Source organism: Monodelphis domestica, chromosome 4 (assembly GCF_027887165.1).
Source record: "Monodelphis domestica isolate mMonDom1 chromosome 4, mMonDom1.pri, whole genome shotgun sequence".
Lineage (NCBI taxonomy): Eukaryota > Metazoa > Chordata > Mammalia > Didelphimorphia > Didelphidae > Monodelphis > Monodelphis domestica.
Window position 1 is genome coordinate 14,127,425 of NC_077230.1, and position 63,809 is coordinate 14,191,233.

Consider the following 63,809-nt stretch of genomic DNA (forward strand, 5'->3'; position numbering starts at 1 on the left):
CCTAGAACTCAGAGATGCCTCCATCGTAGCCCTATACAAGAACAAAGGCTCACGAGCAGCCTGTGACAACTACAGAGGCATCTCACTACTCTCCACTGCTGGAAAGATCCTGGCCCGTGTTATACTCAACAGACTCCTGTCATCTGTTTCAGAGCAGAACCTGCCTGAATCACAATGTGGCTTCTGACCAGATCACAGCACCATCGACATGGTCTTCATGGTGAGGCAAATGCAGGAAAAATGCCTTGAGCAGAACCTAAGTCTCTACATTGTCTTCATAGACCTGACAAAGGCGTTCGACACAGTGGACAGGGACACATTGTGGATGATACTCAGCAAGCTCGGTTGCCCAGCAAAATTCGTCAAACTGATCCAGCTCTTTCATGTCGCCATGACACGGGAAGTCCTATCTGGTGGAGAGACTTATGATTGCTTCAACATTTCCAATGGCATGAAAAAAGTCTGTGTCCTCGCTCCGGTACTATTCAACCTATTTTTCACCCAAGTATTACAACATGCTGTGATGGATCTAGACCTGGGTGTCTACATCAAATACCAACTGGATGGCTCACTATTTGACCTTCGCCACCTGACTACAAAAACAAAGACAACAGAGAGACTCATCCTGGAAGCTCTCTTTGCAGATGACTGTGCTCTCATGGCCCACAAAGAAAATCATCTTCAAACCATTGTGGACAGGTTCTCCACCGCAACAAAACTGTTTGGCCTGACAAAACAGAGGTGCTGTTCCAACCTGCACCAGGGAGGCCAACTAACCAGCCATGCATTACAATCGACAGCACACAGCTTTCTAACGTCAACACTTTCAAGTACCTGGGCAGCACCATCACCAACGACGGGTCCCTAGACCACGAGATTAATGCCAGGATCCAAAAGGCCAGCCAGGCACTTGGGCGGCTGCGCTGCAAAGTCCTCCAACACAGAGGCGTAAGCACTGCGACAAAGCTCAAAGTGTACAACGCAGTGGTCCTCAGCTCACTCCTGTACGGTTGTGAGACATGGACACTGTACCAGAAGCACATGAAACAGCTGGAGCAATTCCACCAACGCTCCCTCTGGTCAATCATGAGGATCCGATGGCAGGACCGAATCACCAACCAGGAAGTCTTCGACAGAGCCAACTCCACCAGCATCGAAGTCATGGTCCTTAAAACCCAGCTACGATGGTCTGGACACGTCATCCGCATGGACCCATAGTGAATACCAAGACAGGTATTCTATGGTGAACTGTCAGCTGGACTCAGGAAACAAGGCCGACCAAAGAAAAGATTCAAGGATCAGCTAAAGTCCAAATTGAAGTGGCTGGCATGACACCAAAGCAACTAGAACTTGCTGCTTCTGACAGAAGCAGCTGGCGAACCCACATTAACCATGCCACCACCACCTTTGAAGATAAACAACATCGACATCTTGCCGCTGCGTGTGAATGTCGACACCAGGCCACAACCGCACCTCCCATAACAACTGGAGTCCCATGCCCCATGTGCCACAAAATTTGCTCCTCAGCCTTTGGACTCCAAAGCCACATGAGGGTACACCGTAGATGAAACTGCACAAAGACAATAGTCATTCTCGATCACCAACTCCAACTAATATATATATATATATATATATATATATATATATATATATATATATATATATATATATAGTGAGAGTTACATTTGGGACATCGTTTAAGTTCTTGTTCTTAGCTGCTTTGTTTTAGCTTAAAATCTAAGTTTAAGGTGAATATTAGCATGATGTTTAGAATTGGCTCTCATTTAGGTATCAGAATAACTGTTGGACATTGTGATTTGTTCCTATTTAGTTTTCTCCATATATCTATTAACTCTAATTTTTCTATTATTTCATTCACCTCTTTTACCTCTTTCTTATTTTTTTATTTGATTTATCTAAATTTGATAGTGGTAGGTTCAGGTCTCCTACTAGTATAGTTTTACTATTTCCTCCTTCAATTCTCCTAGTTTATCCATTAGGAATTTGGGTGCTATACCATTTGGTGCATATATGTTGATTAGTGATATTTCCTCATTATCTATACTCCCTTTTATCAGGATATATTTACCTTCCTTATTCCTTTTAACCAGGTCTATTTTTACTTTGGCTTTGTCAGATATCATGATTGCAACTCCTGCCTTCTTTCTGTCAATTGAGGCCCAATAGGTCTTACTCCAACCTTTAATTCTGACCTTGTGAGTATCTATCAACCTGTTGTGTGTTTCTTGTAGACAGCATATGGTAGGATTCTGGATTCTAATCCACTCTCCTATTCATCTACATTTTATGAGTGAGTTCATCCCATTCATGTTCAAAGTTTTAATTGTCACTTTTGAATTCCCTAGCATTTTGATATCCTCTACTAGTTCTGTCCTATCTTCTTTTGCTATATCCTTTTATACCAGTGGTTTGCTTTTAGTAAATATCCCTATTACCCTCCCTTAATATGTTTCCCTTTCTGGACCCTCCCTTTTAGTTCCCTTCTTGGTTTTTTACAGTCTGTTATGTTCCTTCCCCCCCTCTCCTCCCCTCCCTTTTTTGTACTCCCTCCTCCCACCCCCCCCCTTAGTTTTCCCTTCTTCCTTACCCTTGTTAGATTTAAAATGGTTGAATGCCTTAAACTGTAACAGTTAAAAGAGTGATGTTGTAAACTGTAGTGAGTTAAAATGGTGGAAGATACAAATTATGCTAGATATAAGAGAGGGTGAATAAATTTGACCGCAGAAAATATGTTTCACTACAGTGTCTTGGTTTTTAAATCAAATATAAGGTGGTCGCCAGGGAAATATTCCCAATTATTCAAATACCCAGTCAACTGGGTTTTATAGAGATTTTAATTAATACAAATGTGGAATTAAAGAAAAGAGAGAAAGAGAGAAAAAGGAAATAAGTATGAAGGGCCTTAAACCAACATGGCCTAGACCTGAGTCTTAAGAGAGAGAGATCAGTCAGTCAGTCTTTTAACACTCACCACAAGGTCTGTCTAAGCAAGGATTCTAGTGACACCAGGTCAGCTCCATCTCAGCTGACTTCACCAGAGAGAGTTCCAGCCAGAGTCCTCCTTAAAGAGCCTTTCAGCCAGAGACTGTTCCAAAGGGCCTCTCTCAAGAGATTCTTCCCAAGCAATCCTCATCAGAGATCCTCCAAAAGGATCTTTATCAAGAGATTCTGCTTTTTCTTATATAGGGGTTTTTCTCCTATGTCACCTCCCCTAAGTCCTTACATCTACCACTCACTGTAGACATTTTCCAAAGGACTGCCCATCTGAATTCCTGCTAAGTCAACTAATCTCCTCAGTAAGTCTGAACCAGTGAAAACACAGCTGAGTCAACTAATATCATTAAGAGAAAACTTGCCCGACCCTTTTAGGTACCTAGCATCTCATTGTATCAATTCTAAAAAACAGGCATGGCTCAAAGAACTCCTTGCCTTATAATAAGCATGGGTCCAAGTACTTTCATTGTTTAGCAAGGAGTTTTCTCCCCTAAAGCAGTCTTAAGTATGGGTGGAGTAGAGGTCCTCCCATTTCTGATCCTGGCGAGTTCTCACATCAAAATGGGGAATATTTCCCAGTAGGGAATTTGTTCCAATGGAGGATTCCTCAATGTGGAAATTTTTAACATTCACAAGTCTGAGAAATTTCAAGATTTATACCCTGTAGGATAAGATAGACTTCACGATCCTAATGGATCTAGATGTTCTTCCCTCTCAGAATTTATTTCACTGAGAGTAATGTTCGAGTATTACCTATTAGCATTCTCTTCCTCTCTCTCTCTTATAAGAGTATTCTTCCCCTCCCTTTTCCATGTGTATTTTTGTGTGACAAAGATTATTCTATTTATTTTATTTCTTCAGGTATCTCTTGGTACCATCATTGATTCCCCCCCCCCCTTTTTCTTTTTTTTGCATATCATTTTATAGTCCTTAATGTCCCAATCTTTTCCTATGAATGATTCTTCTAATTACTATAATAATGAAAACAAATTTTGAGAGTTACAAATGACAATTTCCCCATATATTGATATATATATAATTTGATCCAATTTTAGCCCTTAAAGAAGAGATTTTGCATTTAAAAAAAACAAACATTTTTCTCCTTTTCCCTCTCTTTCATATTTACCTTTTCATGTTTCTCTTTGATATTTGTGTTTGGATATCAAACTTTCCACTTAGTTCTGGTCTTTTCTTTACAAATACTTGGAAATCTTCTATTTTGTTGAATGCCCATACTTTCCCCTGGAAGTATATAGTCAGTTTTGATGGATAGGTGATTCTTGGTTGACGACCCAGTTCTCTTGCCTTTCTGAATATCATGTTCCAGGCCTTGCAGTCCTTTAGTGTAGAAGCTGCCAGGTCTTGTGTGATCCTGATTGGTGCTCCTTGGTATCTGAATTTCCTCTTTTTGGCTTCTTGTAGAATTTTCTCCTTAGCTTGAAAGCTCTGAAATTTGGCAATTACATTCCTGGGAGTTGTCTTTTGGGGATTTATTGTAGAGGGTGTTCTACGGACTCTTTCAATTGCTATTTTTCCCCCTTGTTCTAGAACCTCAGGGCAGTTTTCTTGGATGATATCTTGTATTATGATATCAAGATCTCTGTTTATTTCTGGCTTTTCAGGTAGACCAATAATTCTCAGATTGTCTCTCCTTCCTCTGTTTTCCTGATCTGTCACCTTGTCAGTGAGATATTTTATGCTTTCTTCTATTTTGTCAGTCTTTTGACTTTGCTTTATTAATTCTTGCTGTTTTGCAAGATCATTGGTTTCCAGTTGCTCAATTCTGGTCCTTAAGGCCTGGTTTTTTGCTTTAACCTTTTGGTTTTCAGCTCTTATTTTTTGGTTTTGTGCTATAATTTTTTTTATTTTCTTTTTGAACCATTTCCCACTTATCTTGCCAGAAGGCTTCCATCTTTTTGTAAGCTCCAATTGAAATTCTTCCAGGGCTTGTGGAAAATTTCATCTTTTTTAGAAGTTTTTGCCTTTGTTTGATTTTTGTCCTGTATTTCCTCTGTAGCCTGGGTTTTTCCTCCGAAAATTCTCAAGGGTCACAGCCTTCTTTTTAGGTTTTTTTGGAAGGATTTTGAGGCTCCTGTGCACAATTAGCCATCTCCATAGATGTTTTTCCTTCCCTTTTTAGTCTTTAAAAGTCTTCCCTTTAGTCTTCCCTTTTTAGAAATATGAGTGAGCTGGGCAAGTTCTCTGTGTGTGGAGTTAAGGAGCAAGGATTTTGCCTGAGGCAAGCTCTCGAATCTCTGCAGTCTTTTGCGGCTCTTCTCTGTGCTACCTTCCCAGGGGCAGCAAAGGTCTGCACTCCCCTCCCCACCTGGATTTCCAGTCTAGATGCTTTCAGGGGTAGGTCCCCAGCGGACCTAGTCAGCTCCCAAGGCCCTGAAAGGGCCCTTGCTTGCTCTAGAGGTGCTCCTTGCTCACTCACTGGTTTTGATGCACTTACTGGCTCTGAGCACCTAAGGTCTGCGCTCCCTCATGTGCCAGTGTTTCCTGCCAAGCTGCTTTCAGGGCTAGGTCCCTGGCAGTCCTAGTCAGCTCCCAAGGACTTAGAGCTGCCCCTTGTTCACTCTAGAGCTGCCCCTCACTCACTTGCTGGTGAACTGGCTCTGCTTCTGGCTCTTTAGGTGGGGTGGTGGAGGATGGATGAGCTCGTGCCCGGGTGGAAGATTTTTTTTACCCTCCTATTGTGTGGAAATGCCCAAATCCCACATAACTTCAATGCTGCACCCTACTGTACAGTTACTCTATTCTTCTGAAAATGGTTTTTAAGATCTTTTGAGGTAGTCTTTGTTGGTATGTTCTGGGAAGAGGAAGTGTCCCACGTCTAGAAAGCCATCATGCCTACCAGGAAGTCTCTGTATGGTATGTTCTTGTAGTGTTAGGGTTAGGATTCAGCATGAATTGTACCTGTTAGTGAAGAGTAATCATGCTTGTTCTTATTTGTGTTTGTTTCATTGCGAGAGTTATATTTGGGACAGAATTTGTGTTCTTGTTTGTATTTGCTTTGTTTTAGCTTAAAACCTAAGGTTAAGGTTAACATGATGTTTAGAATTGGCTCTCATTTAACTATTCAACAAGTAATTTGCTTCATCAAAGAAACTGAGTTTCTATGAGTTTCCTCATAGACAATTATCTTCCTAAAATAACATTAATTTTTAATATTAACATTTTCCTATCATTATTCTTTTCCTAAAGACATTCAGTGTTTCCTTGACTGCTTCCTTCTATAGGTCTGCTTTCTAACTGACCAAAGATAATCTCAGAAAGAAAAGATTTTTTTTTAGTCTGATCATTTTCCTAATTCTTTCAAGGCCTGGGGAAATAGGTTAACACTCTTAGATGGACCACCGATGGACCTTTTGCCTTTTTCAAGTTATTCTCTTTCAGGATGCAGTTCTTCTGGGGGAAGAGAACCAGGATATCATTTAGGAATTGATAATTGAAGAAAGATTGATACAAGTTTTCTTTTCTGTAAAAAAATGTTTTAGATTAGGGTAATTTTTAAAAATCTTTCTTAATATTTCTAAAAAGGGAGTTGGAAGGGGTTTACATCCACAATATGAGCAATTTCAGTTGCAAATAAAAACTCTAACTACATGTCAAAATCACAACCAATTGGACAGCCAAACCCTATGAAATAGACACATAAACCATGTGGTAGAATATGACATCAAATACTATATAATATGTAATAGACATATGAATCATGTGAAATAATCATTAGAAAAGATGCTCAAATTTCCCTTTCATCAGAGAAATTTAGAAAAAGAAACCATTTTCCCATTTCAGTCCATCCCCTAATACTCCAGCGTTACACATAATACCACCAAGTGTTACTGTTTGTGTTATCCTAAATCCTCTTCCCAGATCAGATTGGAGGAAAGATTCTCACAGATTACCAATATCATTTCCAAATAGGGCCAGCTTGGTATTAGACTTTTTCCCTTATTCCTGACCTATTCTCCTCCCCTGTGTCTCTTTCTCCAGAGACTGTGGAGAGGACCAATGCTTCTCAGCCTCAAGTGTCTAAACCAAACCAGTGATTATACACAGGATCTATCTAAAGGGAAAAGAAAAATCCTGCACTCCATTTTAAAGGTTAAAGACATATCAAGTTGTTAGCAAAAGTAAAATTTAATCAAAATTAAATTCAACTGCTAAATAGCTGCCCATCAACGCTGTGAGACAGAACCCCCTTAGGGTCACATAGTCACTTTAACAAGCAGGAACACCCACAGAAAGTACAACTGGAATTGACCTCATATTTTATTTAGAGAACACAAGTTGAATAATACTATTGTAACTATAGAAAGTCACTTAAAAATCAAATGTTGGGCATTAACAAAGGTTCAAGATAGTCAAAAGAAATCTAGTTCCTTTCTTAGATTCTTAGAGAGAGATAGCTACATTTGAGAAGAACAAGATTGATTCTATATCGTTTATTTATTGATCTTATTTACAAGTCATTGATTTTGCCCTATAATTGCTTTTGTCATATAACTGCTTAAATTATGGTTCTTTGTCTCTGAACTTAGTTCAGAATTCAGCTGATCTGTAATAGGTAAGTTTTGAAATCCAGTTCTCCTGATAATCACTGATCTATTCTTGCCGCAAGGAATTTTTACTGGCATTTGAATAATACATGTGAACATCCTACTATCTTTCCATACCAAAGTATCCTTCAAAGATGTTGGAGGGGGAAAAAAAGATGTTTGGGTTCTTGTCCAAAAATCTAACCTGCTATTTAGCACCTGCACTTAAACAATGAGCACTTCTAAGTCTCATGAAAGGAGAAAGGAGACCCTTGATGGACCTCATTACCAAACTTCCCATCAATCATGTTACCTTCAATCTCATGATGTCACCTACCCTATTCTGTTCTTTGTTCTGTACTCCCTAAAACTCTTTAAAAGAGAAACTGTCTTTTTGCTCAGCGTCTTTAGCATAAATGGAGGCAAGTCACTGACCCCTTTATTAACAAGTAGTATGCCCCTACTAATAAAATGTCATCTTGCTCAGAAATATGCCCCAGTTTTCAATTGAAACACACTTGTTCCTAGAGATATTTTCATCATCATGAGCTCTAACCTAGGGCAATTGAGCTGCTTTGGCCAGGAACTATCTATCCCCTTTGAAAGGAAGGATAAATGGGTCCAAAATCCCCTTAGTCTTGCATCAGGGCACCCTGGTTTCTCAAGGCTTCTCTGGCAGCAACATTTGATCAGGAATTCGGCCTCTAAGGTCTTCATAATTCTAGCTTCTGGGTCCAAGAGTTCTGCCTATGCTTCTAGAACTAAGAAAGATAAATAAAATAGACCAAAAGCTCAATCCAATCCCTCAGTGCCATAAGGCCTAAAATGAGGAGTAAGATGAATTGTCCTTCCGAATGTTCATGGCCTTTACCCCCTTAGATGCTGCAGAAAAAACAAAGATATTGTTATAGTCTGGGAGCTTTAAAGATACAAACTGTTCTGGCAATACAGTCAAAAGAAAAGGGAGCTCTCATGAAGTAGCTAGATGGATCACTGGATAGAGGGTCAGGCCTAGAGATGGGAGGTCCTAAGTTCAAATTTGACCTCAGATACTTTCTGGCTGTATGATCCTGGGTAAGTCACTTAGCCTCAATTGTCCAGCCCTTTTACTGCTCTTCTGCTTTGGAAATAATTCTTAGTATCCATTCTAAAGCAAAAGATAAGGGTTTAAAATTTTTTTAATAAAAAAAAGAAGAAAAGAGTGCTTTCACCCACACACATGGTGGAGGAACACAGAATATATTCTTTCAGAAGCAGAAGACTTTTCTGTGCTTGCTTTCATTTTCGGTAATCTGGGCATGCACAGTAAAGCCCTGTAACACAAGTAATGACATTCTTATAGAAACAATGGGAACAAATTCATTTATAAAAAGAGAATTAGGTTCACAAATGAATATCAACAATATAGGGGATAAGAAAATAGGATGAGAGTGCCCAACTCCCAGCAAACTGTGTCTAAACATATAGAGTGAGAAGAAAAAGGAGAAAAAAGACTTCCCTCAACTACTCAGGTTCACAGTCTCTTCCCATCTCCACCCAGCTCTTCAGCCACATCTCTTGCTTCTTTCTAAACTGGTCCAATCACTAAACTCTCACTTCTCTCTCTGCCAAGCAGCATTCCTAACCTGACTCCCCTTTCACTAAAGCTGCACTCACTGCTGAATCTCAACCCAAATATCATCCAGTATTTCCTCCATCTTTTTCCTGGACTAAGGAATTCTTTTTTTTTTATTTTAATAAATTTTCACATAAGTTTTCCAAAGTCATATAATTTATTTCCCCTCCTTTCTTCCCTCCCCACTCCTGGAGCTGACAAGCAATTCAATTTGGGTTATACATGTTTTATTATGCCAAACATATTTCCAAATTGTGCATTTTTGTAAGTGAGTAATCTTATAAAACCAAAAACCCAAATCATATGCCCAAATAAATGAGTGATAAATTATATGTTTTCATCTGCATTCTTATTCCAACAGTTCTTTCTCTGGGGGTGGATATCATTCTTTTTCATAAGTCCCTCAGAATTGTTCTGGATCATTATATGGCTATTAGTAGCAAAGTCTATCACATTTTCGGTTCCACGATATTTCAGTTATTGTGTATCATGTTCTCCTGGGAACCACAATTTCTAAGATGCTCAGATGCCATCCCAAACATTTGCTTCCGTGAGTTTCCCAGCCTTGGCCAGGCCTATAAGACTTTATATTTAGTATCAAGTCGCTTATTCAAGAGCTCTAATTTTATGTATTCAAGACTGCCCCTGGAATCTGTAGCCTCCAGCAAATACAATCCTTACACTTATGACAAACTATTGTTTTCCTTCTGTCCTGGCCTTTTAGGATATGGTAAGGACAGAAATATTATGACTGCCACAATTTATTCCCCAATGTCTGTTTGGGGAATCTAATGTAAATAAAAATGTGTTTGGTATTTAGGAACTTTATAACTGCAAGTGTCTTTTATGAATGCAAATTAAGTAACAGTACTTACTAAGAATGTGTATATTCTAGAACCCACTCGAGTTTAATCTGCATTATTAACATTTTCTCCATTCCTTTTCTAAGCCCAGACAATCCACCAAAAATAAATTAAGCTCTGATTTGTAACAAGTCTATCATTCTTAGTTATTATGAATAGTTATGGAGGGTCTTATCTGTTATCAAAAGAAAGTTTCAGATATACTGACCCAATAACTTTCAGGAACTGGAGACACCTCTCATTTGCAAGGACTTCCAGGAAAGCATTGGGGCATTTTTTGAAGCTGGTACAAGTGAGAAGAGTGATGCTGATGGAGGTAAAGACCAAGAAGCCTCAGACAGGAACTCACAGGTTGTGCGTAGGAAATATGGTTAGTTGTTCAAGAGCCAGAGGCTTTGTTAGAAGATTGTGACTTCTTTCTTAGATCAGAACTATAAAACACAAGATAAGTATGGAAATGAAGACGAGACTTCTGAAAGTGTGGGAATAAACAAAATAAATCAAAACACACACTAGCCCTCCACATTCAGAGGGAAAGGGAAAGTTGGCAGACTTTCCCCACCAAGGATCCAGCAAGACTGCAAGAGAGGTTTCAATAGCAACATCATGAGTCACGGACTGGAATAGTGGTTACTAAGGATATGGTCCAATGGAGTCCAAGGAAAAGATGAGCACAGTTCATAGGCTTGGGCAGTACACACACACACACACACACACACACACACACACACACACACCCCATACTTATGAAGAGTCATTTAGTCTCCAAATGGAGATTTGTCCTTTGAATCTTTGGGGATGCCTAAGAAGGAGAACTATGCATACTTGGTTCCCCAAAAATGGAATCTTATTCAACTAATTCCCCATTGGGGATTTATAGGGGAGGTAATGAAGTTCCTAGGGGAAGCAGATGTAATAGTTTGGATAGGGTAAGCTCCATGGCCTGCCTGGGGAAGTCCCCCTTGGAGGGGTCCCAGCTGAATGGAATCAGGCTTCACTTATAGGTCACACACTCAGAAATGACTCAAGCACAGGAGAACAATTGAAGACAATTTGAGAAGATTAGGACCAGGGAAATACTGATGTTGGTTTAAATAGGCATTCTGGCCATGGTACTCCAAAGGCAGCTGGTGGCACAGTGGATAAAGAAGTGGTGTCAGGAAGAGCAAAGTTTAAATGTCTTACACACTAGCTGTGTCCCTGGGCAAATCACTTATTCTCTGTTTGCCTCAGTTTCCTTAACTATAAAATGGGGATAATAACAGGATTGTTGTGAGGATCAAATGATATAATATATGTAGTGTTTAGCACAGTACCTAACATAGGGTGGGAACTATAAAAATGCTTATTCCTTTTCCCCTAAAAAGCACTGCACACAGCATCACCTAGCTGCCTCACAACAGATGTATGGTTAGCCCTCCCTTGAATACTGAGACCATTATTAGCAGGCATGAATTCATAATGTTAGAGAAGAATGTTTTTACTAAAAGGAGGGAAATAAAATGGAAATTTTTGAATAAGTAACCATTTGTCCCAAAGGCACCTGGGAGAATTAACCTTTTAGATCTCAAGACAAGTTTTCTAGTAAACATATATTCAATATATTCTATGTTGAAAAAACCATAAACCGAAAACCATAGTTCGCTAGCTCCATCAATGCATTCATCTTTAATAGGGAACACAATAATTATAAAGCAAGGGCATTTAATAAAATAGTATATTAAGTCGGCACAGATATCCCATATAAACCTGGGGTACACTTCCAAATGCAAATAAATACAGCACAAGTGGGAAGAGTGAAAAACAGATGGAAGGAACGCATATACAAGGACACAGATACCAATACATAGATAATATATGTGACAAGGTACGTGCATGGAGGGGTGAATTATGCCTCAAATACTTAAGAGACACTGATGACTTCTAGTGATATCACTGTAAATTTGCATTCTTTTTTCTTTTTAACTTCTGCTGCATGCTGTTCAGTTGCATAGACTCTTCTCTCTATGCCTATCATCTGCTAGATTCTTCTCTATTATTACTTTATGGTCACTGTTTAAATGACCACCTGGGTCTTCTGGGCCCTGATTTGTTCCCTCTAGATTTTCATTTTGCTGAAGGAAAGAACAGATACATCCAAACTCTGTTAGCTTAAAGTGAGACTTCCAGTCAAGATGGCGGCTTAGAGAGAGCTAAAGTTCAGATCTCCGGAAACCCTTCCTAACCAATCTCAAACTGTATGCTCCTAGGACACCAAAATTCAAAACAAACAACAGGATAGATCCCGGGAACCCTCCTCCTGGACCTGGATAAAAAGATATGGCCCCCCAAAAGCCAGAACCCGAGATCACTCGGATCTAAGGGGTAGGCAGAAGGAAGGTCACAGGACCCATCCCCCCCAACCCAGAGCGCTGAGTCTGAGGCAGCAGCAGGAACCTAAGAGCCAGCAAAAGGACCTCAGGGCCAGCTATTCTGAAGGCCACATCCTGAAAACAACCTGAGCCAGTCGTGGGGGCACCCAGACAGCAGGGAAATAGAGAGAGACAGAGGGGAGCCTGTAACCCCCTGGCTGGATCCTTCCATCTGAGTCTCAGGGAAGGTTCCTACTTTAAGACATACTCAGTCCAACCCAGCTGAAGTTAACCCTATCAGGAGCCCTCGGAGCTCCGGGAAGCCACAGCCCCTCCCCTCTCAGACTGCAGGGTCTTCTAAAACAACAGTAACCCTCAGGGCCGGCTATTCAGAAGGCCACATCCTGAAAACAACCTGAGCCAGTCGCGGGGGCACCCAGACAGCAGGGAAACAGAAAGAGACAGAGGGGAGCCTGTAGCCCCCTGGCTGGATCCTTCCATCTGAGTCTCAGGGAAGTCTTAAGACACACTCAGTCCAACCCAGCTGAAGTTAACCCTATCAGGAGCCCTCGGAGCTCCGGGAAGCCTCGGCCCCTCCCCCCTCAGAGTGCAGGCCTTTCTGGCCCACAAAGGCTCTGAGATACCTCGTGGACAGTGCCAAGCCAGGCTCAGAGCTTGGAAGTAAGGCAACGAAGAAGCATCGGGAGGGAACTGAGAGCAGTAACACCCACAAACAGACAATTCGCCTAGGGCTAAAGCCTCTGAACACCAGACAGAGATAAGAAAAGCTAGACCTCCCCACTCAGATAGAGATGGCAAACAGCACAGAAAAGCCCCAAAACTCCAAGAAAAACAAGAAGATGGAGGCGACTTTGGACACATTTTATGGAGCAAAAATACAAAATACAGAGGAGATAGAAGAGAAAACACAAGCAAATGCTCTGAAAACTTCCAAAGGAAACAGAAACTCTCCACAAACCCATGAAGAATTTGAATCAGAAATGATCAAAAAGATGGAAGCCTTCTGGGAGGAAAAGTGGGAAATAATGCAAAAGAAATTCACGCATCTACAAAATCATTTTGACCAAACTGAAAAGGAAAACCAGGCTTTAAAGGTCAGAATCAGCCAACTGGAAGACAACGAACATGTAAAAGAGCAAGAATTAATAAAGCAAAGCCAAAATACCAAGAAATTAGAAGAGAACATAAAATATCTCACTGACAAGGTCATAGACTTGGAAAATAGAGGGAGAAGAGACAATTTAAGAATAATTGGACTACCAGAAAAGCCAGAAATAAACACCAAACTCGACATTGTAATACAAGATATAATCAAAGAAAATTGCCCAGTGATTCTAGAACAAGGGGGCAATACAGCCACTGAAAGAGTTCACAGAATACCCTCTACACTAAACCCCTAAAAGACAACTCCCAGGAATGTAATTGCCAAATTCCAGAGCTTTCAAGCAAAAGAAAAAATCTTACAAGAAGCCAGAAAAGGACAATTTAGATATAAAGGAATACCAATCAGGGTCACACAAGACCTTGCAAGTTCCACTCTGAATGACCGTAAGGCATGGAACATGATTTTCAGAAAGGCAAGAGAGCTGGGTCTACAACCAAGAATCAGCTATCCAGCAAAACTGACTATATAATTCCAAGGGAAAGTATGAGCATTCAACAAAATAGAAGATTTCTAAGTTTTTGCAAAGAAAAGACCAGACCTCTGTGGAAAGTTCAATATCAAAAAACAAAGAGAATGAAATACCTGAAAAGGTAAATATTAAGGAAAGGGAAAAGGAGAAAAATGTTATCTTTTTCTTTTATTCAAACTCTCTTCTATAAGGACTATATTTATATCAATCTATGTATATTAATATGTGGGGAAAATGTAATGTGTAAATAGGGGGAAAAGAAAGACCAAATAGAATAATCTTTCTCACACAAAGATTCACATGGGAAGGGGAGGGGAAGAAAACTCCTATAAGAAGAAGAGGAAGAGAGTTTTTACTTAAACCTTACTCTCAGGGAAATCAACTCTGAGAGGGAAGAACATCCAGATCCATTGGGATCTTGAATTCTATCTTACCCAACAAGGGTAGGGAGAAGGGAAAACCAAGGGGGTAGGGGGGAGGGAACATAAAAAATGGAGGAAAGAATAGGGGCGTGGGGGAGGGAACAAAAAGGGAGGGGCTAGAAAGGGAAATATATCAAGGGAGGGGACAAGGGGGACTGATTTAAAATAAATCACTGGATTAAAAAGTTAGAGCTGAAGAAGAAAGGTTAGAATTAGGGAAGGATATCAAAATGCTAGGGAGTCCACAAGTGACAATCATAACTTTGAACGTGAATGGGATGAACTCACTCATAAAACATAGACGAATAGCAGAATGGATTAGAATCCAAAACCCTACCATATGTTGTCTTCAAGAAACACACATGAGGCAGGTAGACACCCAAAAGGTCAGAATTAAAGGACGGAGTAAGACCTTCTGGGCCTCAACTGACAGAAAGAAGGCAGGAGTTGCAATCATGATATCTGACAAAGCCAAAGCAAAAATAGACCTGATTAAAAGGGATAGGAAAGTTAATTATATTCTGTTAAAAGGGACTTTAGATAATGTGGAAATATCACTAATCAACATATATGGACCAAATAATATAGCACCCAAATTTCTAATGGAGAAACTAGGAGAATTGAAGGAAGAAATAGACAGTAAAACCATATTAGTGGGAGACAAACCAACCATTATCAAATTTAGATAAATCAAACCAAAAAATGAATAAGAAAAAGGTAAAAGAAGTGAATGAAATCTTAGAAAAATTAGAATTAATAGACATATGGAGAAAAATAAATAGGGACAAAAAGGAATACACCTTCTTCTAAGTACCACATGGCACATTCACAAAGATTGACCATACACTAGGTCATAGAAACATGGCATACAAATGCAGAAAAGCAGAAATAATAAATGCAGCCTTTTCAGATCACAAGGCAATAAAAATAACGATCAGTAATGGTACGTGGAAAGCCAAATCAAAAACTAATTGGAAATTAAACAATATGATACTCCAAAATCATTTAGTTAGAGAACAAATCATAGAAACAATTAATAATTTCACCAAGGAAAATGACAATGGTGAGACATCCTTTCAAACCTTTTGGGATGTAGCCAAAGCAGTAATCAGAGGTAAATTCGTATCCCTGAGTCCATATATTAACAAACTAGGGAGAGCAGAGATCAATCAATTGGAAATGCAAATGAAAAAACTCAAAAGCGATCAAATTAAAAAACCCCAGCAGAAAACCAAACTAGAAATCCTAAAAATTAAGGGAGAAATTAATAAAATCGAAAGTGATAGAACTATTGATTTAATAAATAAGACAAGAAGCTGGTACTTTGAAAAAACTATAAAATTGACAAAGTACTGGTCAATCTAATTTAAAAAAGGAAAGAAGAAAAGCAAATTAACAGCATCAAAGATGAAAAGGGGGACATCATCTCCGGTGAAGAGGAAATTAAGACAATCATTAAAAATTACTTTGCCCAATTATATGGCAATAAATACAACAATTTAGGTGATATGGATGAATATATATAAAAATACAAACTGCCTAGACTAACAGAAGAAGAAATAGAATTCTTAAATAATCCCATATCAGAAAATGAAATCCAACAGGCCATCAAAGAACTCCCTAAGAAAAAATCCCCAGGGCCTGACGGATTCACCTGTGAATTCTATCAAACATTCAGAGAACAGTTAATCCCAATACTATACAAACTATTTGACATAATAAGCAAAGAGGGAGTTCTACCAAACTCCTTTTATGACACAAACATGGTACTGATTCCAAAACCAGGCAGGTCAAAAACAGAGAAAGAAAATTAGAGACCAATCTCCCTAATGAATATAGATGCAAAAATCTTAAGTAGGATACTAGCAAAAAGACTCCAGCAAGTGATCAGAAGGGTCATCCACCATGATCAAGTAGGATTCATACCAGGGATGCAGGGCTGGTTCAACATTAGGAAAACTATTCACATAATTGACCACATCAACAAGCAAACCAACAAGAACCACATGATTATCTCAATAGATGCAGAAAAAGCCTTTGATAAAATACAACATCCATTCATATTAAAAACACTAGAAAGCATAGGAATAGAAGGGTTGTTCCTAAAAATAATAAACAGTATATATCTAAAACCATCAGCTAATATCATCTGCAATGGGGATAAACTAGATGCATTCCTAATAAGATCAGGAGTGAAACAAGGATGCCCATTATCACCTCTACTATTTGACATTGTACTAGAAACACTAGCAGTAGCAATTAGAGAAGAAAAAAAATTGAAAGTACTAAAATAGGCAAGGAGGAGACCAAGTTATCGCTCTTTGCAGATAACATGATGGTCTACTTAAAGAATCCTAGAGATTCAACCAAAAAGCTAATTGAAATAATCAACAACTTTAGCAAAGTTGCAGGATACAAAATAAACCCACATAAGTCATCAGCATTTCTATATATCTCCAACACAGCTCAGCAGCAAAAACTAGAAAGAGAAATCCCATTCAAAATCACCTTAGACAAAATAAAATACCTAGGAATCTATCTCCCGAGACAAACACAGGAACTATATGAACACAACTACAAAACACTTTCCACACAACTAAAACTAGACTTGAGCAAATGGAAAAACATTAACTGCTCATGCATAGGTTGAGCCAATATAATAAAAATGAACATCCTACTCAAACTTATCTATCTATTTAGTGCCATACCCATTGAACTCCCAAAAAATTTCTTTATTGATTTAGAAAAAACCATAACAAATTCATTTGGAATAACAAAGGATCAAGGATATCCAGAGAAATAATAAAAAAAAACACAAATGATGGGGGCCTTGTAGTCCCAGACCTCAAACTATATTACAAAGCAGCAGTCATCAAAACAATCGGGTATTGGCTAAGAGACAGAAAGGAGGATCAGTGGAACAGACTGGGGGCAAGTGACCTCAGGAAGACAGTATACGATAAACCCAAAGATCCCAGCTTTTGGGACAAAAATCCACTATTCGATAAAAACTTCTGGGAAAATTGGAAGACAGTGTGGGAGAGATTGGGAATTGATCAACACTTCACACCCTACACCAAGATAAATTCAAAATGGGTGAATGACTTAAACATAAAGAAGGAAACCATAAGTAAATTGGGTAAACACAGAATAGTATACATGTCAGACCTTTGGGAGGGGAAAGACTTTAAAACCAAGCAAGACAGAAAGAATCACAAAATGTAAAATAAATAATTTCAACTACATCAAATTAAAAAGCTTTTGTACAAACAAAGCCAATATAACTAAAATCAGAAGGAATACAACAAATTGGGAAAAAATCTTCATAGAAACCTCTGACAAAGGTTTAATTACTCAAATTTATAAAGAGCTAAATCAATTGCACAAAAAATCAAGCCATTCTCCAATTGATAAATGGGCAAAGGACATGGATAGGCAGTTTTCAGATAAAGAAATCAAAACTATTAATAAGCACACGAAGAAGTGTTCTAAATCTCTTATAATCAGAAAGATGCAAATCAAAACAACTCTGAGGTATCACCTCACACCTAGCAGATTGGCTAACATAACAGCAAAGGAAAGTAATGGATGCTGGAGGGGATGTGGCAAAGTTGGGACATTAATTCATTGCTGGTGGAGTTGTGACATGATCCAACCATTCTGGAGGGCAATTTGGAACTATGCCCAAAGGGTGCTAAAAGACTGTCTGCCCTTTGATCCAGCCATAGCACTGCTGGGTCTGTACCCCAAAGAGATAATGGACAAAAAGACTTATACAAGAATATTCATAGTTGCGCTCTTTGTGGTGGCCAAAAATTGGAAAATGAGGGGCTGCCCTTCAATTGGAGAATGGCTGAACAAACTGTGGTATATGTTGGTGATGGAATACTATTGTGCTAAAAGGAATAATAAAGTGGAGAAGTTCCATGGAGACTGGAACAACCTCCAGGAAGTGATGCAGAGTGAGAGGAGCAGAACCAGGAGAACATTGTACACAGAGACTAATACACTGTGGTATAATCGAACGTAATGGACTTCTCCATTAGTGGCGGTGTAATGTCCCTGAACAATCTGCAGGGATCTAGGAGAAAAAAACACTATTCATAAGCAGAGGACAAACTATGGGAGTAGAAACACCGAGGAAAAGCAACTGCCTGACTACAGTGGTTGAGGGGACAGGTCAGAGGAGAGACTCTGAATGAACACTCTAATGCAAATACTAACAACATGGCAATGGGTTCGAATCAAGAACACATGTGATACCCAGTGGAATCACGCGTCAGCTATGGCGGGGGGGGGGGGGAAGGAAAAGAAAATGATCTTTGTCTCTAATGAATAATGCTTGGAAATGATCAAATAAAATATTATTTAAAGGAAAAAAACAAACTATAGGTTTTTCTAGCTCTTTTAGAAATGTTAGAAACCTTTGGCCTTGTAACCAACGCTCCTCCTCTTCTATCCCCCCAAAATGTCTCTCCACTTAGGTTCTCCTGCCTTATTCCCTCAGGTTATTGGTGACTGAGGCCTCTTACCTCCCTAGCAATAGATCTTCTACTTCAGCTGCCCAAGACTTTAAAGCAAAGAGCAGAGACCTTCCAGCAAGCTAATTCCCTCAAGTTTCATTTTTTTTCTTTATTTTTTTAATATTCATTTCTATTTATTTTAATCTTTTCTTTAGATTACCCTTCTTGATCAAAGTTCTTGAGTCACTCTGTCAAAAAGGTCACCTACTATGAGTATTGCATAAACTTCCAAATTTTACTCTCCAAAGACTAAATTAAATAAACCAGATAATGGTTGTTGGCTGAATGCCAAACAGCTATGGATTTCAGGGTACCTTAGTTCTTGAAGCCCAAGTCCAGTCCTATTGCTGGTAAATGTTTAACAAGAGGATGGGGGGTGGGGGTGGAATGTGCATACAACACACTTTTAAGTGTAATTTGTGATATGAACATGTTCTTCTTATTTTCTTAATACTAGGCAATCAAGAAAACAATACATTGAGCCTGATTTGTAGCTTTTGCTCATTTGAAGGGTGAATGTTATACCCAAAATTTAACATGTTTTGAGCAGATTCAAGCTGTCTGTAGCACACAACGTCCAAAGTTCCTTCTATTCTTCCATGTAGATGACTTGCCTACTACCTTTAGAGCATTTATGACCTTTTGATGTTCATAAACAGTGAGGGAGTATAAAGCCTTAGAGAGGCTTTCCAGCCTGCTATTATATATACATATATATATATATATATATATACACATATATAATAAACCTCATAAGCACTGTCTCAAGTATAAGGGTTCCTCTGACAGAAGTTTCCCCCCCACTGGTCCTGTTATTCCCTGGATTTTTTTCCTTGTGGAAATGAAAGGAAAGTCTCTGTCTCTCTCTCTCTCTCTCTCTCTCTCTCTCTCTCTCCACTTCTTCCCTACTGTTCTTAGCCACATCTTATAATTCCCTAGTACAGTTTCCTCCATAGCCTCCATTGTACCACCTTCCAAGGCCCAAAATTCTATATAGTCTGCTCAAAGGATTATAAAACTGTGCAAATCCCTTGATCTAGCAATACCATTACTAGTCCTATATCCAAAAGATAATTTTTTTAAAAGGGAAAGGGTCTATTTTTAAGAAGAGTTTTCCATGTTTACATGATTTATGTTTTCTACCTCCCCTCATTCCTCTCCTCACCCAAAGTTGACAAGCAATTCCACTGGGATATAGATATAGATAGATAGATAGATAGATAGATAGATAGATAGATAGATAGATAGATAGATAGATAGATAGATAGATAGATAGATACAAAAATATATATGTATATATGTACATATACATATATATGTTTGTATGTATATTAATATGGGAATAGGTTCAAGTGATCTTAATCACTTGAACCTATTCCCATATTAATCATTTCTGTAAAAAAGCAATCCTTCAAAACCAAAGCCCCAAATCACATTACCATATAAACAAGATAAATGTGATTTATCACATTTTCTTCTGGATTTCTACTCCTACAGTTCTTTCTTTAGATGTGGATAGTGTTCTTTCTCATAAGTCTCACAGAATTGTCCTGGATCACTGTATTGTTGTTACTAGCAAAGTCTATTACATTTGATCATCCCATGTGAATTTTAAAACTACTCCACCCTATTCAGACCATTCTTAGAAGATCAGATTTAGCTATTTCCTGATCAATAACAATAGAGCTACTTGGAATAACAGAATCAGGTCTTGGAAACTACAATCTCCACCCTACTCAGTGTAACAAGATTAGGAAGGGCTGCAGCAAACTCAAGATTTAGTTATTTGAGAATATGGCCTTCAACAGACATGTGCAAAAAAAGGACAGACCTCTGGGTGGTCCTAGGTCAAGCTAGAGCCACCATTGGCACTTGTGAGATGCAGGAAGTGAGGTAGAGAACAGCCTCTGGAGTTCTTGGGACTTCCTGTGAGGAGGGCTACAGTGAATGGGAGGCTGGTGCTTGGAGTTGGAGCAGCCCCGCAGACTGCTTTCCTTCAGATTGTTCACGTGAGTGATAAGGACTGAACCCTTTCCCTGCCTTGGCTATCCAAGGTCTTAAAGCCCGCTTTGGCTAAGCCTGAGCCAGAGTGGGTCTGAGTTAAACTTCTTTCCTTCTCTCCCTTTTCCTTCTCTCTCTCTCTCTCTTTCATACTTTCTTCCTCCTGTTGTAATTAAAACACCATAAAAATTTGGCAGCTGACTTGAGTGTTTCATTTAGGAATTACATAAGTGAATTCCTTGGTGATCTTAAATGAATATATATAAGTCTTTTAAAGTGATTTCAATATCACACCCAGTATGTTACAGTTTCTGTGTATAATGTTCTCCTTGTTCTACTTATTTCACTCCACATTAGTTTATGTAGGTTTTTCCAATTTTTATAGAAATCCATTAATTCATCATTCCTTATAGCACAATAGTATTCCATGACGAATATATACCATAGTTTGTTCAGCTATCCCCCAACTGAAGGGCATCCCCTCCTTTTCCAATTTTTTTCCACCACAAAGAGCGCAGCTATAAATATTTTTGTACAAACAGGTCCTTGCCCAGTATTTTTTAAATCTCTTTGTGATATAAACTCACATAGTGGTATGGCTGGATCAAAGAGCAGACAGTCTTTTATCGCCCTTTGGGCATAAGTTCCAAATTGCCCTCCAGAATGATGGGATCAATTCACAACTCCACCAGCAATGCATTAATGTCCCGACTTTGCCACATCCCCTCCAGCATTGAAAGGGCCTATTTTTACAAAAATATTTATAGCAGCTCTTTCTATGGTGGCAAAGAATTGGAAATTGAGATGATGCCTATCAATTGAGGAATGGAATACTATTGTATTATAAGAAATGATGAGCAGGAATATTTCAAAAGAACCTGGAAAGACTTAAGTGAGTGAAGTCAAAAGAACTACAAGAACACTGTACCTAGTTAACAGCGATATTGTATAATGAACAACTGTGAATGACAGCCATTCTCAGCAATACAAAATCCAAGTTAATTCTGAAGGACTTATTATGAAAAATGCTATCCATCTCCAGAGAAGAAACTAAATGCAGACCTAAGCATACAGTGTTTCACTTTCTTCGTTTGGGGGGGAGTTTTTTTTTTAATTTGCATTTTCTTCAACAAAATGACTAATATGGTAAATTTTTTTTTAAAATATATTTTATTTGATCATTTCCAAGCATTATTCGTTAAAGACATAGATCATTTTCTTTTCCTCCCCCCCACCCCCCATAGCCGACGCGAAAGTCCACTGGGCATTAGATGTTTTCTTGATTTGAACCCATTGCTTTGTTGATAGTATTTGCATTAGAGTGTTCATTTAGAGTCTATCCTCTGTCATGTCCCCTCAACCTCTGTATTCAGGCAGTTGCTTTTTCTCGGTGTTTCCACTCCCATAGTTTATCCTTTGCTTATGAATGGTGTTTTTTTCTCCTGGATCCCTGCAAGTTGTTCAGGGACATTACACCGCCACTAATGGAGAAGTCCATTACGTTCGATTATACCACAGTGTGTTAGTCTCTGTGTACAATGTTCTCCTGGTTCTGCTCCTCTCACTCTGCATCACTTCCTGGAGGTTGTTCCAGTCTCCATGGAACTCCTCCACTTTATTGCTCCTTTGAGCACAAGAGTATTCCATCACCAACAGATGCCACGATTTGTTCAGCCATTCCCCAATTGATGGGCATCCCCTCGTTTTCCAGTTTTGGGCCACCACAAAGAGCGCAGCTATGAATATTTTTGTACAAGTCTTTGTGTAACAAAATGACTAATATGGTAAATTTTTATATGATTGCACATGTAAAATCTATATCAGATTGTTTACTGTCTCGGGGAATGGGAAGGGGAGGAAGGAAGGGAAAAAATTTGGAACTCAAATTTAAAAAATATTTAAAATTGCTTTATGTGTAATTGTGAGAAAATAGAATTAAAAAATAAACCTATAGTCTTCCAAGCTTGCCATGCCAAGTCTCTAACAGAAGAAATGGGTTAAAACCCTCCTATCTTCTCTTCTCCTAGTTGCCACTCCTTCCTTCCGTCAAACCATGTTCCCCAGTGTCTTCCTTAATCTTTCCCACTTATCAACAACACCTATCAGCATGTATAGCCTTTAGGGTGATAGCAATTTATTTCCTCCAGTTAGAAGTGCATCAGGAAGAACCAAATAGAACAGAACTTGTTACATATACATTTATATAGTTATAACCTCCAGGTGTCACTATAGCACCCTGGTCTGCATCTCCAATTCCCACTTCTCCCAACCAGAAGCCAGCCTCCACAGCCTCAGGGGCCCACCAAGCTCTCTCCCAGGGATCCACCTTTGGTTATTACAGCCAATAAAAGTGAAAGATCAGCTCATGTAGTCTGTAGACTTAAGACTTTATTTCATTTCTGCTCTTTGGATTTTATAACAGTGAAGAACAAAGAATAAATGGCTTGAAAATATGCTTCAGGTGGTCCCCTCAATGACAAAGTCAGGATATGGGGTCCTATACTGTTTATTTTAGGAGGTATTTTTAAGACATCTGAGAGCTGCTCCCCTCTTTAATTTTTTTTCCAACTCTTACTTTGTTGATTCCCAGATGATTAGTGAAGGCTCACACAACTAGGAAGTGTCTGGGGCCAAATTTGGACCTAGGACCTCCCATCTCTAGCCACCCAGCTGCCCTGCTCTCCTCCTTTAGCATCCTTAGTCTACATTTATAGCCGTGTTGAACAGTCACTTCTTTGTAGGCCAGATTTTTATAGCAACAAAAGGCAATGAAAAGGAACAGCTTATACCCAGAGTACAAATTGCAAACAATCAAACTGGGGGAGGAGGCAGTTCTGGATAGCAGCAGTTCAGTTCCTCTCCACTGCCTGCTAGTCAGGGCTCTGTTTAAATGTCTGTCTCTAAGCCCTTCCTATGGCCATCGCTGTGTCTCCTCATCTGCTTTCTGGGGGCTTTAGACTGAGGGCTTCTACTGCTTCTGCCACTGAAGTCTTTAGCAACCGTCTTATTTCAGCTCATGGCACTCTGCCTCTCCCTCTTCCCCTGCTTTTATCCTTCCAGATTCCACTGGCCTCTTTCCAGCCTCTGTATCTAGTTCACATTGAGGTCATTCTGTCCGAGTCTCAACCTATATTTCCCATAATCATCATGGGAAAGCAGAATCTGTCCTGCCCCAGAGCAGCTTTATCAACTTTAATAAAGCACTTTCTTCAAAACGACCCTGTCAGGAAGGGAGTAAGAATATTATTTCCCTCATTTTATAGAGAAAGAAACAGAGTGTAAAGAAAAGAAATGACTTGCTCACAGCGATATAGCAAGTAAGTGGCTTTACAACTCTAACACTTACTAAACCATCTTTTAAGAGCCATGTTAGCTAATACAGAAAACAAATAGAGGAGCCTCAAATACTTTAAAACAAGAGGAAATAGAAATCCTATTGTAAATGTTTAACTTTCTACACTTTCAAATAATGCAGTATTTTATCTCTGTTTGGCTATCCCTTCATCATAATAGGATCATGCCAGTTATTTTATTTAAAACAAAAAACTGGAAAAATCAAGGCAAAATTAACTGTAACAGTCAATATTTCAAAATCAAAATAAAGCTCAATAAAAGCATGGAGGGTGGGTTTTCCTATTGCTACACTACTAACCTACATCATTTGAGAAGCTCTGTGGAAGGAACCTAAAAGTCTAAAAACTGAGTCCTCATCCCATTAAAAATTTTTGATTTTGTGATTTTCCTCTGGTCGCCCTTTCCCTCATTTTAAGGTGCCTGGATCAGGGTAAATGCCTTTTAAAAGTCTTTTCTAGCTCTAACTTTTTAGGAGAGATATAAGATGAGGAAAAAACCGAGAAAAGACTGGGAGAGAAAGAAACAGAATGTGCACATAAATTGTCGTCATAACAGAAAAAAAGAAGAGAGGTGGCAGATGCTTAGAATTGATATTAGGCACCGTCTACACAGCATTACACTTTTCCCCTGTTGAAGGGACAATTAGTGCTTCCGAGCAGACATTTACTGTGTATAAAAACTCAGAAAGCAAATAGTCAGAGAGTAAAATAGCCATATGAGGAAAACATGTCAGGAGCTTCAGTGTTCCAAAATTAATCATGCAATTTCCTGTTAAGTAAGCTTTCTTGTACTAAAGTGAGTTTGTTCAGGGCTGTCCTATCGCAACAACCTCCCCCTGTTGCCTAGTAAGCTTTCAAGTTGAACACACCCAAGCTCAAAATAAAACAGGTACTGAGTCCTCCAGGAAAGCAGGAGCCTGAAGGCTTCCTTCTGCGTTGTCATGGCAACGACAAGATTTGCTGGCCCCCTGTTAGCATAAACCAACAGCAAGTGCAACACATTCCACACAGCCTTAAAGATTTACCAAGCTCTAGGGCCGGAATGGAGCCTCAGTGGGCAGACGGAACTTCCAAGAGAAGAAGGGGAATTCCATGGTTTTAACTCCTAAATGTAAGTAATTTTTTCCTTCTTATTTTCAGAAAGGCATGGCTAATTTTGACGAGGACCATTTTCTAGGATCTGACATACAGAGTATGAAAGTTTTCTCCTAGATCTTAAACTCACTCCTGGCTTCTCTATTTGCACAGGACAGTTCATGCTACTTGAGTGTGGATTTTATAAGCCATTACATCATTTTCACCCTGAAATGCTTAAGTAGCTCACATTTATGATAATTACTGACATAAATTATTTTCTCTAAAGATTCTGCCTTTAAAAAGGAAACCCAGAAGGAGGAAACAAAAAAAAGAAAAGAAAACAAAAGAAAACAAAAGTTGTCCTTTAATCTTAAACTTCATACCTTCAACCAAAAATGAGATGGACTCCATATCATTTAGTCTCCAAGTAGGGAAACTGATCAATGCGCCCCCAAATTGATAGTCAATTAATAAATCAACAATTTAGTGAAGCATTTACTATGTGCCAGGCATGGAATCTATGATATTCACCTTTCTTTCTCCAGAATGGTGTCTAACAAATAATAGATGCTTATATAGAATTTGTTGAATTGAAACAAATTAATTTATGGTTTACATTTTAAAACGTCTTTCCTTGGTAAGAAGGTATCAGAGCTTTTAAAATAGCTTTCACTAGCTGATCATTTTCTTATGTGAGATTGTGAAACAAAAACAAACTTCCATGCCATCCTTCTGGCTTATAAATTCTTAGGTCTACTTCCATCTTGAACAAAAGCTCATGCCTGCTGTTTGCATCAAAACACTTTGGAGGGAAATTTGGCTGTAGTAGTTCAAATGTTTTGAACTTAATAAAAATTTATGTGGCTGAGAAAAGAAGGTCTCAAGACTTTTTTTTTTCCAGTCAGTAAAAATCAACCCCCTTATCCAACAGATATATTTGAAAATTTAGTTAATTGGGCTTTCATCATTATTTCAGTAATGCATGTGTTGTTTATCAAAAGAAAGGAACTACTTCAACAACATAAAAACTAGGTATAATAGCTATTTTTAAAATCCTTTATTAACCACCAGAAACAACATCAGATAATGTGTTTTAACTAATTGAAGGATAAGGATCATGCTTATTACTATTATCTCTGAAAAGAAGTCTTTGCTTAAGACAAAACAATGCAACTGGTTTGGAAAAAGAGAGATGTTTTCATTCTCTCAGAATCTGGCATACTACTGAGGCTAACAGCTTCAACAAACTTTAAGGAAATGAGTCATATTCAACAGCTAACTTGGATTTCCAGATGTCCTTTCTGATAAATGATGATTTCTTCTTAATTATCTAAAGGTGACATACAACTTTACCATTAATAATGACTATATAGGCTCCCTTTTGTCAGTGCATATGTCTGGTTCACAGTTGGTACTTAAATTGATCGGCTGACATATTATTGACTGGATGAATACATATGACATAGTCAATCCCTGCAGATCCCAAAGGAGAATAAATGAAGCCATATTATTGTATATGTAGTACCCCCTCTGGATTATTTACAACTCTTAACTTGAAGGTTGTATTTCCAGAGGAGAGATGCCACTCCCAGTTACTAGGGCATCTCATCAGTTGGACCTCTCCAAACTCTTAACTCATGAGGTCCATAAATATATCCACTGTCCAGGAAAAGAGTAAGCACAAATTTAAAGTACAATTTTGGTGATGCACACATTTAGGGAACAACTGTCACCAAGGGTCTCAGGGCTTCAGGTCTTCAAAGACTTGGTATCCTTTTCTCCTTCTTGAGTTCTCAGACATCTCTCATCCCCTATTACAGGCATACATTTCTACTATACTGGTCAATGCTGGGGTTCCTGGGACCTACCCTGTCCTTGGCTTTGGGGGTCCTTGACTAGGTGTGGCAGCGAAGGCGGATAATGATGAATGGGACACAGGTTTCATATTCAACCCACAGCACAGATTTCATAGAAAAAATTGCTCTGCCTTGGCTGAGGGCTTGGCTTTATTTTATACCCTTATGGTCACCTATATACTTGGCACATGGTTTCATTTTCAACATACATGTTTCCATAAATCCTAACAACAGACATGAAGCCTAAGGAAATAGTCAATAAAACTCTGTTGCTAAGTGTGGGGTCAGAGGGTAGAATCAACATGGCCCAGTTTTAGGTTGGGTAATTCTGAGCACAGATTTGCCAAAAGTTTTATGCCTAGAAAAGAGGATCCTATCTAAGGGGGTACATAAGAATCCTTAGTTTTAATTTTGTGAGTAAAATCTCTTGGTAATATTCTGGGGGTATAGAGTGGGACATCTGTATTAACCCTGCAAGCATGATGCTCTCATCTATTTTTCCTGGGGTTAAGTAAGAATAATAATCATCACAATTCCAATAAAAAGGGGATGTTAATAAGGAAAAGTCACACAGGGGGTTCTGAGTGGGTGTTTGCAACCTTCCTTGGGGATGCTTTGCAACCCCTGGTTTCCACCTGTGACCATGTCAGACAGCATGGTCATTGATAGCTCCTGGAAACTCAATTAGGTTCTCATGGTCCTTTCGTCTCCATAGCTCAACTCTCAGTTTCTAGGGCTAGTTCTCTCTTCTGTCCATAATTGGCTCTCTTTGCTGCCGAAGGACCTTGGTCCTTGAAACTACTTCCTGCCTCAAGTGGTTTGACTCAATGTCCTCTCTGTTTCTGTGCCTATACCTGTATGGAGAATGAAAGTTTCTACTCCCCTCTCAATGCTGTGTCCCTACAGAATAACACCACTGCTTATCCAATGAAGGGAAGAAATCCTCTCCCACTTCTTCCTGCCTTATGGTATAGGGACAGAGGTCACTCAAAAAGTTGCATATGGCCTTATCTTGACTGCTGAATTTAGCAAACTCGCTGTTTAATGGCTAGAATGATCAGGCAAAATAAAGTATAAGTCCTTCTTTATACTTTGTTTAAGACTTTAACACCTAGGCTCTGTTACCTGCCTGTTATTTTCTATGATTACATTAACATTTTCCATTCACTTCTCTTTTCTTCTTTTCCTCTTCTATATTGTCAGTATTGTCCAGTAGTTAATTAAAAGACATACCTCACTTGACTATTATCTAGGTATATATTCTTATATAAATTATGGCATTATTGTTTTCATGGTGTCATGGTGTCCTAAAGACAATTAGTCATCATCTGTATAGCCGCAGTTTACTGGGAGCTTTACAATAGGAGCTATTACAGTCTAGTTTCTATCTCAAAAACAACCTATGTCTACTTTTTACTTTTTATTTCTCCTTGTTTTTAAAGGATATTGCCTTTATTTGACAACTATTTTCTAGCCAATATGGTAGCTTAAAGAAGGAAAGTCTTAAGGATCAATCAAGTTTTAAGTTATTATCTTAGGTGTTCTCTGCCTTTAAGAAATTTTTAGTGCATTTGAGAATTTGACCTTTCCATTGTTCTGTTCTCCTCATGTGTAAAAATAGCAATTAAAGTACCTACTATTCCTCATTTAAAAGATGCAAAATTACCATAAGTACTGTTTAATGTTTATTGAGCCATTCTATGTCTAGAGTTTAGAATTCTTTCCTAGCTTAAATCCTTCCCATGGAAAGCCTGCATTCAGAAGTAGCAAGAATCAATGACACATGTAAAACCCAGTGGAATTGCACATCAGCCACAGGAGGGGATGGAGGGAGGGGAGGGAAAGAAAATGAATCTTGTAACCATGGAAAAAATATTCTAATTAAATTAAATTAAAATAATTTTTAAAAAATTAAATAAAAATGTCCAAATTAAAAAAAAAGTAGCAAGAGATACAGGCTAAAGTGGCAAAAACCCAGTAAGATTTTTGTTGTTCAGTCATTTCAGTCATGGCCAACCTCTCATGGTGCCATTTGGGGTTTTCTTTGGCAAAGATATTAGAATAGTTTGCCATTTCCTTCTCTTGTCATTTTATAGAGGAGGAAACTGAGGCAAACTTCACTAAAGTGAAGTGACCTATACAGTATCACACAGCTAGTGTTTGAGACCAGATTTGAACTTCTACTTTTCCCTTAGATGTTTCTGATTTTCTAGTCTTGATTAGCAACCAGAAAGAAGATAAATGGTTAAGTACATTAGTTTCCAAGAGGAAAAGCATATCAACCAATTAGTCTAGGAAGACTTCCTGAAAGAGATGAGATTGGAGGAAGCTTTAAATGAGGGAAAAGAAGTAGTTTAGCAGATGTGAAATACACTATTTCCCCAATTTGACCAGGTAATATGAAGTTGACAAGTAACTTGGAGTAGAACATTAGAAGAGAAACGTTCATTAAAGATAATCTTACTTTTGTGTATTTTACCTTCCCCTCTCTCCATCAAAAAGCAGGGGGAGAGTGTGGGCAGTAATTCAAGAGTTCATTCTCAAACTTCACAAGAAAACAATAATTTTTATTATATAGTGGGTACTTAAGAAATAGATAAGTTTGATCAGTATCTCATAAAAGGAGTACTTGGATCAGTATCTACTTTGCATTTGGAAAAGCCTTGTCTCAAAGGTCTTTAAGGAGGCCCCATAACTACCAGAATCCCTTTCTCAGTTGCCAGGAATCCAGAAGAGCTCTCTTGGATTCCTGCCTGGATATCATTTCACAAGTTCACAGTTCCAAACAAAAATGCCCAGAGTTTATTAAGTTCATTGTATTAAAACAAAAATAGCCTTTATGAAATAATCAATGAGAAGAGACAGCAGTTTAACTTGGTCAAAGATACTAGGACTTCTGGGTAAATATGGTGGCAGTCTAGGTGCAGGACTCTTCCTCTCCTCAACATCTACTGATATAGACTACCTCAAAAGGCCAAAAAAAAAACCCATATTCATATGAACAAAGGGACTCTACAGTAGGGTGCAGCATTGAAGGTATGTGGTATTTGGGCATTTCCATACCATAAGGGGGTGAAAAAGCTTCCACCAAAACTCTAGCTGATCCACACTCCCCCACCCCATCTACAGAGCCCAAATCAGAGCCAGCGTGCTCTAGAATCAGTGAGTGAGTGAGGGGCGCCTCTAGAGAGAGTGAGGGACACCTCTAGGTCCTTGGCAGCTGACTAAGACCACCAATGATATACCCCTGAGAGCAGCTAAACCTGAAACCCCAGCAGACTGAAGATCGCAGACTGTGGGTGCCCACGGGGAGATAGCACAGAGAAGGGCAGCAAACAGCAGAAGCTACAGAGATACCAGAGCTGGCCTCAGGCAAAATCCTTGCTACATTAGCTCCATACACAAAGAGCCTCCCTTCCTCACTCAGATTTCTGACTGGAAAGGGAAGGAAAAACCACCGTAGTGATGGCAAACAGTGCCCAGAAACGACTTCTCAACACTAAGAACAACAAGAAGAAGGGGTTGACCCTAAATAATTTTTACAGAGAAAAAATCCAGACTACAGAGGAAATAGCAGCAGAGAAAATACAAATAAATGCACCAAAACCTTCAAAAAATGGAAATTGGCCAAAGCTTTTGAAGAATTTAAATTGGAGCTCACCAAAAAGATGGAAGTCTCCTGGCAAGAAAAGTGGGAAATAGTTCAAAAAATAAAACAGTTTAAAAGACAAGAATTCCCAAATGGAGAAACAGCTGGAAGCCAAGAAAAGCAGGATAGACCAAACTGAAAAGGAAAATTAAAAGATTATAGCAAAATATCAAAGATTATAGCACAAAACCAGGCCTTAAAGACCAGAATTGGGCAATTGGAAACCAATGATCTTGCAAAACAGCAAGAATTAATAAAGCAAAGTCAAAAGACTGACACAATAGAAGAAAACGTCAAATATCTCACTGACAAGATGACAGATCAGGAAAACAGATCACGACGAGGCAATTTGAGAATCATTGGTCTACCTGAAAATCCAGAAATAAACAGAAATCTTGACATCATACTACAATGTTCTTGAACAAGAGAACAAATAGACAAGAAAGATGTCATAGAGCACCCTCTACACTAAATCCTCAAAAGACAACTCCCAGGAATGTAATTCACTTCCAAGATGAGTAGAAAATTTTACAAGAAGCCAAAAAGAGATAATTCAGATATCAAGGAGCACCAATCAGGATTACACCAGATTTGGCAGCTTCCACACTAAAGGATAGAAAGGCTTGGAATATCATTATTCAGAAAGACAAGAGAATTGGGTCTTCAACCAAGGATCACCTATCCATCAAAACTGACTATATACTTCCAGGGGAAAATATGGGCATTCAACAAAATAGAAGATTTCCAAGTATTTGTAAAGAAAAGACCAGAACTAAGTGGAAAGTTTGGTATCCAAGCACAAAAATCAAGAGAAACATGAAAAGGTAAATAAAAAAGAGAGGGGAAAGGGGAAAAATATGTTTTGCACAATCTTTCTTCTTTAAGGGCTTCAATAAGATTAGATTATTTATATTAATATATGGGAAAATATTCTTTGTAACTCTCAAAAATTATATTCACTATTATAGTAATTAAAAGAATCACTCACAGGAAGAAGTTGGATAATAGTGGTATAAGATGATATGCAAAAAAAAGAAAAAGGGGGGGAATCGAAGATGGTACCAAGCAAAACTTGAAGAAATAAGATAAATAGGATAATCTATACCACACAAAGGGGAACATGGGAAGGGGAGGGAAAGAATACTATTATAAGAAGAGGAAGAAAGTGATAATCAGTAATACTTAAACTTTACTCTCAGTAAAATCATTTCTGAGAGGGAAGAGCATCTAGATCCACTGGGGTATCGAATTCTATCTTAACCTACAGGGAAAGTGAGAAGGGAAAACTAAGAGGGGAGGGGAGTACAAAAAGGGTGGGAAAGAGAGGGGAGAGGGAACATAACAGACCTTAAAAAAATAAGAAGGGAACAAAAAGGGAGGGGGCAGAAAGGGAAGCATATTAAGGGTGGGGATTAGGGAGACTGATTAAAAGCAAACTACTCGATATAGCAAAAGAAGAAAGGACAGAACTAGGAGAGGATATCAAAATGCTGGGGAATACACAAGTGACGATCATAACTTGAATGTGAATGGGATGAACTCACTCATAACATGAAAACAAATAGCAGAGTGGATTAGAAACCAAAATTCTACCATATGTTGTCTACAAGAAACACACATGAGATGGGTAGACACTCACAAGGTTAGAATTAAAAGTTGGAGCAAAATCTATTGATACAAAGAAGGCAGGAGTTGCAATCATGATATCTGACAAAACCAAAGTAAAAGTAGATCTGATTAAGAGGGATAGGGAAGGTAACTACATCCTGATAAAAGGCAGAATAGACAATGAGGAAATATCAGTTATCAACATTTATGCACCATGTTAAGACTAAAATCTAAAATTTAGGCCAAACCGTGGCAGGTAAAAATTAGTTTCTTGCAAGAAGTATTATATTTTTATGAGGTTTATTTAAGATTAAGAATTTAAGAAAATCCAAGTAAGAAAGCAAGTGCCTAGGTGAGCCGAGAGGCCCATTCAACCTCACCTACATCATGAGAGACACGTCTGCTTGGAAGCTGAAGTAGAAAAGAGAGTGAGCAGCAGGCAGAGACCCTTTAAATAGTCCTTTGTTCTCAGCCCAGGTGGGAGTTTAGGTGAGGTTACAAAGCATCCTGGAAACTAGAGCAAGGACTTCTGGGGATTGAAGTCCTTGGTTCAAATCTCCATTTTTTACAACCAAATGGTATAGCATCCAAATTTCTAAAGAAGAAATTAGTGGAGTTGAAGGAGGAAATAGATAATAAAACTATACTAGTGGGAGACCTGAACTTACCACTATCAAATCTAGATAAATCAAATAAAAAAATAAGAAAGAGATAAGAGATGTGGATGAAATCGTAGAAAAATTAGAGTTAATAGATATATGGAGAAAAATAAATAGGGACAAAAAGGCATACACCTTTTTTTAGGCAGCACATGGTACATTCATAAATACTGACCATATACTAGGGCATAAAGACAATGCAAACAAGTGCAGAAAAGCAGAAATAATAAATACAACCTTTTCAGGTAATAATGAGAGTAGAAACACCAAAGAAAAACAGTTTTTGATTTTTTTTATTTTGATGATAATTTTGATTGATTTGATTACATGGGTCGAAGGGGTTATGATTGGGGATGGAGACTCTAAATGATCATCCTAGTGCAAACATCAACAACATGGAAATAGGTTCTGATCAAGGACACATGTAAAATCCAGTGGAATTGCGTATCAGCTTTGGGAAGGGGGAGGGGAGAGAGGGAAAGAATATGATTCTTGTAACCAAGGAATAATGTTCTAAATTGACTAATTAAATAAAAAAAAATTTTAAAGATACCATTGAAACCTTTCAAGAAATCAGTTCGGGTCCAATGGTCTTCAGATGTTGCAATTGGGCTCAACTACAGACTGGAATTTCTATTTGCACACATAATAATTGAAGTCCAGTAGAGCAGAAAGAGAGTGGGAAGGTAGAGAGAAAGTGTAGGAAGGAAGAGATAAAAGGAGAAGGAAAAAGGGAGGGAGGGAAAAGAGGGGAAAGGAAAAGAAAAGAAGGAAGAAAAGGAAAGATAGGAGAGAAATAGAAAGAAAAGGAAAAAGAAAGAAGGAAAGGAAAAGGAAAAACAGATAAATCATTATGCTTCCACTCTGAGGTAACATAAAGAGAGACATTTGATATGAATGTAAAAATGGACTCCCTTTTATTGCTCTGGGAAGGAGTGATTAAATTGTTAAAGGTTTGCTGACTTCTTTTACTTCTCTGCTCTTTATTTACCAAAAGGATTAGAATGGTACCTGACTCATCTTTCTTGGCTTCCTAAGTTCCCAGAGAAATGTGCTCTTGAATTTTAGACTTGTAGAAAAGCTACAAAGCTATGTCTGTTCTCATTGAAGAACCAGAGAAGAGATCAATATCATTGGCCTTTGGTAGTATGGATCTGGTAATACACTGATTTGGTTTGTGAAATATTATGATACTCAGTTGGGTTAGAAAGAGGAAGTTTATTTTTCTCATTCTCCTTGATCATGGAAGTTTTTCTGAGATGAGATGTTAGAAGAAGAGATTTTGAGACTATGACTTTCTAGAAGGAGGGAAAAGAGAATTATCTTTGGTTTTTCAAACTTGGCAGCCTGACCTCCATCAGATGCACAGGAAAGTTCCAAAAGAGCTGTAAGATACAGCATGATACACTTTGCTTAATGCCAGTCAGAGCTGGCCTCCTTCCTTACCACCATCTGCATCTTCTTCTTTATTACCTTGGTTGTATTCATCCCTCAGTGTTATCACTTTTCCTCTTTCCTTCTTTATCTATGTACTCAGTTGATCTTCATTATAAGCAGTGCAGTGGATGGTGAAGTAGGCCTAGAATCAGGAAAATCTGAGTTCAACTCCAGCCTCAGACACTTACTAGCTGTGGGACACTGGACAAGTCCATTAACTCTGCCTCAGTTTCCTCCTCTGTTAAATGAGTTGGAGAAGGAAGTGGCAAACCACTTCAGCATCTTGACCAAGACAACCCCAAATGGTGGCATGAAGGGTCAGACATGACTAATTAAATAACAACAAAAATAATGTTATTTAACATTTCTACATTGCTTTAAGGTTTGTAAAGATCTTTAATATATGTTGCCTCATTTGATATTTGAAACAACTCTATGAGATAGAGATTAATATTATTATTGTCCCCCCCCTTTTAAAAACAACTGAATAGATTGAGGTTGAAAAAGGTCCCAGGGTCATATAGCTAATAAATGCATAAATGCCCAGGTCAAGATTTGAATTCAAGTCTTTCTGTCCAATGTGTCCATTGTATCACCTAGCAGTCACCTATATCATAGCAACCCTGTGAGATAGGTTCAAAATATTATGGTTTGCATTGTCTAAATAAGAACTGGAATATTTACATGTGGATATTTTTTTAAACCCTTACCTTCCGTCTTGGAGTCAATACTGTGTATTGGCTCCAAGGCAGAAGAGGGGTAAGGGCTAGGCAATGGGGGTCAAGTGACTTGCCCAGGGTCACCCAGCTGGGAAGTGTCTGAGGTCAGATTTGAACCTAGGACCTCCCATCTCTAGGTCTGACTCTCAATCCACTGAGCTACCCAGCTGCCCCCTTTACATGTGGATATTAAGCTAAATGAAAGAGTTAAGATTAGAACCCATGTAGTTTGACTCCTAGCTCAGGAGTCTTTCCATAATACTTCACTGAGGTTTCTGAAAATAAAATATAGCTAAGAACCTAATCATTCCTGAAACAGGTAAAAGCAGAGTATAATGAGGTAGCCTGGCTTATGTGTCAGCCCTTGAGGTATGTGTTAGATAAATTCTTTTCCCTGGTTCCAATCCAAACAATCATAGGGAAACTTAGGGAAAAGCTAGTTTCTGGCCATGATGGCTCACGGGTAGTACCGTGTGACTGAGGAGCTGGAAAAACTGATGACTCAAAAGTTGCCGAACTGAGTGTGCACATTAAAATAGTAACTCACTGAGCTCCTAGCAAAGGTCCTATACCAGAGGCCAGGAGTAAATCAGTGGCTGCTGGAATAGTAGTGGCCAACCACAACAGAGAAGCAACTTTGTCCAGTAGGAAGAGTTGCTACAGCTAGCAGAACAGTAGCCTGGATTATCACCTGATCTGAATCAGTAACAGATCAATCTGTCCAGCAGAAATGCCAGCTACCCTTTGAGGAGACTGCCCAGCTGAGCAGCAGAGAGATTCATCCATGAGCACGCTTCATGATGACTCCACAAAGAAAAAAAGAACTTTTGGGGGGCAGGTTACCCCATTGTGACATGTATTCTCTACATGCATCCCTCATTGCCCTTGTATTTTAAAGGCGAATGGAAGGAGGAAAAAAGAGAATAGCGAATAAAAAAAGAATGAACGGAAAAGAAAAAAGATAAATAATTATACTTCCATTCTGAGGTAATATACATTTTATATGAATGTAAAAATGTACTCCCCTTTATTATTCTAGAGGGGAGTGAGCTCATTCTCCTCCAAGACTTTGCATGTGCAAGGAGAGAGAGTGCCCTCTGTTTGAGGGCAATGTTTTGTACCAGCTGTATCATCTTAATAAATACCTTTTCTAAAAGCTAATTAAGTTAAATGGTTGGTTGTTGGATAGGAGGCATACCACTAGGGATTCAGGAAGAATAGTATTATATCAGGAAGAATAGATAACTCAGGGGTTATCCCTAGAACCTTGATGGAAGAAGCATCAGCTACTTTCTGGGTATCTCAACCTGTGAGTGCCATACTACAAAAGAATACGTGTGAATTCATAGTACCTTGGATGTTGCACACACATATTCTCTGCTTACTTCCAGATTTTGTGGAAGCTTTGGGACTACTTCTGGCTATGTGGATCAGCCAGCTATCGAGGGCTGCAACAAGCTATTACTAAGCCCAATAGAAGGGGGTTGCTTATCCTCTCCCTCTCCTTCTGAGAGAGCCTTCTTCCCTGGACCAATGTGCATTGATTGGGTTAGTCTAACCCTGGGACAGTGAAGTATTAGCTCCAACACAGAAGGAATTACACTGAGAAAGGGAAGAGCTGTTCTCCACCTTTCACCAAAAATCAACCAGTGATAAACCTTCTCTTCTTTTGAACATGACCTACTCTCATAAGGCAAAGGGATGACCAAGAGACTCTTCAAGGTCTTTCATAGCATATTAAAATGCCAGGTCTTTTTTAGCAACAACCAATAGCAATAGCATGGCCAGAGGCTCCCAGGAGGTATGGAAGGGGGCAGAGAATTACTTTGTAGGTTCTGTATGACTCACCAGTAAAGGCAAATCTGAGTATACTGTTACAAAGATGTGGGAGAATGGTATGAAAAAAGGACTAGAAGAAACAGAAGGAAAAGGGTCATCTATAAACTATTAATGCTCAAAGATATGCACCTCTATGATTCTGTCTCCTAGTTGATGGAAGGATGAATCTCTGACAGCCAGATGATAACAGCTATTTTGTACAGAAAGAAGGAGGGGTGGAACATATACGTCCTCCCACCCCTAACAGAAGGAAGGCAGGCAGGCTAGCATACCACTAACGCTAAGCTTATTCTTCCCGTTTTATGAGTATTCTCCTCATTCTGGCTTCTCTGCCAAGGCAGAAAGACTGATGCTTCATGAGGAGGAATGAAGAGGTCTCTTGCATTTTTTAAAAAGTCATTCATTGTTTTTAAATTACATTTTATTTTTTCAATGAACAAATATTTCTTTCCAGCCCTCAGCAGAAGAAAAAGAAAAAAGAAAAACATTTTAGCAAGCATGCATAGTCAAGCTTAACATAACCCCATATTGGCCAAGCCCCAAAATGTTTATCATTCTGCATGTTAGTCAATCACCCATCTGTCATGTAGAATTTTTCATAATTGGCTCTCTGGAATCATGGCTGATCATTGCATAAATTAGAATTCTTAACTGAAAGAGGTCTCTTGTTAAACAAGTAATGGAAGGTCCTTCATGATAATGTGGTGACATGGAAGAATCTATGGAGGTTGATTGGGCAAAAGGTAGAAGAGGGGCAAGGTGGATATGCTTGACCTAGATCAAGTGGCAAAGGGAATAGAAAGGAATTGGAAAATCCTCAAGCAGTGAAAATGTAGTAGAGAAATTTGAAGATAGAATTGAAAAGAGAATGAGTTTAATAGTGTAGCTAGTTTGGGCATAACATTAGGTCTTCTTAAATGACTAGAGTTGAGGAAAGTCTAAAAAAGCAAGGGTTGTAGGGGAAAAAGGAGAGAGAAGGAAAATGAGTCCTGAGCAGATCACAAACCTGTTGATCTTAGAGAATTTAAGTGAGTTTTCTGTGCTTACACAGGTAGTAAGTGTCAGAAATAATACTTGTCCTGGCTCCTTAATTCCTAGTTTAGCCCTTTACCTACACTGCTGGACGGTCTCTTGTGAACTATCTAAATATGATTACATGGGGAAAGAACAGGGGTTACAAATCAAACTCCAATACAACAAATCCCATTACAGTGAAAATCTCTGCAAGTAGATTCCAAGTCCCTGAAGACTGCTCATTTATTTCAAGCAATAATAAATTTAGCCAAGAAGTAGAATGATATAGTAAAGAGCATTGTTTTAGAAATTACTAAATATATGAGAAGAGGGGAGGAGTGGTGTATCCAGGTGTAAATGTGTAGTGGGGGAAGGTGCGGGCTCTCTGTGTCTCCATTTGTCTTGTGTATGTCTCCATGTCTGTCCGTCACTTTGAAGGACCGTAGAAAAGGGACAAACATGGAAGTACCCTTGTCAGGCCAGGACGGCTGTCTGTACCAGGAGCCATGGTGGGGCTTTGTCGTCCCACAGAGGAGAGAACGGGCCGCCCTGCACTGGAGTCAGGAGGCTGTTGGGGGTGGCGCTGGTCTGGGACCTTCTCCAAAGGGGACATTGAGGTGTACAAAGAAGCCTCTCCACCTTGGGGATCCCATCCCCTGAAGGACCACAGTTTGGCCCAAGCAGAGACCCCAGAGCCAGAGAGAATGGCCCCCAGGACCCAGAGGCCTCCTTCCCAGGGATCAATAACATTCAAGGATGTTGCTGTGAACTCAACCCAGGAAGAGTGGTGCCTGTTGGACCATTCTCAGAAAGAGCTGTAGCTGGAGGTTGTGCTGGAGAATGTGCAGAATCTACTCTCTGTGGGGCTTCCAGTTCCTAAAGAAAATTTTATCTCCTCTTTTCAGCAAGGAGAAGCACCATGGCTCCTAGAGCAAAAAGATCCAAGGAGTCCCTATCTAGAGCCAGAGACTAACTTTGAAGTGAAGGAGATGTCTACAAAGCTGAGCCTTTTTGTGAGAGGATGTGGTCACCAAAGATGCATGAATGAGGGCCACTATGACTACACTTTGAGAGAAATCTATGGCAATAATATCAAAGTAAATAAAAACAGAGTGACTGTGAACATGTTGAGATTGCAAAGAAATTCAGCCAATATTCAGTCCTGAAGCAGTATATGATATTGACCTTAGGAAATGACTGTTGTCAGGAAAGTGAATACAACAAATACTTTCCTGAAGAAGTAGGACTTATTCAGTTGCCTGAGAGACCTCCTGCAATGCCCATGTATCAAGGTAACCCAGAGGGAATGGCATCCAAAAAGTAAACTTGTATAGATGGGGTTTTTTGTGTGAGTAATAAAGGTAGGAAACCTTCCAAAATAAAACACAATGAAACAATCTCAATTAAAAATAGGGAATTGAACTAGATGAGCTGATAAAGTCCTTTCCAACTCAAAAAACACTTTATTCTTTGAAAAGAATTGGGATTGTTGTGGAATTTGTTCTAATGGATTTTATAGGGGATGTGGAATCCATTATGTTCTAATGGAATATATGGAATTTAAAGGGTATATATATATATATATATACATATATATATATATATATATTCTTTAAATTTCTTTTTCCTCAGCCTCAGTAGAAATAGACCCTATTAGATATAACAGTTCACACAGGCCTATAAAGAGTAAGTTTCCTGATGATTCCCCCAAATGAAAGGAATTAACCCTTCTAGAGGAGCCACAACCAGGGTAAGGCAATGGGAACTTTGCCTCAACACTAAAATTGAGAAAATATACAAATTAACATATGTACTCTTGCAGTAGAAATAACTGAGCTTAGTATATAACTAGCGTTATTGGCATATTTGTTTTTTGTTATTCATTTTTATAACAATCTTTTAAAACCAAAACCCCAAATCTTATACCTATATAAACAAGTGATAAATGATATATTTTCTTCTGGATTTCTGCTCCCATAGTTCTTTTTCCTAAGTCCCTTCTGAGGGACTTATGAGAGAGAACACTATGCACATTTAGAGGAAGAGCTGTGGGAGTAGAAATACAGAAGAAAAACAATTGCTTGATCATATGGGTTGATGGGGATATGATTGGGGATATAGACTAAATAATCACCCGAGTGCAAATATCAATAATATGGAAACGGGTCCTGATCAATGACACATGTAAAACCCAGTGGAATTGTGTGTCAGCTATGGGGAAGGGGGGAAGGAAAGAACATAAATCTTGTAACCATAGACAAATATTTTGAATTAATTAATTAAATAAAATTAAAAAAAAAAGAATTGTCCTGGATCACTGCATTGTTTTCTGTAGCAAAATCAATTACATTTGATCATTCCACAATGTTTCAGTTACTGTTGACACTCATTTATAACACATTTCAGTGCAACCAATGTCTATTATTTAGCTTTACACAACTTTTATTTATATATCTTTTTAAAGTTTACTAATCCCTTTATATATATATATTCTCATTTGATTTTATACTAATACATAACACTTCTTGCATTATTTTTATATTAGGCATTACAAAATTGATTGGAGGAAAATTTGGGGGGCTACTTAATGAAAGGACTTCATCTTTATTGACCTCTGTGTTCTCTTTGTTGCTGCTGATGGTGCTGTTCTCCTTGATATTCTTTCCTTCCTAGATTTTTGTGACATTTTTCTTTTCCTGATTCTACTTCTTGTCTGGCCCTTCATTTCTTCTCATCCTTGCCTGACCCTACATTAACAGTCTTCTTTACTAAATGTTTATCTAGTTCATACTCACTGGCTAGGGGTATCTCCCAAGGCTCTCCCCTGAACATACTCCTCTTCTTTCTTTATATTATCTTTCATTTATCTCATTAGCTCTTACGGTTTCAAATACAGGTGATTTTCATATCTCTTTATATAGACCTAACCTCCAGAGCAGCATCACCAATTTACTATTGGACACCTAGAACTGAATGTTTTGTAGACATCTTAAACTCCTCAAATGCTCTGCCCTTCCTACAATCCTTATTACTTTTAAATAATTTCCATTCTCTTAGTCACTTAGGTTCACAATCCAGATGCCACCTCAGCTTCTCATTCTCATCTCCCATATTGAATTTGTTGCCAATGTTTATCAATTCTATCATCCAAAAATATCTCACAGACAACATACCCCCTTTCCTCCCCTGACATGACCACCACCCTGGTATGGAAGTTCAATACCTTATTCCTGGAAAATTATAATAGCCTTTTGATTGGATTTTCTGCCTTGTCTCTCTTCATTCAAGTACATCCTCTACTCCACTGCCAAAGTGATTTTCTTAAAGTTCAGATCTGACCATGCCACTTCCCTATTCAATAAATTCCTGTGGCTCCCTGTTACCTCCAGGATAACAAAAAAAAATCACCTGATTGTCATTTATAGTAATGTAAGGAAAGTCTCTTTTTAATGCCTCCATCTTCTTAGATTCTTTACTCTCCTCCACATTTAGCAATTCTGATCTCATTTCTTGCATATGGAACAGTGATTACTCTAGAGTATAACTGTGTGAAGACTAGGCATGTAATATTTCAAACTCCCCCTCAGGGTTCTCTTGTATTCAAGAATGATATGAGGGTATTTAGTCTCCTTGCTAGTGGCTCAACCCCCACTGATTATATCCCCCACCAATTTTAGAGGTCCCCTGCCTCCATTCCATTTAATCACTTAATAGATTAGCTTTTACAAAGGAATATTTACTTCAAAGACACTCAGTGTATATGGCACCCATGCTGTACATGAATAGAACCCTCCAGGAATGATGCCAGAAATAGAAACTGTCGATGGGCCTGTTTTGGCTAGGCAGACAATGGAGAATGCTCCTACCCAAGTGGTAGAGCAATGCAGAATGTCTTCTCCTAGCAGGTCTGTGATATCTGTCACATGGGTGCCTCTAAGTTTGATAATCTGGGCATCCATCAAATCCCCATTTCATGAACAGTAGCATCCATCTCCCAGTTCTGGACTTATTCACTGGAAATCCTCTGCCTAGAATGATCTTCTACTTTATCTGAGCCTCCTGGCTTCCTTCAAGCCTCAGCTCAAATCTTACTTTCTTTAGGCGGCCTTTCCCATGTCCCTCAATGCAATGCCTTCTTTCTTTTTTTGATTTCTAAAATTTTTAATTATTAACAATAACCATCAATAAAAACATTTTGATTTTGCAAAGAACAGAAAAGGAGGGCTCCCTATGGACCTGTGAACTTCCCACAGGGACAGCTGACACCACTGACAAATGGTAGGATTGAGTTCAACAGAATCCTTGCCAACCTCTATAAAATGTTTATAATATTTACACATACATTTTTTGTATTTTTAAAATTATAATAAATTTTTTTGTTTATGTGTCAATACCATTTTTAAAATATTTGTGTTCTGATATTTTACAATCCATGTTCTCCCTTTCCCTCCCACTCCATTCTCCTCCCCAAGAAGATAAGTAATACGGCATAGGTTGTATATATGTTATCATATAACACATATTTCCATGTCTGTCATGTTGTGAGAGAAGACACATGTATCGCTTACACTAGAGAAAAATTAATGGAGGAAATAAAGCAAAAAATGGTGTTTTTCAATTTGCATTCAGACTTAGTCTGGGTGCCTTCTTTCTCAGATCCTGTATGGATCTCCTTTGTAATGTTTGCACATTGACGTGTGGCCTTCTCATTGGCCTCATCACCTTGAAGCTCGTCTTTGGATCTAGTAACCTTAACGTTAGGACTTGAGGAAAGATACTTCCCAGTTCTACCTTGTTTGTACAGACAGTAAGTATAGTGAGAGCCAGCCTGATACAGTGACTGTTCTGGTAAAAGAGTCTGTGGATAGATAGATGAGCTAATTGATGAAGGGACATCAACCTGAGAGGGAGTTGAGGTGTCTAGCATAGTAATGGGGGCAGCAATGAGAAGAGAGTGAGCAGCGCCAGACAGAATAAGGCAAAAAATTAAAAGAGGTTGTGAGTCAGGGTCCTCCGAGGCCTGAATTCCCAGTGAAGAAGGAGTTCAAGAAAGAAGATGTTATTTCTATTGTTTTCCTCTTTTATTCTTTTCTCTAATAATTCTCTAGTCCTTATGAAATATTTGTGAGACTTATAGCTTATAGGAAATAACAAGGAAGCAGGCAATGAGTGCCTTGGAGAGACTTGAGCCACATTTTTTATATCCTCAGGGGTTACTCATGATGGTAACAGGCATTCTTCAGGATACACAAGTCTAAATCCAGCGCTTGTGCCCTCAGACCTGAGAGTAAGTAATAGTTTTACCCAGTGCTTAGCTCTAACAATTTAATGTGCTTTTTTTTCTTTTTCTTTCTTCTTTGGTTTACATCCTTCCACTTTCCAGCCTCCCCACGGTGGTCAGGATTCCCTTCTGCCTCTTTAGAGCCTTTTTTTCTTCTTTCTTTTTGTTTAGAAGCCCTTCTTCAAATTGTTAAAGGAATATCTTATGCTCCCTGAAAACATGGAGAGACATTTCTCTAGTTTGGGAGGAATGATTTTATACCAAATCACTACAAAAGTTTAGACAATGTAGAGTTCACAAATACTTCCATTTACGTTACTGAAAGTGTCTCTTACTCTTATAGAACATGATTTGAACTTGAAAGTCTTTGAATAACATAGTTGGGAACTGCAATTGTCCTCAGAAAAAAACACTGTATACAATTTAATTTAAGTATGAGTCTGCATGGCAATGAGCTGAAATCTAAACATTAGAATCGAGCTCATGTGGATTATAGTAGGAGCTGTGCCTCATGGAGCCGGTGTGGGCATAGATATCACCTATTTCAAAACAAATTCCATACCAGATTCCTTCTAAATCTAGGATTAAGCAGCATTTTTAAGATAATGTTTATATCTTTCTCCAAAAGGAATGTGAGTTAGACAGGATGGGTTCTGTTTGCAGGAAGATATTACTTGTAAAAAGATATGCCAAAAGGAGGAAAGCATTTGGCCTACTTGCCTTGCAAAGAGAGGTGAAATTCTATGAAGTAATGTTTTCAGTTATCCTCAAGTAAAAAACTGAAGGACATAGCTTGAAATTCAAGGATTCTTATTCTCTACCATTTTCAAGTCAGACGTAATTTTTCATTTGTAGCATTTGAGGAACACTTCAAATGAAGAATCTGGACCTACTAAGAATAGGGAATGAACTTGTGCTAAAAAGCAGGTAGTCCTAAGTGGCCCTAAGATTTAAGTTGGAAATTAGTTTGGTGTTTAAAGGCAAAAGAAATCCTCTATAAGAGCATCTTAAGCAGAAAATCTCAGAACAAGAATTCAGGAAACCTCAATGAAGCAAACTCCTGTGTAGACTGTTCTAGCTAAAAGAAAAAAAAAGTCTATGCAGTCTTCCAGGGTAAGAGAATAGAGTTATAGAAGAAGGTTTTGAGAAGGCCACGTTCAACATAAATTTATTCAGTTCAACAAATATTTATCAGGCTGATTATGTGAAAGCCCCTGCCCTCAAAGAATTTGTGCTGTACTGAGGAAAAGAAAAAAGACAGGCAAGTAAATATATGGTTATTTGAGGAGGGAGAAAGTACTAATAATAAGGGGAATTAGGGAAGATTTTTAAGCAGAAAAGGGCCCTGGGAATAGCTTTGAAGAAGCAAGGAATTCTCTATTTTTCTATTTTAATTTCTATCTTCTCTTTTTTATATCACCTTCATTTCTAAATCTATCATCCCTTCCTCTTGTGCCTAGCAAGCTGTCTCTGAGGAAAGAAGGCTTAGACTTAGCACAGTTTCTACAAAGCAATGGTCCCACAGTGTTCACAGATGCCAAATTTGGCTTTGTGGTGGAGGTGAGTCCTAGTCTCAACTATCACTGGCCTGAGTCCTGAAAGTCCTTAGGTGATACTGAGCTGGCTGTAAAACCTACCATTGACTGGGCTCTTAGATTCCCAGACTTCTGAACTTGATCTCCTGACCTTTCAAAACTCACAAAGCCTTAGCTGCTAACTTCCTTCATTTAAAATGAAAGAAAAAAATTGCCAAGGGAGCAGCTAGGTGGCTCAGTGGATTGAGAGCCAGACCTAGAGGCAAGAGTTCCTGGATTCAAATCTGACCTTAAGATACTTCCTAGCTGTGTGACTCTGGGCAAGTCACTTAACCTTCATTGCCTAGCTCTTCTGTTCTTCTGCCTTAGAACCAATACATAGTACACAGTATTGATTCTAAGACAGAGGCAAGACTTTAAAAAAGAGAAAGAAAGAAAGAAAGAAAGAAAGAAAGAAAGAAAGAAAGAAAGAAAGAAAGAAAGAAAGAAAGAAAGAAAGAAAGAAAGAAAGAAAGAAAGAAAGAAAGAAAGAAAGAAAGAAAGAAAGAAAGAAAGAAAGAAAGAAAGAAAGAAAGAAAGAAAGAAAGAAAGAAAGAAAGAAAGAAAGAAAGAAAGAAAGAAAGAAAGAAAGAAAGAAAGAAAAATTCATTATGGACATAAGTCCAACCAGAATTCCTAGAAGAGTTAAAGAGTTTAAAGAAAAGAGTTAAAGATGATTTAAAAAACCAGATGAGAGTTAGAAAAAAATGGGAAATGAGCTACATAATAAAGATATGAAAAAAAATTTACCAGCTTGGAATGAAAGGTACAAAACATTATTCAAGAAAAATAATAATCTGAAAATTAGAATTTTCCAAACAGAAGTTAATGACTCAATAATGAGACATAAAGAAATACTAAAACAAAGTCCAAAGACTGAACAAGTCAAGAGAAATTAAAGAAAATGTGAGTTATGTTATAGGAAAAAAAACAGCTTACCTGGAAAACAGATATAGTAGAAATAATTTAAGAATCAGTGGATGACCAAAATAGAACTTAGATATAATATTTTAAAAAATCATCAGAGAAAACTGCCCAGATTTCTTTGAAGCATAGGGAAAATGGAAATAGAAAGAATCCTCTGGTTATCTCCTGAATGAAATCCATGAGTAATTATAGCTCAAATTCAAAGATCCCAGATTAAAGAAAAACTACTGTAAGCAACCACAAAAAAAAAAAAAGAATTCAAGTACTGGGAAATTCCCATGATGGAGATTCCAATTCATGGTTCATTTTCCCACTTAGCTTGGTGTGGTATTGGTGTTGTGTGCACATAACTGTATGATGGCCATAAGAACTCTGTCCCCCTTGTCTTGATTAAAGATTTGTTTTTGTTTTTTTTTGTAAAAAAAAAAAAAATATATATATATATATATGTATATATATGTATATATATATACATATATATATATATATAAATTAAGTACCAAGGAGCCATCATCAAGATCATGCAAAATTTAGCATGTACCATAGTAAAGGAGCTGAAAGCCTGGATGACATTACAGAAGACCAAATATGTAGGCTTACAGCCAAGATTGAGACCCAGCAAAACAACTACTAAAGATTCTAAAGAAATCAAAGAAAAGGAAAAGGGAATATACATACATAAATATTTACAGGAGCCCTTTCTGTGATGGCAAAGCATTAGAAATTGAGGGGATGCCCATCAGTTGGGGAATGGCTGAACAAGTTGTGGTATATTATTATGATGGAATCCTGTTGTGTTTTAGGAAATGATGAGCAGCAAAGGAATAATTAACTGGAGGAATTCCATGTAAACTGGAATGACCTCCAGGAATTGATGCAGAGTGAAAGAAGCAGAACCAGGAGAACATTATACACAGAGACTGATACACTGTGGTACAATTGAATGTAATGGATTTCTCTACTAGCAGTAACACAATGATCCAGGATAATTCTGAGGGAGTGTGGGAATAGAAATACAGAAGAAAAAACAACTGCTTGATCACATGGGTTGACAGGGATATGATTAGGGATGTAGACTCTAAGCAATCACCTTAGTGCAATGATCAATAATATAGAAATAGGTCTTGATCAATGACACAAGTAAAACCCAGTGGAATTGTGCATTGGCTGGGGAGGGGGACAAGGAAAGAAGATGAATCATTTAACCATGGAAAAATATTCTAAATTAATTAATAAAATAAAAATTTTCAATGAAGAAAAAAAAAGAAATGATGAGCAGGATGGTTTAAGAAAAATCTTGGAAGCCTTACATATACAATAATAGCAACATTGTACAGTGATCAACTTTGAATGACTTTACTATTCTGATCAACAGAAATGATCTGAGACAATTCCTAAGGACTTATGATGAAAAAATACTATCGACCTCAGAGAGAGAACTAATGGAGTCTACATGCAGATTGAAGGATTTTTTTCACTTTACTTTTCTTGCTTTTTTTGAAACATGGCTAATATGAAAATGTCTTGCATGATTTCACATGTATTCTTGATATCACATTTCTTGCTTTCACAATGCGTAGGGAATGGTTATGGGAGAGAGAGAATCCAGAACAGAAACAAATAAATAATAAATTTTAAATTGAAAAAAAGGAATGATGTAATTATATTGTTTGGAAAAAGAGGATGGGTCAAGCTTGGGAAGAAGTTAAATGCCAAGATGAAGAGTTGTATATTTAACTCCTGTGTGCATAGTACTATGGGAAATACAAAGACTAGATAGGGCTTTCTTAGCTTATCTGGATAAGCTCTCATGGAGTATATCTACTTTTTACTCATTTCCATGCCACCCCTTCCCTATAGACCTCATTATCCTCCAGCCAATAAGAAAAAGATGAAGGGGAAGGAACAATACTATTTTACAAAGAAAAGGAGTGGAAACAAATATAGGTTAACTTCCTCAAGGGAACATGAGAAAAGAAATTATTGAATTAAGGTGACTCAAAATCAAACTACTTGTTTGCTTATGTTAGTAAGTTCCAAATTGTGTAAATTCTGCAAGTTTGGGGGGGAGGGTTCTTAATGAAAAAAAGTTGTAAAATATAGAAACAATATCAAAAGTAACTTTGAACATGAGCAAATTATGTCCTTCAGAAGAAAAGCAATATGTCTATTTGAAAGTATCAACTCAAAGTTGAGTAGCCCAAAGCAACAAAAACTAGCTCATTTTTATGGCACATTAAGAAGTATCATAAGCCAGTTGACCAATCAACAGGATTCCAGAGTTCTTTTTTTAACTTCCAAAATCTCAAGTAACTACCAAAAACCATATTATCCCATTTATTTATACAATGAATTAATATGAATTTATAACACTAATTATTTTTGCATTTTGTATTTAAATCACCTTTACATCCAAAAGAAAACTTGAACATGCATATACCAATGGCAACTTAATATAATAACAATCAGTGATTACATATTCATAAATATAGGCATTGAAGAGGGAGTGTGTCATAGTGAATAGTACTAGCCTTGAGAGTTAGGAGTTGAAATCTTATCTCAAATACTTACTAACTGTGACTGTAGGCAACTCCTTGACTTCTCTCAGGCTATTTCTTTACATAAAATGTAATGAGGATAATAATAGTACCTACCTCACCAGGTTTTTGTGAAGGTCGAATGAATATGTATACTTTATGTATTTATATATCATTTATTTTATGTATTTTATACAAATATGTTGTCATATTTCTTTAGATCATATATAATTTAGGTAGTACAAATCTTAAAATACTACATAAATATTAGTTATTATCAAATGTATGTTTGTATGCTTATAATATGATAGCCAATGTATGGTGGTGGTGGTGGTGTTTCAGTTGTCTCAAATTCTTTGTGACTCTATTTGGGGTTTTCTTTCTTTTTTTTTTTAAACCCTTACCTTCTGTACTGGAATCAATACTGTGTATTGGCTCCAAGGCAGAAGAGTGATAAGGGCTAGGCAATGGGGGTCAAGTGACTTGCCCAGGGTCACACAGCTAGGAAGTGTCTGAGGTCAGATTTGAACCTAGGACCTCCTGTCTCTGTCTCCAGGCGTGGCTCTCAATCCACTGAGCTACCCAGCTGCCCCTATTTGGGGTTTTCTTGGAAAAGATACGTGAATATTTTGCCATTTCCTTCTCTGGATCCTTTTATAGATGATGAAATGGAGGCAAATATGGTTAAGTGACTTGTCCAGGGTCACAGAGCTAGTAAGTGTCTGCAGCCACATTTGAACTCAGTTCTTCTTGACACCAAGCCTGGAACTCTATCCACTGTGCCACCTAACTGTTCCAGTCAATATGTATATAATACATGTTTCATGATACTGCTAGTCTTTTTGAATTTGTATTATTTCATATAGATATTTTCACATTTCTATAAAGTCAGCACATATATCATGCTTTATGACAGTATGTGCTACATTATAATAATGTACCACAATCTGCTTAGCCATTTATCAGCTGTGGAGTATTTAAATTACTTACGGTTGATCACTATTACCTGTAATCCAGTAATAAAACCCTTGCACCAATATGTTTTGAGTTTTAAGACAGATAGATTGATAGATACCAAATAAATGGGACTTATATGGCCAAAGGTTCTTATTACTGTTGGAATGCTTATCAGAAAAGAATGTTCTCCGATGCATTTCTGTAATTCCTCCTCTATCTATTTTCTCATTTATAGCCAAACTCCAGTCTTACCCCTCCCTCTTTTTTCCCCTCCTCTACCAATCTAGCTTCCAACTCTACAACTCAACGGACATTGCTTTCTCAAAGGTTACTGTCTCTTCACTGCTAAATCTATTGGCTTTTCCTGCAATCCTCATTCTCCTGGACTGCTTGGCTTCCATAATAATGGTTCTCTTACCTATCTAGCCACTCCTTAGTCTCCTTCCCAGGATCATCATTATAACTAGCAGGTCTCTCTCAACGCTCTGCTCTGTTTTCTCAGTATTCTCCCTCCTTTGATTATCTCCTATGGATTCAATCACCTTAATGGAAATGACTTGCACATTTATACAGGTCTAATCTCTTCTGATTCTAAATTTCAGTCCCACATCAACTACTGCTGGACATTTCTACCTCGATTTCCCATTAGTATCTTAAATTCAACATGTCTACATTGATCTTCTTTTCTAAATCTGTCCCTCCTCCAAATGTTTCTTTCTGTTGAGTTTACTAGGAACAGTATCTCCCATTAGAAGGATCACCCAGGTTTAGAACCTGTCATCCTTGAGTTTCCTCTTTCTCTGCCCCATTTCCCATCCTCAACCAATGCCAAGATTTTTTCAATTCATACTTCACAATATCTTTTGTATTTATCCTCTTCTTTCAAATCAGTTGGCGCCCTAGATTGTCACCTTCTTCCTGAATTACTAAAATAGTCTCCTAACTGGTCTCTACTTTTGGTCTCTCCTTCCTCTAGTCCAAGTTCTACACATCTGCCAAAAAGATCTTCCTAAAGAACAAATCTGACCATGTCACTCCTTGGGTAAAAATCTTCCTTGGCTTCTTGTTGTCTCTAAGAATACCAACTCCTCAGCCTGGAATTCAGAGCTCTCCACATTATGACCCCAACATACCCCCCCCCAGGCTGATTTCACATTACTTCATATATATTTGTGTTTCAGCCAAACTGCTCTGTTAACTGTTGCTTAAAACCGGCATGTATTCCATTTCCCATTCCTTGAATTCGCTTTCTCTTCTGCCTTTTGGAATCCTCCTGCTCTTTTCAAGGCAATTTACCTCATATTTATTTAGCTCTGGGCCCAGAGCCAAGTCAATTAACTTCCCAATGCCCCCACGCAACACTTTAAGACTAAAAGTTACAGATAAATCATTTAACTGAAAAGTAGAGTTTCCAAATTTGAAGTTCCTACAATACAAATAAAATCATAGGCCTAGATGAAAAATAAAGTCACAGAATGTAAACTACTAAAGCAGGGACTATTTCATTTTATCTTTGATTCAACATGTGTCTAACACAATGCCCGCCACATAGTAAGACTTAATAAATGTTGGTTGAATAGAATCACACATACAGAATCAGATTTAGAGCTTGGAAAGGACCTCAAAAGCCCTCCAGGCCAATATTCCCATTTAATAGATTTAGAAACTGAAGAACAAAGAGGTTATTGACTTGCCCTAATTAGCACGACTGAGATTTGAACACTACTGGTCTTCTGCCTCATATTCAGTGTACTTCTACAACACCCTACTTGAACCTTACATTGTCCTTATTAATTTTAAACGTCTTAGATTTGATCCATTATTGTAGTCTTTTGTTATATTTTAAAATGTTGACTGTTTTCCCACATGATACCCATATTAAGAGTACTAAAGGAGACTATGGACTAATTTATAACTTGGTAAATCTGCCTATTTAAATAATTAAAGAGATGGACACTTGAACATCATAGTGCCATGGGGCAGGTAGGTAGCACACAGAAGTGGGAAGTCTGGAGCTAGGAGGAGCTAGGTTCAAATATGGCCATAGACACTAAGCCTAATTGCCTAGAACTTGCTTAGAACAAATACCAAGACAAAAGGTGAAAGAGAGACAGAGATGGAGAGAGAAAGAGATAGAGAAAGGGAAGGGGTGGGGGGAGAGAAAGAGAGAGGCAGAGAGAGAGAACAAAGAAAGTCATAGTGCCCTTTCTTTTTCATATTCCAAAGGTCCTTCAGGTTATAGCTAGTGACAGACTATTGAAGTTAAATTTCTGAATCCAAAATAGCTTCTTTGGTTGTCTGTAGGTTTATGTTTTTATCCCACCTTTATCTCATTTGAGTAGACAATTCTCAATGTGGAAAGACATTCCACTATGGCCGGTTAGACATAGCGAAGTTGCCAAGGGGATGGAAAGTTTAAGTAACTTGAGTAACTCTTTGAAGTTCAAAGAGATCGTTGCTTGCTCAAGGTCACACGAGTTGCAAGAAGCTACAAAAGGATCTAAGCTCAGTCTCAGGTCTCCAAATGTCCGTCTTATGCTTCATAGTTCCTTTTGTCAGTTTTAGCACCTTCTGAGCTTTCTCCCTCGATTTGTGAATTTAAGTTGATTATGTTCATACAGTGGTACTTTCCTGCTCCCTTTCAATCATCTGGCTCCTTTTAAAATAAGGTATTTTAGGGGGCAGCTCTGTGGCTCAGTGGTTTGAGAGCCAGGCCTAGAGATGGGAGGTCCTGAGTTCAAATATGACCTCAGAAATTTCTTAGCTGTATGTCTCTAGGTAAGTAATTTAAGTCTTCTGCCTTAGAACCAAGAGACTGCATTGATTCTAAAATGGAAGGCAAGGGTTATAAAATAAAAAAATAAAATAAGAGATTGTCCTTCCAACCAAGGTGATACTAGGATAGAGTGCCAGGAATAGAATCAGGAAGACTCATCTTCCTGAGTTCAAATCTGGCTGGCCTCAGATAACGTACTAGATGTGTGACCCTGAACAAATCACTTAAATCATATTTGGCTCAGTTTCTTAATTTGTAACACGAACTGAAGAAAGCAATGGCAGACAATTCTAGTATCTTTGCCAAGAAAATCTCCAAAGGGTCTCAAAGAGTCAGACACAACTGAACAACAACATACTCTTTCCAAAGCTGTTGTCTAAATCATTCATTAGTTACAGTCTGCCAAATCTCACTGATATGCTGCATAATAGTGGTCTGGGGAATCCCCCCACCCAGAGGTCTTCCTACTTCAAATCGCCCCCCACTTCAATCCATCATCCATTCAGCCACGAAAGGATCATGTCACTACCATCCCCACTCATTTAACTCCAGTGGCTCTCTATTGCCTACAGGATCAAAAAACAAAATATTGATATCCCCACCCCCCTTTTTTTAAAACCCTTACCTTCCGTCTTGGAGTCAATACTGTGTATTGGCTCCAAGGCAGAAGAGTGGTGAGGGCTAGGCAATGGGGGTCAAGTGACTTGTCCAGGGTCACACAGTTGGGAAGTGTCTGAGGCCAGATTTGAACCTAGGACCTCCCGTCTCTAGGCCTGGCTCTCAATCCACTGAGCTACCCAGCTGCCCCCCTGATATTCCCCTTTATAATCTAGCCCCCTCCTGCTTTTCCAATCTTCTTATAGCTTGCTCTGCAACATATTTTTTGATCCAGTGACACTGGCTTCTCAGCTGTTACTTGAGCAAGACGCTCCATCTCCCAGCCCTGGGCATTTTCTCTGGCTATTTCCCATTTCTTGAACATTGTTCTTCCTCCAACCTACCTACTCATCTCCCTGGATTCCTTTAAGTTCCAACTAAAATTCCATCTATTACTGGAAGCCTTTCCCATCCTCTCTTAATTCTAGTGTCTTTTCTCTGTTATCCTGTATATAGCTTGTTTTGTATATATACATTTGCATATTGTCTCCCCCATTAGATTGTGAGCTCCTTGAAGGCAAAGACTACTTTTGCCTCTTTCTCTGTCCTTTAGCACTTACACAATACTTGGCACGCGTAGTGACTTAATAAATGTTTATTGATTAACCAGGGGACTACTTTTGGTACAATGCTGGGTTTATACTTTTCTAATAATGATGGAGATTTTGACAGGAATCCTGTCCTTCCTGATGGCCAGTTAAAGCATTGTCATGAACAAAAAATGAAAAATATTCTATGGGACAACAACAAACAAATATGAATGAAAGTCATGGAAATAAACAACACATCAACTAAGAAAGTATGTAGTCTTTAAAAAATAAAATAAAGTTCAATCATTTCAGTTATGTCTGACTTTTTGTGACCCCATTTGCCATTTTCTTGGCAATAGTCATGGAATGGTTTGCCATTTCCTTCTCTGGGTCATTTTACCGATGAGGAAAATAGATTGAAGTGACTTTCCCAGGGTCACACAGCTAGGATATATTTGAGGCCAGATTTGAACTCGTGAAGATTAGTCTTCCTGATTTCAAGCCCATCAGTCTTATAAAGGTTTTAGTGACACAGGAAGGAGAGACACAACAGAATTTCACAGAAGAGAAGGTAATGACTTACACAAAGAATGGATAACAGAAGAGGAAGATCTATATGAGGTAAAACAGTAAACCCCAGGGTTCTTGCTGGAATTTTCAAATGGACCATGAACACTGGAGCTACTATTTGATGTCTCAGTTTGATTCTAGCGACTTTAGCTATTTATACAACCTGCTTATCTTAAGTAAATGGTGGTTAAAAAAATGAAACCCCAAATTCTCATCACATAGGCTATATACAGGGTAAATTTCATTAAATCCCAAAGACAAAGCTCTCTCCCTTTAGAAGAATCAGGAAAGGCTTCTTGCAGAAGGTGGATTTTTAGCTCAGATATGGAAGTCAGGTAAGCCAGTGGAGGAGGAGGATGAAGAAGACAATGACAGGCATGGGGGACAGCCAATGAAAGTGTCTGAAGTCTGGAGATGGAGTATCTTATGAGAGGAACAGCAAGGAAGATAGTGTCAATGTATCACAGAGCAGGGAACAAGAGGAAAATTAGGAAGGGACCAGGTTATGAAGGATTTAAAAAATCTAACAGATGATTTTATATTTGATCCTGAAGGTGAAAAGGATAATGCATAGGGGGTTGATATCTCTTCATGAAACTAAATGATATGAAACGTTTATAGAGACCTAACAGAGGAGACCAAGATAAGTGGAAATAGGATGAGATGTATTTATCTTTGTTGCCCTACTGGAGTTATGCTGATGATGCCTTGAGGGAGACCGTGGAAGATAAATTTACATATTAACACTTTTATTTAACTACAATAAAGCTGTTATTTTTATCTATTTTTCTATTTTTTATCTATTTTTATCTATTTTTAATCTATTTTTTTATCTTTTTTATCTATTTTTATCTACCTATGCACCAGGCTTGTAGAACATTAAATATAAAATAATTATAATAATAGGATAGTTTTCAGTCCCAGGACCACTTCCATCTGAACACAGTTGAAAGATATGAGAATGAGGTAATAACAATAACAACAATAGAGATTTATATAGCAGTTCAAGGTTTTTAAAGCACTTTCTAGACAATCCTATTTGCCCTGTGAGGAAAGAACTGCAGTATTATTATCTGCATTTTTTAGGGAAAGAAATTGAATCTAAGATGTTGTGACTTACCCTAAATCATCAGATGGAAACCCAAATCCTATTTTCAGATAGTATATTCTTACCTTGTTAATCACCTCCTATATTCACATTCCTCCTTTGAATACCCTGTCTTCAATTAGTAGGAATAATGTAAATAATTTAGATGTGGTTCAGTTTATCCAGGAACTTGTCAACTCAGTGGTTAGATACCTCTCTTAAGAGTATCATCAGATAAATTACTATTTGTATATGGTCTATGGGGCTTACTACTCTTTTTTCCATTTTCCATCATCCTTTTACTATTATAAAGAGGTAGAGTATTACTTTGCATTTTTAATTTCATAGGTCTTCACAAAATTATCACCCAGTAGCCAATTTTCATTCACAAATATCTATCCTTAAAACAGTATAATGGTGATATAACATGTACAGACCCCATCAGCTTGCTCTGTGGGTTGAACCATTCCATAGGAAGTGATTAGGGAGCTTGTCTCTGGTTAATATCATGGCAATGTGTGAAAGTGTAAGTGTCTTGGAGAGACGATGGAGCATGAGTAAATAATATTTGTCAAATTTTACTAGTTATATTGTTCCAAACCACATAGGGTTACTTTGTTTTTGTTTTGCAACCTCTGGGTGAACCAGCTCCCACCTGAAAAGAAGGACATAGGTAGGCTTTGGAGACCTCTCACTTCTCCGGCTCACAACCCCAACCCAAATGATCTGGGAACATCAAAATCTGACACATCTCCAGGGCTGTGTCACCAACTATCCTCACCAGTAAACAGGCTTACAAGGCTCAAATCATGAAGAGTTAAGGAAAACAAATAGGATTTGAATCAGAACCCACCGAAAATTATCCCTACCAGTGGGCTGTCCTGTCCCCAGACCTACAGTTTCATTTATTTATAATACAGCCTTGGTTAGGCTCCAGAAGGGGACATGTGATTATGATCCTCTGGGCTTGTACTCCCTGCCTCAGGTCTTCTGCATGTCTGAATTTCATTGCTGTTTTCTATTAGCTCTTATCTCTAGTTATTCCTCCTATCACTCCCTGCTGTTTTTCATTTTCCTCTAGCATCTTGTCCTACAGTTGTTCCCATCTCTCAGCAGGTTATGGTCATTCATTGCAGGGCCCTTTATCTATCTTCTGTTGCCCTTTAGTTTTTCCTACTATCTCTTTCCCTAAAGTTCTCCTCAGACTCTAACATATGGCATTCTCTCCCATTTCCAGAGGACCAGCTGTCCACAATGGTTAAGGAAGAAAATTCCAGACTCTGTCTTGCTACAGGGTGTTTATAAGCCAAAATGTATCTCCATATAAGAATCTTTCATTTTTTTTAAGCCTTGTTTTTTACATTGGTTCTCATAGCCAAAAGCTTTGTGAATAAGGATCTGAAGGGTTACATAAATCATTTCCTCATGCACCTGATAAGCTAGTGTCTTTCTCCAATTCCCTTTTAGCTCATAGCAGCTTATTACAATTTGCATCCTCTCTCCCCCCATACCTTAGTAGTATGGAGACTACTCACATCAATACTTTCTCCTGTGTCTAAGACTTTGGAGGTGTAACAATTAAAAGAGTTAGTTTCATAAACTGTTGCAGTTAAAAGAGTGGTTGGCTTAAATTGTGACCGCAGAAATATGGTTTCAAGACAGTGTCTTGTTTTAAATCAAAATATAAAGTGGTTGCCAGGGAAAAATTCCCAAATATGAAATATACCCAAGTCTGCTGGGTTTTATAGAGATTTTAATTAATACAAATGAGGAATTAAAGAAAAGGAGAGAGAGAGAAAAAGGAAATAATGAGAAAAAAGGCTAGGCCAGCCTTAAGAGAGAGAGATCAGTCAGTCTTATCAACTCACCACAAGATCTGTCCAAAGCAAGATTTTAGTGTTCAGAGAGACACCAGTTCAGCTTCAGCTAGCTCAAACAAGTTCAGCCACCAAGCCCTTCAAGGCAGCTCTGGCCAGCTGCCTTCTCCAATTCAGCTTTTCCCAGCTGAATCTCCAGCTGTTTCTCAGCTGACAACCCCTGAGCCCTTTCTGAGCTCCTTTTTAAAGTGAATTTTCTCCTATGTCACCTCCCCTAAGTTCTTACATCTACCAATCACAGTAGACGTTTTCCAAAGGACAGACCAGTCAATTCACACCTGAGTAGACTAAACTTTGAGTAATTCACACCTGAGTAGACTAAAACCTCTGAGTAAGTTCTCACCTCTTTGCCCCTTGTAAGTAAGTACCTTTATAGCTACTTAGCACCCTTTTGTATTAGATCTAAAAATAGGCACAGCTTAAGGGTTTTTTGCCTTATTATAAGTATGGGTTAAGTACTTTTCATTGTTCAGCAAGGAGTTTACAACTTTATCTTCCCCATAGGCATGCTTAAGTATGGGTGGAGTAGAGTTCCCATATTCCTGATCAAGTACCTTCATTGTTTAAATGGGGAATGGTCTTAACCAAGTGTTGTGAAGTAGGGTCTGATAATTTTTAAGATTCACAGAGGAGTGCTCCACTCTCTCCCCAAACATCTTTCAATTCCCAAAATTTCCCATGGAGCAGCTGAATGCTTTTATTAAAATGCAGGGCCATTTCCCAAAACATTTAGGAAAAGCAATGAAGAGCCAGGCACTTCTCTTCCTCCTGTTTTGTTTTGTTTTGAACCCCTCCCCCCAACTCTCCAAACTCCACAAACCAGAAAGAGAAAGGTTTGTAATTCTCCACAATAATTACATTTTACCTAGTGCTTAATACTACTTATTATGCAGAAGGTAGATATTGTGTGCATGTGTGTTATGCATACATATGTAGACATAGATATAAAAACAAATGTATGATTTTATTCTGAGATAGAAATGGTATGAGTAAAAGTAATTGTGGTTTATTAGCCTTTGATTTGGGTTGTCACTGTTTATTTATCCACTGTAACAAATGGAAGCTATTAATTCAGCCTACCACTTTCAATCTTTAGTCACCTTGGGAATGTATGGATGGTGAGATACCCAGTAGATGGGTGAGTTAGACCACTAGATAATATGAAGGAATAAAAAAATGGGGCATAGCTAGAAGAAAAATAAGGGCGAATGGAGTTAAAGTTTATCACTAACTAAACATTTTATTGGTATTTGTGATGTTGTCCAATATGTCACCTCAGGGAGAATGTGGGAAACAAGATGAAGTCAACAAAAAGCCATGTTCTAGATTTTGTAAAGTCCTGTTTTGAGAGGGCAAGGCAAGAAGAAAGCCGTCCATGCGTAATGGATCAAATAGTTTCTAAACATTAGCAATTGGACGCCTGTATGATATGGTTACTCAAAGAGTTAAAAATCGCTCATTTTCCCTACAGAGAATAAAAGCTTCTTTCAGTAGTTACATGACAGTCTTCACTTTAGCATTCTCTCTCTCCTTCATTGGCACATTTATTGCAATGACAGCTGCTATCAGTGGGTGGTGTCCTGGGCTTTTGGAAGGCACAATAAAGTGGTTGTAATCCTGTGTATTCCTAGGAAAAGTCCTTTGCCTGGGGTTTGGAATTTTCAGTGTTCTATGCCTTCCATAGATCTAGAACCAGAAGGCCAGATTTGGAAATATAGGTGCTTTGTTTTCTCAAATTCTTTTCTTTAGAGGAATTTTTGGTGACAAGGTTATTTTTTTCCCCAGGTGGTTGGCATTGGCTTGAATCACCAAGTGAAAGACAACCCAACAAATGAATGTCACTGTATCATCTATGAAGAAGATGGCCCTGCCCTTCGGTCAACACCTCCTTCTAATTAGCTTCTTTGGCTTCTTTGCATTTAATAGCTTTGTAAGAGGTCAAAAGAACAACACGTTGATTTTTACCAAGGAAAACACCATTCGAAACTGCAGCTGCTCTGCTGATATACGGGATTGTGATTACAGTTTGGCCAGTCTGATGTGCACTTGTAAAACTGTTTTGCCCTACACAATAGAGCAAGCCAGCTATGACAGTGATCTGACTATCTGGTTTACAGATATCACTGCACTGGGCTTCCTCCTGAACTATACCTTAGTTAAGGACCTGAAGCTTTCCCTATGTAGCAGCACTACGCTCCCAACAGAATATCTGGCTATTTGGGGGCTGAAAAGACTTCGAATCAACACAGAAGTCAAAGATCAGTTCCCAGAGCAAAGCTTGATGATACACAGCAGTGGTGACAGTAGTTTTAAAGAAGATAATCCTAAATTGCCCACTAGTAGGCAAACATTATTTTATGTTTCATTCTTGGATACAGCTCTTTTCAATGGGGAATCTTCTTTGAAATCATACAGCATTGAAAACGTCACCAGTATCACAAACAATTTCCCTTATCTTTCTTACTTCAAAATGTTTTCCATCCCAAGCAACAAAAGCTATACTGTTACGTTCATTTACTGATGTTATAGTGTGACCAATTTCAATGGATATATTAACAAAAATGGATATGTTAACAAAACCTAGTTACCTTCCTCTCTTTTTTATCTTTTCCCAACACATATACACATTTTAGCACATGTAAAGTTTAAGCAGCTAGGTGGCATAGTGGATAGAACACTGGGCCTAGAGTTACTGGAAAGTCTTAAGTTCAAATCCAGCCTCAGACACCTTCTAACTATGATCTTGGGCAAATCACTTAATCCTGTCTGCCTCAGTTTCTTCCTCTATAAAATAAGCTAGATAAGGAAATAGCAAACCATTGCAATGCCTTTGCTAAGAAAACCACAAATGGAGTCTCAAGAGAGTTGGATACCACTGAAACTAATGAACAATAACTTTAAAAATACTCATTTGGGGGCAACTGGGTAGCTTAGTGGATGGAGAGCCAGGCCTAGAGATGGGAGGTCCTAGGTTCAAATCTGACCTCAGACACTTCCTAGCTGTGTGATCCTGGGCAAGAAACTTAACCCCCATTGCCTAGCCCTTAGCACTCTTCTGCCTTGGAACCAATACATAGTATTCCAAGGCAAAAGGTAAGGGTTAATAAAAAATTAAAAAATACTCATTCATAACTAACCCCTTCTTTCCCTTGCCAAGCATCTAATATTTCCATCATCCCCTACTACTATCATCGCTCAGGTTTCTGGAGAATCATGGGATCATAGACCTAGAAAGATAAAACCCTTTGAGGGTCGAGGAAGATGAAATCTAGAGAGATTAGGTAATTTGTCCAAAGTCACACAGTCAATGTCAGAGGTGGGATTTGAATCCTTTAGTAATAATAGCAAATATCATTAATATAATGCTTTATGATCTGAAATATGCTTTATATAAATATCTCATTTGATTTTCAAAACAGCCCTGGGAAGTAGGTGCTATTATCTCTGTTTTATAGCTGAGAAAAAAACTGAGGGAGTCAGAGGCTAAGTGATTTCTCTAAGTCCACACAACTAGTAAGTGACTGAGGCTAAATTTGAACTCATGTCTTCCTGCCCCCAAGTTCAATACTATCTATTGTAACAACTAGCTACCTCTAACTGATTTTGGCTCCAGAGCCCATACTCTGTTCATAGTACCATGCTGTACCACCCCAAAAGTCATTTAGAAAAAAATAATGGGACTTTTAGAGACTACATATGTCTAGTAATAGCAAAAGATAAAAAAAGTTATAAAAACAAAACAAAACAAAAAAAGCTTAGGGAATTGACCCAGGAAAGAGATTCATAAAATGCACTTTAAAATTCTTTCACTTCATAATTTCTAATAGCCTAAATTTCCACCAATTGGAAACAAATTTGAATTTACAAATTCCTCTTTTAAAAATGATGAGATGTAAAGAATCAATCACATATTACTGTGAATAATGTGTTCAACAAAATTACTTTCATCCTAATACCTAACTAAGAACAACTACAGTGCAGGAAGGAGGGTTTCAGTTGGAGATGATGACACAAGAGAGGTAAATAATTCTGGAGCATGAAGAACTTTGGAGATTAGGGTAAGATTGGGTAAAGAGCCAAAGTTGAAGTCTCCTTGAAGTCATGGGCCAGAGGAGGGGAGAGAAGGGAGGTAGGAAGATGCCTAAGACAAACTTTGCACTGCAAAATTAAAATTTTTGCCTATTACTTGCCCTCATCCAAGGAAAAATGGAAGAGAATCTCTTCCTTTCTTCCCCTTCATCTTGCATCACACAACCAAGGTGCTCTCAGAACCAGTAAGCAGGCCAATAGTATTAGTATGTATTACAAAGTAAACTCCTTTGGAGAAATGATTGTTTCTCTTATTATATTTGTATCCTCAGTATTTAATGCAGTGCCTGGCACCCAGTGCTTAATAAGTGTTTGTGGAAATAAATGATCACAATCATCTAATGTTTGATAAATCAAAAAATTCAAGCTTTTGGGACAAGAACTCACTATTTGACAAAACTTTTGGGAAAACTGGAAAATGGTATGGCAGAAACTTAGAATACACCAACATCTCACACCATATACAAGATAAGGTCCTCAAGGGTACATGATTTAGACAAAGGATGATACCATAAGCAAATTAGGGGAACATAAAAAAGTTTACCTTTAGATTTATGGATGAGAAAAATTATGACCAAACAAACAAAAAGAGAGCATTATAGGATGTAAAATTGAAGAGTTTGATTATATTACACTAAAAGGGTTTTGTAGAAACAAACCCATTGCAATCAAGATTAGAAGGAAAGCAGAAGGCTGGGAGAGGAGCTATAAGCATCTGATAAAAATCTTATTTCTCAAATACATGGAGAACTAAGTCAAATTTATAAAAATGTCATTTTCCAATTGATAAATTGCCAAAGGAATGAATAGGCAGCTTTCAGATCAAGAAATCAAAACTCTCTATAGTTGTGTAAAAAAATGCTCCACTTCATACTTGATTAGAGAAATGCAAATTAAAAAAAAAACCCTAAGATACCACCTCACACCTATCAGATCAGCCAATATGATAGGAAAGGAAAATGATAAACAGTGGGAAAGATATGGGGAAACTGGGACACTAATGCACTACTGGATGGAGCTGTGGTTTGATCCAACCATTCTGGAGAGCAATTTGGAACTATGCCCAAAGGGCTCAAAAATTGTAGATACCCTTTGATCTGGCAATACCACTACTATGTCTATATCCCAAAGAAAAAATTTTTTAAAGGGAAAGGATCTATGTGTGCAAAAATATAATTATTGCAGCTTTCTTTAAAAAATGTTATTTAGTCAATTTAGAACATTATCCCTTGGTTACAAGAATCATATTCTTTCCCTCCCTCCCCTCCTCCTATGCCTTCCCGTAGCTGACACACAATTCTGCTGGGTTTTACATGTGTCCTTGATCAGAACCTATTTCCATGTTGCTGATGTTTGCACTAGGATGATCATTTAGAATCTACATCCCCGACCATGTCCCCTCCACCCATGTATTCAAGCAGTTGTTTTTCTTCAGTGTTTCTGCTACCACAGTTTTTCCTCTGAATGTGGAGTGTTTTTTCTCATAGATCCCTCTGAGTTGTTCAGGATCACTGCATTGCCACTAAAGGAGAAGTCCATTACATTCAATTGTGCCACAGTGTATTCGTCTCTGTGTACAATGTTCTCCTGGCTCTGCTCCTCTCACTCTGCATCAATTCCTGGAGGTCATTCCAGTTCCCATGGAATTTATCCACTTTATTATTCCTTTGAGCACAATAGTATTCCATCAACAACTTATACCACAATTTATTTAGCCATTCCCCAATTGAAGGACATCCCCTCATTTTCCAATTTTTTGCCACCACAAAGAGTACAGCTATGAATATTCTTGTGCAAGTCTTTTTCCTTATTATCTCTTTGGGGTACAAACCCAGCAGTGCTATGGCTGGATCAAAGGGCAGACAGTCTTTTATCGCCCTTTGGGCATAGTTCCAAATTGCCCTCCTGAATGGTTGGATCAATTCACAACTCCACCAGCAATGCATTAATGTCCCAACTTTGCCACATCCCCTCCAACATTCATTACTTTCCTTTGCTGTCATGTTAGTCAATCTGCTAGGTGTGTGGTGATACCTCAGAGTTGTTTTGATTTGCATTTCTCTGATTATAAGAGATTTAGAACACTTTTTTTCATGTGCTTATTGTTTTGATTTCTTCATCTGAAAATTGCCTATTCATGTCCCTTGACCATTTATCAATTAGAGAATGGCTTGATTTTTTGAACAACTGATTTACCTCTTTATAAATTTGAGTAATTAGACCTTTGTCAGAGGTTTTTGTTAAGAAGATTGTTTCCCAATTTGTTGCTTCCCTTCTAATTTGGTTGCATTGGTTTTGTTTGTACAAAAACTTTTAATTTGATGTAATCAAATTAAATTTACATTTTGTGATTTTTTTTTCTAACTCTTGCTTGGTCTTAAAATCTTTCCTTTCCCAAAGATCTGACATGTATACTATTCTGTGTTCACCTAACTTAACAGTTTCCTTCTTTATATTCATGTCATTCACCCATTCTGAGTTTATCTTGGTGTTGGGTGTGAGATGTTGATCCAAACCTAATTTCTCCCATACTGTCTTCCAATTTTCCCAGTAGTTTTTTTTTTATCAAAGAGTGAATTTTGGTCCCAAAAGCTGGGATCTTTGGGCTTATCATAGACTGTCTTGCTTAGGTCACTTACCCCAAATCTATTCCACTGATCCTCCATTCTTTCTCTTAGCCAGTTCCATATTGTTTTTGATGACCACTGCTTTATAGTATAGTTTGAGATCTGGGACTGCAAGGCCTC

General features: G+C 38.1%; 1 protein-coding gene across 1 annotated transcript; it reads left to right on the forward strand.

The window, feature by feature from the left end:
* Positions 1 to 25,067: 25,067 nt before the first annotated feature.
* C4H21orf62 (chromosome 4 C21orf62 homolog) lies at positions 25,068 to 60,022 on the forward strand. The gene is made up of 2 exons (XM_003341181.4): positions 25,068 to 25,453; positions 58,759 to 60,022. Exon 2 carries the CDS (start codon positions 58,805 to 58,807, stop codon positions 59,492 to 59,494), a length of 690 nt encoding a protein of 229 aa, XP_003341229.2. The 5' UTR covers positions 25,068 to 25,453; positions 58,759 to 58,804; the 3' UTR covers positions 59,495 to 60,022.
* Positions 60,023 to 63,809: the final 3,787 nt, after the last annotated feature.

Excerpts from the sequence above, each read along its gene's own strand:
- C4H21orf62 (XM_003341181.4), top strand. The coding sequence starts at position 58,805 with ATGAATGTCACTGTATCATCTATGAAGAAGATGGCCCTGCCCTTCGGT.